This window comes from Oreochromis niloticus, linkage group LG19, assembly GCF_001858045.2.
Source record: "Oreochromis niloticus isolate F11D_XX linkage group LG19, O_niloticus_UMD_NMBU, whole genome shotgun sequence".
In the NCBI taxonomy this organism is placed as follows: domain Eukaryota; kingdom Metazoa; phylum Chordata; class Actinopteri; order Cichliformes; family Cichlidae; genus Oreochromis; species Oreochromis niloticus.
In genome coordinates, this window is record NC_031983.2 from 29,103,494 (window position 1) to 29,154,135 (window position 50,642).

Sequence of the window (50,642 nt, forward strand, 5' to 3'; positions counted from 1 at the left end):
TCTCCTGGACAGACAACATCTCAGCGGTCGTCAAGAAGGCCCAACAGCGGCTGCACTTCCTGAGAGTCATCGGTTGCCCTCTCCCCTCCCTGATGGACATTTATTCCTCCCGCTGCCTCAGCAGAGCAGCAAACATTATCAAGGACAGCTCCCACCCTGGTTTCAACATGTTCAGCCTGCTTCCCTCAGGGAAGCACTACAGGTGCATCAGCACAAAAACCCACAGACTCAAAAACAGTTTCTTCCCCAAAGCGATAACCACCCTGAACTCACACATGCACCGATAACACAGCCCCCCACTTCCTCTATGGTCCACCACGGTGCAATACCAATTCTATGTGCAATAACTCAACTGTATATACATAACGCTATTTATTACATATTACTTTTTCTTTTTTAAAATACGGCTTGTATATTGTACATTTCATATATATCTTTTTCCCCTATGTTAATACTGCCCATATGTACATAGCGCTGGAGAACTGTACCCCTCCTCCCAGCATGTTTACACTGAGTAGGAGATGCTCTGTATCTCATTGTACAACTGTATAGTGACAATAAAGGCATTCTATTCTATTGTATTCTATTTGTGTATTTACAGGTAAAGAACACCTAATATTTTATCTAAATGACTGCTTAGGCTCTTCACCTTTTCAAAGACAGAGGTCAAGGTCGGTCCATTTCTACTCGGTCCGCTAGTAAAACGTAGTCTGTTAATCTGTGCTTGATTACTCTTGAACCGGAACCGGATGCAAGTCCCAAAAAACTGAATTTTGGAACTGAAATTAAATTGTAGAACTGAAACTGAATGGTGAGAAGCGAATCTGAAATTATTCGAGAGCTAAATTTCTAAAGGATAAAATGCAGTTTCAAAGCAAATGAATTCATTTTCAAAATGTAAAATTCAGTTTCAATTTAGTTACGATCATTTTCAAACCAATAAATTGAATTTCAAATTAGACTAATTCAAATTCAGCTTTTAAAAGCATTTATTCAAGTTACAATTCAGATTCAATCCGAGCAATTCAAATTCGAATTTAACTTATTCAGATTCAGTTTCTGATGGCAAAGATTTCTGCCCATACAAAGCACGTCCAATTAGAACGAATGTTCTGTTTCCAAATTTAAATTTTATTTGTCACACGTAATCTGAAATTTAAATTTATCATATAGCGCTAAATCGTATCGTTAGGTAGGAGTCAGACCATGTTTCTTTTTTAGCTGAAAAGCATTACACCCAGCTAACCTGCAGTGCTGAAAACTTGTTTTCCGATTACATTTGCTACCTTACAATCCGTCCTACTCTGTAGTAAAATTGACGACATTTGACCACCCTGTTGCTCCCATTGAAATTTATATAGCCTATTTAAAAGTTAAAACTTAAAATTGTCCGTAGCCTGCGGTTGTTACCACTGTCCTGTTTGGAATGGAAGGAGAGAAGCTGCTTATTTTGTCATATTTGCATATGTAACCTAAGCTAACTGACTGGTTTCCCATTAACCTTATAACTCCTGGTGTGTGTGTGTGTGTGTGTGTGTGTGTGTGTGAAAAGATGTCCCTTTGTTGTTGAGAAGTTGTGTTGAATATTTTGTCTGTGAATGTTCTCTGTCATCGTAGTCTAAGGAGCTTGGAAAGATGAGCTTCTAGAACTTGTATGTGAGGAGCAGGAGCTCCCTGAACGAGAACCCCGGCCACGTCGTCATTTTTTTGAGGTTGTCCGTCGTCAATGTACCAGGTATAGAACATTTTAATGTTTAGTGTGTGTGTGTGTGTGTGAAAAGATGTCCCTTTGTTGTTGAGAAGTTGTATTGAATATTTTGTCTGTGAATGTTCTCTGTCATCGTAGTCTAAGGAGCTTGGAAAGATGAGCTTCTAGAACTTGTATGTGAGGAGCAGGAGCTCCCTGAACGAGAACCCGGCCACGTCGTCATTTTTTTGAGGTTGTCCGTCGTCAATGTACCAGGTATAGAACATTTTAATGTTTAGTGTGTGTGTGTGTGTGTGTGTGTGTGTGTGTGTGTGTGAAAAGATGTCCCTTTGTTGTTGAGAAGTTGTATTGAATATTTTGTCTGTGAATGTTCTCTGTCATCGTAGTCTAAGGAGCTTGGAAAGATGAGCTTCTAGAACTTGTATGTAAGGAGCAGGAGCTCCTGAAGGAGAACCCCGGCCACTTCGTCATCTTCCCTTGGATGTCGTACCGCCACATCTGGCAGATGTACAAGGATCAGTCTGAACAGCGGAGGTGGTAGCAGGAGCTGCGGCGGTATTTGTCCTGCAGGTGTCTTGAGCGGCTTGCCAGATGCTTTGCGGGTGCCGGCCCCGTGCGAGTGTCTTGAGCGGCTTGCCAGATGCTTTGCCGGTTGCAGCAGAAGAGCAGCAGCTCACTGAAGGAGAAGCCCGGTCACGTTGTCATCTTCCCCATCGATGTCGTACCGCCACATCTGGCAGATGTGCAAGAAGTCAGAGGTCCTCTTCTGGACAGCAGAGGAGGTGGGTGGAGCTGCCGGGTGTTTGGCCTGCCTTGGATCTGAGCTACTCTGAGTAAACAAATACAAATGTGCCAGGACTCAAAGATGATGGGTAGTTTGCACAACAAAAGCAGGAGGAGAATCGAGCTGACGACCTGGGAAAATCTCAGCAGGGCTGAATAACTCCTCGGGACTTGTACCAGAAAATAAAAAAGTCAGTAATTCTAGTCGGTGTTGGGCTCAGGGAATTTCCGCATATTTGCGCAGGGTTAGTAAATCTAGTGTTATGGCGAGATGTAGAGTGTGATTAAAGTGGTGGGTGGGTTCTTTTACATGTTGAGAAAAGCCAGTTGAGTCTAATAAGAGATTAAATGCTGTGTGGCGGCTGTCATTTTTAGCGTCTACATGGATGTTAAAATCACTCACAATAATTATTTTATCTGAGCTGAGTACTAAATAAGACAGAAACTCTGTGTAAGGCCCCAGGTGGACGATAGATGATAACCAATAAAACTGTTTTTCCATTTTTACGATTAGGATGGACAAGGCTAAGCATCAGGCTTTCAAATGAATTAGAAAGTCTGTCTGGGTTTTTGGTTGATTTATGGGCTGCAAGTGACAAAGAGCAGGAAATCTGCACAAACTTGAACGTTTCACTGCAGAATCAATGAATCATCTGATCAATAATCCGGATCAATGGTCTTTGTCTTCAGGCCAGAGTGAAGAAGAAAAGCAGCAGCTCGCTGACGGAGAACCCTGGCCACGTCGTCATCTTCCCCTTGGATGTCGTACCGCCACATCTGCGAGATGTACAAGAAGACTGATGCATACGTCGGGACAACGGAAGAGGTGGGTGTAGCTTTGCCGGGTTTGCCGGCAACCCTGTGCAGTTTTGAGCGCCTCGCCCGGAAGTTTTTGCCGGGTAGCCTTCGGCTGTCAAAGATATCTTGAGCGTTTCGCCCGAAGCCTTGCCAAGTAGCCGGCGCTTTGTGCGGGCATCTTGAGCATTTTGCCGGACTTCTTTGCAGTTAGCGGGCACCTGTGCGAATTTCTTGAGTGCTTCGCCAGATTATGGGCTCCCCACTCAGAGGGGTCTCTGAATTTCTTTTTTTTGTTTTTTCTTATCCACAGACTCTGACACGAGGGGCATGGAGAAACCTGTTTTTTTTTGTTGTTTTTTTGAGGTTGTTCATCGTTAAAGTACCAGGTATAGAACATTTTAATGTTTAGTGTGTGTGTGTGTGTGTGTGAGAAGATGTCCCTTTGTTGTTGAGAAGTTGTGTTGAATATTTTGTCTGTGAATGTTCTCTGTCATCGTAGTCTAAGGAGCTTGGAAAGATGAGCTTCTAGAACTTGTATGTGAGGAGCAGGAGCTCCCTGAACGAGAACCCCGGCCACGTCGTCATTTTTTTGAGGTTGTCCGTCGACAATGTACCAGGTATAGAACATTTTAATGTTTAGTGTGTGTGTGTGTGTGTGAAAAGATGTCCCTTTGTTGTTGAGAAGTTGTATTGAATATTTTGTCTGTGAATGTTCTCTGTCATCGTAGTCTAAGGAGCTTGGAAAGATGAGCTTCTAGAACTTGTATGTGAGGAGCAGGAGCTCCCTGAACGAGAACCCCGGCCACGTCGTCATTTTTTGAGGTTGTCCGTCGTCAATGTACCAGGTATAGAACATTTTAATGTTTAGTGTGTGTGTGTGTGTGTGTGTGTGAAAAGATGTCCCTTTGTTGTTGAGAAGTTGTATTGAATATTTTGTCTGTGAATGTTCTCTGTCATCGTAGTCTAAGGAGCTTGGAAAGATGAGCTTCTAGAACTTGTATGTAAGGAGCAGGAGCTCCCTGAAGGAGAACCCCGGCCACTTCGTCATCTTCCCCTTGGATGTCGTACCGCCACATCTGGCAGATGTACAAGGATCAGTCTGAACAGCGGAGGTGGTAGCAGGAGCTGCGGCGGTATTTGTCCTGCAGGTGTCTTGAGCGGCTTGCCAGATGCTTTGCGGGTGCCGGCCCCGTGCGAGTGTCTTGAGCGGCTTGCCAGATGCTTTGCCGGTTGCAGCAGAAGAGCAGCAGCTCACTGAAGGAGAAGCCCGGTCACGTTGTCATCTTCCCCATCGATGTCGTACCGCCACATCTGGCAGATGTGCAAGAAGTCAGAGGTCCTCTTCTGGACAGCAGAGGAGGTGGGTGGAGCTGCCGGGGTGTTTGGCCTGCCTTGGATCTGAGCTACTCTGAGTAAACAAATACAAATGTGCCAGGACTCAAAGATGATGGGTAGTTTGCACAACAAAAGCAGGAGGAGAATCGAGCTGACGACCTGGGAAAATCTCAGCAGGGCTGAATAACTCCTCGGGACTTGTACCAGAAAATAAAAAAGTCAGTAATTCTAGTCGGTGTTGGGCTCAGGGAATTTCCGCATATTTGCGCAGGGTTAGTAAATCTAGTGTTATGGCGAGATGTAGAGTGTGATTAAAGTGGTGGGTGGGTTCTTTTACATGTTGAGAAAAGCCAGTTGAGTCTAATAAGAGATTAAATGCTGTGTGGCGGCTGTCATTTTTAGCGTCTACATGGATGTTAAAATCACTCACAATAATTATTTTATCTGAGCTGAGTACTAAATAAGACAGAAACTCTGTGTAAGGCCCCAGGTGGACGATAGATGATAACCAATAAAACTGTTTTTCCATTTTTACGATTAGGATGGACAAGGCTAAGCATCAGGCTTTCAAATGAATTAGAAAGTCTGTCTGGGTTTTTGGTTGATTTATGGGCTGCAAGTGACAAAGAGCAGGAAATCTGCACAAACTTGAACGTTTCACTGCAGAATCAATGAATCATCTGATCAATAATCCGGATCAATGGTCTTTGTCTTCAGGCCAGAGTGAAGAAGAAAAGCAGCAGCTCGCTGACGGAGAACCCTGGCCACGTCGTCATCTTCCCCTTGGATGTCGTACCGCCACATCTGCGAGATGTACAAGAAGACTGATGCATAGGTCGGGACAACGGAAGAGGTGGGTGTAGCTTTGCCGGGTTTGCCGGCAACCCTGTGCAGTTTTGAGCGCCTCGCCCGGAAGTTTTTGCCGGGTAGCCTTCGGCTGTCAAAGATATCTTGAGCGTTTCGCCCGAAGCCTTGCCAAGTAGCCGGCGCTTTGTGCGGGCATCTTGAGCATTTTGCCGGACTTCTTTGCAGTTAGCGGGCACCTGTGCGAATTTCTTGAGCGCTTCGCCAGATTATGGGCTCCCCACTCAGAGGGGTCTCTGAATTTCTTTTTTTTGTTTTTTTCTTATCCACAGACTCTGACACGAGGGGCATGGAGAAACCTGTTTTTTTGTTGTTTTTTTGAGGTTGTTCATCGTTAAAGTACCAGGTATAGAACATTTTAATGTTTAGTGTGTGTGTGTGTGTGAGAAGATGTCCCTTTGTTGTTGAGAAGTTGTATTGAATATTTTGTCTGTGAATGTTCTCTGTCATCGTAGTCTAAGGAGCTTGGAAAGATGAGCTTCTAGAACTTGTATGTAAGGAGCAGGAGCTCCCTGAAGGAGAACCCCGGCCACTTCGTCATCTTCCCCTTGGATGTCGTACCGCCACATCTGGCAGATGTACAAGGATCAGTCTGGACAGCGGAGGTGGTAGCAGGAGCTGCGGCGGTATTTGTCCTGCAGGTGTCTTGAGCGGCTTGCCAGATGCTTTGCGGGTGCCGGCCCCGTGCGAGTGTCTTGAGCGGCTTGCCAGATGCTTTGCCGGTTGCAGCAGAAGAGCAGCAGCTCACTGAAGGAGAAGCCCGGTCACGTTGTCATCTTCCCCATCGATGTCGTACCGCCACATCTGGCAGATGTGCAAGAAGTCAGAGGTCCTCTTCTGGACAGCAGAGGAGGTGGGTGGAGCTGCCGGGGTGTTTGGCCTGCCTTGGATCTGAGCTACTCTGAGTAAACAAATACAAATGTGCCAGGGGCCTGTTCTTCGTACCTCGCTAAGTAAGTTAGCCGGATTTGAATGTTGACGATTTGGCGTGATCTTGGATCGTTCGGTTCTCCGAAGCTCATCTGGGACTTGCTGTCATAGCAACAGATCCGTAAGAGTAAGCCTGCTCGGGAGCAGGTTTACTTTATGTAAACAGGATTAGATCGCGGCCACTCAGGTATGTCCGCTGCAGTTATATGAAAGCAACAGCGATATTTCGCCACTGTTTTACCATAAATAAATATTATCAATGTAACTAAAGATAATGCAGTATTTGATGCTTTATTGCTTTCATACAGATACATACAGGTCATTTCAGAAAAAAAGGAAAATGTATTATTAATCATTCTATTACATGTATTTGATCATTCCAGATGTAATTCATATTTTAGAGTAGTAATAGTAAATTACTACGTGCAATCAAGATCAGAGACCACGCTACAAAAGCGAAGGTGGAGTTGGGAAGTCTGTTGCAGCCATGTCCTGTCCGTTTGTACGCGAGCAACCCATTGCGGAAGGTGCAAGATTGATAAGGAGGGTTTACAGAATTCAGCGTAGATTGCGGGATAGACGGGATCCTTTAGCTCAGCGCGACAGTTTGCTCATAGAGAGATATTGATTCTCCCGTGAGGGTATTATTTACTCTTCTGTCTCTCTCTCTCTCTCTCTCTCTCTCTCTCTCTCTCTCTCTCGATCGATATATATATATATATATCTCCCAACTTACTGTGCATGCTTCAGTCACCCCTTGCATGGGAACAGGTAAAAGTGATGGAGTGTTATGTCAAACTACACACAAAAAAACCCACAATGTCAATAAATGGCACAGTACGTAAAGGGGTGTGACGAGGGGGTGCAGGACCACCACCTGTCTTTATGTGCTCTGCCCTTTTCTGGGTTGCTGTTATGAACAAACAAACAGATTATTCCAGGGTCATAGACTAAAAGCAATATAAGTGATAAATATTACCATACTGTAGAATATTCCTATATTTCACTTTTACTTGTTCCCATGTTCTAGTGGGTCCTGTTGTGGCTCTAATGTGGAAGAGGATATGGTGTAATATAATATAATGTGGTATAATATAATATCACATGATATAATGTAATGTCATGGATCACTTACGAGTGTAATTTGTCAGCAACTTTCTGCCAGCCCTCTCTCCTTGCTTTTGCAGCCTTTGCAGTGTTCCCCTGCGTTTTAATTAAACTCTGAAACTTCTGATATCCCAAAATCAAGAGTTCTTGCTCTGCTGCCGTAATACACTGAGTGCGCTCCTTCCACATCTTCGCCGACCAATCACAGGGTTGCCGATCAATGTTTCTACTATCGATGCGTAGCCCCTTTTAAGTCACCCAGTGATCTCAGATTACTTCATCCAGCTGTACTAATCGTCAACAACAGGTGTGTTCGGAGAACCGAATTAGCGAGCTCACGGTTAGCGCGATGATTTGATCTTGGATGTGTCATTTGATCTTGGATGTAGTAAGCGAGGTACGAAGAACATCCCCCAGGACTCAAAGATGATGGGTAGTTTGCACAACAAAAGCAGGAGGAGAATCGAGCTGACGACCTGGGAAAATCTCAGCAGGGCTGAATAACTCCTCGGGACTTGTACCAGAAAATAAAAAAGTCAGTAATTCTAGTCGGTGTTGGGCTCAGGGAATTTCCGCATATTTGCGCAGGGTTAGTAAATCTAGTGTTATGGCGAGATGTAGAGTGTGATTAAAGTGGTGGGTGGGTTCTTTTACATGTTGAGAAAAGCCAGTTGAGTCTAATAAGAGATTAAATGCTGTGTGGCGGCTGTCATTTTTAGCGTCTACATGGATGTTAAAATCACTCACAATAATTATTTTATCTGAGCTGAGTACTAAATAAGACAGAAACTCTGTGTAAGGCCCCAGGTGGACGATAGATGATAACCAATAAAACTGTTTTTCCATTTTTACGATTAGGATGGACAAGGCTAAGCATCAGGCTTTCAAATGAATTAGAAAGTCTGTCTGGGTTTTTGGTTGATTTATGGGCTGCAAGTGACAAAGAGCAGGAAATCTGCACAAACTTGAACGTTTCACTGCAGAATCAATGAATCATCTGATCAATAATCCGGATCAATGGTCTTTGTCTTCAGGCCAGAGTGAAGAAGAAAAGCAGCAGCTCGCTGACGGAGAACCCTGGCCACGTCGTCATCTTCCCCTTGGATGTCGTACCGCCACATCTGCGAGATGTACAAGAAGACTGATGCATACGTCGGGACAACGGAAGAGGTGGGTGTAGCTTTGCCGGGTTTGCCGGCAACCCTGTGCAGTTTTGAGCGCCTCGCCCGGAAGTTTTTGCCGGGTAGCCTTCGGCTGTCAAAGATATCTTGAGCGTTTCGCCCGAAGCCTTGCCAAGTAGCCGGCGCTTTGTGCGGGCATCTTGAGCATTTTGCCGGACTTCTTTGCAGTTAGCGGGCACCTGTGCGAATTTCTTGAGCGCTTCGCCAGATTATGGGCTCCCCACTCAGAGGGGTCTCTGAATTTCTTTTTTTTGTTTTTTTCTTATCCACAGACTCTGACACGAGGGGCATGGAGAAACCTGTTTTTTTGTTGTTTTTTTGAGGTTGTTCATCGTTAAAGTACCAGGTATAGAACATTTTAATGTTTAGTGTGTGTGTGTGTGTGTGTGTGTGTGAGAAGATGTCCCTTTGTTGTTGATAAGTTGTGTTGAATATTTTGTCTGTGAATGTTCTCTGTCATCGTAGTCTAAGGAGCTTGGAAAGATGAGCTTCTAGAACTTGTATGTGAGGAGCAGGAGCTCCCTGAAGGAGAACCCCGGCCACGTCGTCATTTTTTTGAGGTTGTCCGTCGTCAATGTACCAGGTATAGAACATTTTAATGTTTAGTGTGTGTGTGTGTGTGTGTGAGAAGATGTCCCTTTGTTGTTGAGAAGTTGTATTGAATATTTTGTCTGTGAATGTTCTCTGTCATCGTAGTCTAAGGAGCTTGGAAAGATGAGCTTCTAGAACTTGTATGTGAGGAGCAGGAACTCCCTGAAGGAGAACCCCGGCCACTTCGTCATCTTCCCCTTGGATGTCGTACCGCCACATCTGGCAGATGTACAAGGATCAGTCTGGACAGCGGAGGTGGTAGCAGGAGCTGCGGCGGTATTTGTCCTGCAGGTGTCTTGAGCGGCTTGCCAGATGCTTTGCGGGTGCCGGCCCCGTGCGAGTGTCTTGAGCGGCTTGCCAGATGCTTTGCCGGTTGCAGCAGAAGAGCAGCAGCTCACTGAAGGAGAAGCCCGGTCACGTTGTCATCTTCCCCATCGATGTCGTACCGCCACATCTGGCAGATGTGCAAGAAGTCAGAGGTCCTCTTCTGGACAGCAGAGGAGGTGGGTGGAGCTGCCGGGTGTTTGGCCTGCCTTGGATCTGAGCTACTCTGAGTAAACAAATACAAATGTGCCAGGACTCAAAGATGATGGGTAGTTTGCACAACAAAAGCAGGAGGAGAATCGAGCTGACGACCTGGGAAAATCTCAGCAGGGCTGAATAACTCCTCGGGACTTGTACCAGAAAATAAAAAAGTCAGTAATTCTAGTCGGTGTTGGGCTCAGGGAATTTCCGCATATTTGCGCAGGGTTAGTAAATCTAGTGTTATGGCGAGATGTAGAGTGTGATTAAAGTGGTGGGTGGGTTCTTTTACATGTTGAGAAAAGCCAGTTGAGTCTAATAAGAGATTAAATGCTGTGTGGCGGCTGTCATTTTTAGCGTCTACATGGATGTTAAAATCACTCACAATAATTATTTTATCTGAGCTGAGTACTAAATAAGACAGAAACTCTGTTTAAGGCCCCAGGTGGACGATAGATGATAACCAATAAAACTGTTTTTCCATTTTTACGATTAGGATGGACAAGGCTAAGCATCAGGCTTTCAAATGAATTAGAAAGTCTGTCTGGGTTTTTGGTTGATTTATGGGCTGCAAGTGACAAAGAGCAGGAAATCTGCACAAACTTGAACGTTTCACTGCAGAATCAATGAATCATCTGATCAATAATCCGGATCAATGGTCTTTGTCTTCAGGCCAGAGTGAAGAAGAAAAGCAGCAGCTCGCTGACGGAGAACCCTGGCCACGTCGTCATCTTCCCCTTGGATGTCGTACCGCCACATCTGCGAGATGTACAAGAAGACTGATGCATACGTCGGGACAACGGAAGAGGTGGGTGTAGCTTTGCCGGGTTTGCCGGCAACCCTGTGCAGTTTTGAGCGCCTCGCCCGGAAGTTTTGCCGGGTAGCCTTCGGCTGTCAAAGATATCTTGAGCGTTTCGCCCGAAGCCTTGCCAAGTAGCCGGCGCTTTGTGCGGGCATCTTGAGCATTTTGCCGGACTTCTTTGCAGTTAGCGGGCACCTGTGCGAATTTCTTGAGCGCTTCGCCAGATTATGGGCTCCCCACTCAGAGGGGTCTCTGAATTTCTTTTTTTTGTTTTTTCTTATCCACAGACTCTGACACGAGGGGCATGGAGAAACCTGTTTTTTTTGTTGTTTTTTGAGGTTGTTCATCGTTAAAGTACCAGGTATAGAACATTTTAATGTTTAGTGTGTGTGTGTGTGTGTGTGAGAAGATGTCCCTTTGTTGTTGATAAGTTGTGTTGAATATTTTGTCTGTGAATGTTCTCTGTCATCGTAGTCTAAGGAGCTTGGAAAGATGAGCTTCTAGAACTTGTATGTGAGGAGCAGGAGCTCCCTGAAGGAGAACCCCGGCCACGTCGTCATTTTTTTGAGGTTGTCCGTCGTCAATGTACCAGGTATAGAACATTTTAATGTTTAGTGTGTGTGTGTGTGTGTGTGTGAGAAGATGTCCCTTTGTTGTTGAGAAGTTGTATTGAATATTTTGTCTGTGAATGTTCTCTGTCATCGTAGTCTAAGGAGCTTGGAAAGATGAGCTTCTAGAACTTGTATGTGAGGAGCAGGAACTCCCTGAAGGAGAACCCCGGCCACTTCGTCATCTTCCCCTTGGATGTCGTACCGCCACATCTGGCAGATGTACAAGGATCAGTCTGGACAGCGGAGGTGGTAGCAGGAGCTGCGGCGGTATTTGTCCTGCAGGTGTCTTGAGCGGCTTGCCAGATGCTTTGCGGGTGCCGGCCCCGTGCGAGTGTCTTGAGCGGCTTGCCAGATGCTTTGCCGGTTGCAGCAGAAGAGCAGCAGCTCACTGAAGGAGAAGCCCGGTCACGTTGTCATCTTCCCCATCGATGTCGTACCGCCACATCTGGCAGATGTGCAAGAAGTCAGAGGTCCTCTTCTGGACAGCAGAGGAGGTGGGTGGAGCTGCCGGGGTGTTTGGCCTGCCTTGGATCTGAGCTACTCTGAGTAAACAAATACAAATGTGCCAGGACTCAAAGATGATGGGTAGTTTGCACAACAAAAGCAGGAGGAGAATCGAGCTGACGACCTGGGAAAATCTCAGCAGGGCTGAATAACTCCTCGGGACTTGTACCAGAAAATAAAAAAGTCAGTAATTCTAGTCGGTGTTGGGCTCAGGGAATTCCGCATATTTGCGCAGGGTTAGTAAATCTAGTGTTATGGCGAGATGTAGAGTGTGATTAAAGTGGTGGGTGGGTTCTTTTACATGTTGAGAAAAGCCAGTTGAGTCTAATAAGAGATTAAATGCTGTGTGGCGGCTGTCATTTTAGCGTCTACATGGATGTTAAAATCACTCACAATAATTATTTTATCTGAGCTGAGTACTAAATAAGACAGAAACTCTGTGTAAGGCCCCAGGTGGACGATAGATGATAACCAATAAAACTGTTTTTCCATTTTTACGATTAGGATGGACAAGGCTAAGCATCAGGCTTTCAAATGAATTAGAAAGTCTGTCTGGGTTTTTGGTTGATTTATGGGCTGCAAGTGACAAAGAGCAGGAAATCTGCACAAACTTGAACGTTTCACTGCAGAATCAATCACTGCTGCAGAATCAATGAATCATCTGATCAATAATCCGGATCAATGGTCTTTGTCTTCAGGCCAGAGTGAAGAAGAAAAGCAGCAGCTCGCTGACGGAGAACCCTGGCCACGTCGTCATCTTCCCCTTGGATGTCGTACCGCCACATCTGCGAGATGTACAAGAAGACTGATGCATACGTCGGGACAACGGAAGAGGTGGGTGTAGCTTTGCCGGGTTTGCCGGCAACCCTGTGCAGTTTGAGCGCCTCGCCCGGAAGTTTTTGCCGGGTAGCCTTCGGCTGTCAAAGATATCTTGAGCGTTTCGCCCGAAGCCTTGCCAAGTAGCCGGCGCTTTGTGCGGGCATCTTGAGCATTTTGCCGGACTTCTTTGCAGTTAGCGGGCACCTGTGCGAATTTCTTGAGCGCTTCGCCAGATTATGGGCTCCCCACTCAGAGGGGTCTCTGAATTTCTTTTTTTTGTTTTTTTCTTATCCACAGACTCTGACACGAGGGCATGGAGAAACCTGTTTTTTTGTTGTTTTTTTGAGGTTGTTCATCGTTAAAGTACCAGGTATAGAACATTTTAATGTTTAGTGTGTGTGTGTGTGTGTGTGTGTGTGAGAAGATGTCCCTTTGTTGTTGATAAGTTGTGTTGAATATTTGTCTGTGAATGTTCTCTGTCATCGTAGTCTAAGGAGCTTGGAAAGATGAGCTTCTAGAACTTGTATGTGAGGAGCAGGAGCTCCCTGAAGGAGAACCCCGGCCACGTCGTCATTTTTTGAGGTTGTCCGTCGTCAATGTACCAGGTATAGAACATTTAATGTTTAGTGTGTGTGTGTGTGTGAGAAGATGTCCCTTTGTTGTTGAGAAGTTGTATTGAATATTTTGTCTGTGAATGTTCTCTGTCATCGTAGACTAAGGAGCTTGGAAAGATGAGCTTCTAGAACTTGTATGTGAGGAGCAGGAACTCCCTGAAGGAGAACCCCGGCCACTTCGTCATCTTCCCCTTGGATGTCGTACCGCCACATCTGGCAGATGTACAAGGATCAGTCTGGACAGCGGAGGTGGTAGCAGGAGCTGCGGCGGTATTTGTCCTGCAGGTGTCTTGAGCGGCTTGCCAGATGCTTTGCGGGTGCCGGCCCCGTGCGAGTGTCTTGAGCGGCTTGCCAGATGCTTTGCCGGTTGCAGCAGAAGAGCAGCAGCTCACTGAAGGAGAAGCCCGGTCACGTTGTCATCTTCCCCATCGATGTCGTACCGCCACATCTGGCAGATGTGCAAGAAGTCAGAGGTCCTCTTCTGGACAGCAGAGGAGGTGGGTGGAGCTGCCGGGGTGTTTGGCCTGCCTTGGATCTGAGCTACTCTGAGTAAACAAATACAAATGTGCCAGGACTCAAAGATGATGGGTAGTTTGCACAACAAAAGCAGGAGGAGAATCGAGCTGACGACCTGGGAAAATCTCAGCAGGGCTGAATAACTCCTCGGGACTTGTACCAGAAAATAAAAAAGTCAGTAATTCTAGTCGGTGTTGGGCTCAGGGAATTTCCGCATATTTGCGCAGGGTTAGTAAATCTAGTGTTATGGCGAGATGTAGAGTGTGATTAAAGTGGTGGGTGGGTTCTTTTACATGTTGAGAAAAGCCAGTTGAGTTGAGTCTAATAAGAGATTAAATGCTGTGTGGCGGCTGTCATTTTTAGCGTCTACATGGATGTTAAAATCACTCACAATAATTATTTTATCTGAGCTGAGTACTAAATAAGACAGAAACTCTGTGTAAGGCCCCAGGTGGACGATAGATGATAACCAATAAAACTGTTTTTCCATTTTTACGATTAGGATGGACAAGGCTAAGCATCAGGCTTTCAAATGAATTAGAAAGTCTGTCTGGGTTTTTGGTTGATTTATGGGCTGCAAGTGACAAAGAGCAGGAAATCTGCACAAACTTGAACGTTTCACTGCAGAATCAATCACTGCTGCAGAATCAATGAATCATCTGATCAATAATCCGGATCAATGGTCTTTGTCTTCAGGCCAGAGTGAAGAAGAAAAGCAGCAGCTCGCTGACGGAGAACCCTGGCCACGTCGTCATCTTCCCCTTGGATGTCGTACCGCCACATCTGCGAGATGTACAAGAAGACTGATGCATACGTCGGGACAACGGAAGAGGTGGGTGTAGCTTTGCCGGGTTTGCCGGCAACCCTGTGCAGTTTGAGCGCCTCGCCCGGAAGTTTTTGCCGGGTAGCCTTCGGCTGTCAAAGATATCTTGAGCGTTTCGCCCGAAGCCTTGCCAAGTAGCCGGCGCTTTGTGCGGGCATCTTGAGCATTTTGCCGGACTTCTTTGCAGTTAGCGGGCACCTGTGCGAATTTCTTGAGCGCTTCGCCAGATTATGGGCTCCCCACTCAGAGGGGTCTCTGAATTTCTTTTTTTGTTTTTTTCTTATCCACAGACTCTGACACGAGGGGCATGGAGAAACCTGTTTTTTTTGTTGTTTTTTGAGGTTGTTCATCGTTAAAGTACCAGGTATAGAACATTTAATGTTAGTGTGTGTGTGTGTGTGTGTGAGAAGATGTCCCTTTGTTGTTGATAAGTAGTGTTGAATATTTGTCTGTGAATGTTCTCTGTCATCGTAGTCTAAGGAGCTTGGAAAGATGAGCTTCTAGAACTTGTATGTGAGGAGCAGGAGCTCCCTGAAGGAGAACCCCGGCCACGTCGTCATTTTTTGAGGTTGTCCGTCGACAATGTACCAGGTATAGAACATTTAATGTTTAGTGTGTGTGTGTGTGTGTGTGAAAAGATGTCCCTTGTTGTTGAGAAGTTGTATTGAATATTTTGTCTGTGAATGTTCTCTGTCATCGTAGTCTAAGGAGCTTGGAAAGATGAGCTTCTAGAACTTGTATGTGAGGAGCAGGAGCTCCCTGAACGAGAACCCCGGCCACGTCGTCATTTTTTTTAGGTTGTCCGTCGTCAATGTACCAGGTATAGAACATTTTAATGTTTAGTGTGTGTGTGTGTGCGTGAGAAGATGTCCCTTTGTTGTTGAGAAGTTGTATTGAATATTTGTCTGTGAATGTTCTCTGTCATCGTAGTCTAAGGAGCTTGGAAAGATGAGCTTCTAGAACTTGTATGTAAGGAGCAGGAGCTCCCTGAAGGAGAACCCCGGCCACTTCGTCATATTCCCCTTGGATGTCGTACCGCCACATCTGGCAGATGTACAAGGATCAGTCTGGACAGCGGAGGTGGTAGCAGGAGCTGCGGCGGTATTTGTCCTGCAGGTGTCTTGAGCGGCTTGCCAGATGCTTTGCGGGTGCCGGCCCCGTGCGAGTGTCTTGAGCGGCTTGCCAGATGCTTTGCCGGTTGCAGCAGAAGAGCAGCAGCTCACTGAAGGAGAAGCCCGGTCACGTTGTCATCTTCCCCATCGATGTCGTACCGCCACATCTGGCAGATGTGCAAGAAGTCAGAGGTCCTCTTCTGGACAGCAGAGGAGGTGGGTGGAGCTGCCGGGGTGTTTGGCCTGCCTTGGATCTGAGCTACTCTGAGTAAACAAATACAAATGTGCCAGGACTCAAAGATGATGGGTAGTTTGCACAACAAAAGCAGGAGGAGAATCGAGCTGACGACCTGGGAAAATCTCAGCAGGGCTGAATAACTCCTCGGGACTTGTACCAGAAAATAAAAAAGTCAGTAATTCTAGTCGGTGTTGGGCTCAGGGAATTTCCGCATATTTGCGCAGGGTTAGTAAATCTAGTGTTATGGCGAGATGTAGAGTGTGATTAAAGTGGTGGGTGGGTTCTTTTACATGTTGAGAAAAGCCAGTTGAGTCTAATAAGAGATTAAATGCTGTGTGGCGGCTGTCATTTTTAGCGTCTACATGGATGTTAAAATCACTCACAATAATTATTTTATCTGAGCTGAGTACTAAATAAGACAGAAACTCTGTGTAAGGCCCCAGGTGGACGATAGATGATAACCAATAAAACTGTTTTTCCATTTTTACGATTAGGATGGACAAGGCTAAGCATCAGGCTTTCAAATGAATTAGAAAGTCTGTCTGGGTTTTGGTTGATTTATGGGCTGCAAGTGACAAAGAGCAGGAAATCTGCACAAACTTGAACGTTTCACTGCAGAATCAATGAATCATCTGATCAATAATCCGGATCAATGGTCTTTGTCTTCAGGCCAGAGTGAAGAAGAAAAGCAGCAGCTCGCTGACGGAGAACCCTGGCCACGTCGTCATCTTCCCCTTGGATGTCGTACCGCCACATCTGCGAGATGTACAAGAAGACTGATGCATACGTCGGGACAACGGAAGAGGTGGGTGTAGCTTTGCCGGGTTTGCCGGCAACCCTGTGCAGTTTTGAGCGCCTCGCCCGGAAGTTTTTGCCGGGTAGCCTTCGGCTGTCAAAGATATCTTGAGCGTTTCGCCCGAAGCCTTGCCAAGTAGCCGGCGCTTTGTGCGGGCATCTTGAGCATTTTGCCGGACTTCTTTGCAGTTAGCGGGCACCTGTGCGAATTTCTTGAGCGCTTCGCCAGATTATGGGCTCCCCACTCAGAGGGGTCTCTGAATTTCTTTTTTTGTTTTTTTCTTATCCACAGACTCTGACACGAGGGGCATGGAGAAACCTGTTTTTTTGTTGTTTTTTTGAGGTTGTTCATCGTTAAAGTACCAGGTATAGAACATTTTAATGTTTAGTGTGTGTGTGTGTGTGTGTGTGTGTGAGAAGATGTCCCTTTGTTGTTGATAAGTTGTGTTGAATATTTTGTCTGTGAATGTTCTCTGTCATCGTAGTCTAAGGAGCTTGGAAAGATGAGCTTCTAGAACTTGTATGTGAGGAGCAGGAGCTCCCTGAAGGAGAACCCCGGCCACGTCGTCATTTTTTGAGGTTGTCCGTCGTCAATGTACCAGGTATAGAACATTTTAATGTTTAGTGTGTGTGTGTGTGTGTGTGAGAAGATGTCCCTTTGTTGTTGAGAAGTTGTATTGAATATTTTGTCTGTGAATGTTCTCTGTCATCGTAGTCTAAGGAGCTTGGAAAGATGAGCTTCTAGAACTTGTATGTGAGGAGCAGGAACTCCCTGAAGGAGAACCCCGGCCACTTCGTCATCTTCCCTTGGATGTCGTACCGCCACATCTGGCAGATGTACAAGGATCAGTCTGGACAGCGGAGGTGGTAGCAGGAGCTGCGGCGGTATTTGTCCTGCAGGTGTCTTGAGCGGCTTGCCAGATGCTTTGCGGGTGCCGGCCCCGTGCGAGTGTCTTGAGCGGCTTGCCAGATGCTTTGCCGGTTGCAGCAGAAGAGCAGCAGCTCACTGAAGGAGAAGCCCGGTCACGTTGTCATCTTCCCCATCGATGTCGTACCGCCACATCTGGCAGATGTGCAAGAAGTCAGAGGTCCTCTTCTGGACAGCAGAGGAGGTGGGTGGAGCTGCCGGGGTGTTTGGCCTGCCTTGGATCTGAGCTACTCTGAGTAAACAAATACAAATGTGCCAGGACTCAAAGATGATGGGTAGTTTGCACAACAAAAGCAGGAGGAGAATCGAGCTGACGACCTGGGAAAATCTCAGCAGGGCTGAATAACTCCTCGGGACTTGTACCAGAAAATAAAAAAGTCAGTAATTCTAGTCGGTGTTGGGCTCAGGGAATTTCCGCATATTTGCGCAGGGTTAGTAAATCTAGTGTTATGGCGAGATGTAGAGTGTGATTAAAGTGGTGGGTGGGTTCTTTTACATGTTGAGAAAAGCCAGTTGAGTCTAATAAGAGATTAAATGCTGTGTGGCGGCTGTCATTTTTAGCGTCTACATGGATGTTAAAATCACTCACAATAATTATTTTATCTGAGCTGAGTACTAAATAAGACAGAAACTCTGTGTAAGGCCCCAGGTGGACGATAGATGATAACCAATAAAACTGTTTTTCCATTTTTACGATTAGGATGGACAAGGCTAAGCATCAGGCTTTCAAATGAATTAGAAAGTCTGTCTGGGTTTTGGTTGATTTATGGGCTGCAAGTGACAAAGAGCAGGAAATCTGCACAAACTTGAACGTTTCACTGCAGAATCAATCACTGCTGCAGAATCAATGAATCATCTGATCAATAATCCGGATCAATGGTCTTTGTCTTCAGGCCAGAGTGAAGAAGAAAAGCAGCAGCTCGCTGACGGAGAACCCTGGCCACGTCGTCATCTTCCCCTTGGATGTCGTACCGCCACATCTGCGAGATGTACAAGAAGACTGATGCATACGTCGGGACAACGGAAGAGGTGGGTGTAGCTTTGCCGGGTTTGCCGGCAACCCTGTGCAGTTTTGAGCGCCTCGCCCGGAAGTTTTTGCCGGGTAGCCTTCGGCTGTCAAAGATATCTTGAGCGTTTCGCCCGAAGCCTTGCCAAGTAGCCGGCGCTTTGTGCGGGCATCTTGAGCATTTTGCCGGACTTCTTTGCAGTTAGCGGGCACCTGTGCGAATTTCTTGAGCGCTTCGCCAGATTATGGGCTCCCCACTCAGAGGGGTCTCTGAATTTCTTTTTTTTGTTTTTTCTTATCCACAGACTCTGACACGAGGGGCATGGAGAAACCTGTTTTTTTTGTTGTTTTTTGAGGTTGTTCATCGTTAAAGTACCAGGTATAGAACATTTTAATGTTTAGTGTGTGTGTGTGTGTGTGTGAGAAGATGTCCCTTTGTTGTTGATAAGTAGTGTTGAATATTTTGTCTGTGAATGTTCTCTGTCATCGTAGTCTAAGGAGCTTGGAAAGATGAGCTTCTAGAACTTGTATGTGAGGAGCAGGAGCTCCCTGAAGGAGAACCCCGGCCACGTCGTCATTTTTTTGAGGTTGTCCGTCGACAATGTACCAGGTATAGAACATTTTAATGTTTAGTGTGTGTGTGTGTGTGTGTGAAAAGATGTCCCTTTGTTGTTGAGAAGTTGTATTGAATATTTTGTCTGTGAATGTTCTCTGTCATCGTAGTCTAAGGAGCTTGGAAAGATGAGCTTCTAGAACTTGTATGTGAGGAGCAGGAGCTCCCTGAACGAGAACCCCGGCCACGTCGTCATTTTTTTTAGGTTGTCCGTCGTCAATGTACCAGGTATAGAACATTTTAATGTTTAGTGTGTGTGTGTGTGCGTGAGAAGATGTCCCTTTGTTGTTGAGAAGTTGTATTGAATATTTTGTCTGTGAATGTTCTCTGTCATCGTAGTCTAAGGAGCTTGGAAAGATGAGCTTCTAGAACTTGTATGTAAGGAGCAGGAGCTCCCTGAAGGAGAACCCCGGCCACTTCGTCATATTCCCCTTGGATGTCGTACCGCCACATCTGGCAGATGTACAAGGATCAGTCTGGACAGCGGAGGTGGTAGCAGGAGCTGCGGCGGTATTTGTCCTGCAGGTGTCTTGAGCGGCTTGCCAGATGCTTTGCGGGTGCCGGCCCCGTGCGAGTGTCTTGAGCGGCTTGCCAGATGCTTTGCCGGTTGCAGCAGAAGAGCAGCAGCTCACTGAAGGAGAAGCCCGGTCACGTTGTCATCTTCCCCATCGATGTCGTACCGCCACATCTGGCAGATGTGCAAGAAGTCAGAGGTCCTCTTCTGGACAGCAGAGGAGGTGGGTGGAGCTGCCGGGGTGTTTGGCCTGCCTTGGATCTGAGCTACTCTGAGTAAACAAATACAAATGTGCCAGGACTCAAAGATGATGGGTAGTTTGCACAACAAAAGCAGGAGGAGAATCGAGCTGACGACCTGGGAAAATCTCAGCAGGGCTGAATAACTCCTCGGGACTTGTACCAGAAAATAAAAAAGTCAGTAATTCTAGTCGGTGTTGGGCTCAGGGAATTTCCGCATATTTGCGCAGGGTTAGTAAATCTAGTGTTATGGCGAGATGTAGAGTGTGATTAAAGTGGTGGGTGGGTTCTTTTACATGTTGAGAAAAGCCAGTTGAGTCTAATAAGAGATTAAATGCTGTGTGGCGGCTGTCATTTTTAGCGTCTACATGGATGTTAAAATCACTCACAATAATTATTTTATCTGAGCTGAGTACTAAATAAGACAGAAACTCTGTGTAAGGCCCCAGGTGGACGATAGATGATAACCAATAAAACTGTTTTTCCATTTTTACGATTAGGATGGACAAGGCTAAGCATCAGGCTTTCAAATGAATTAGAAAGTCTGTCTGGGTTTTTGGTTGATTTATGGGCTGCAAGTGACAAAGAGCAGGAAATCTGCACAAACTTGAACGTTTCACTGCAGAATCAATGAATCATCTGATCAATAATCCGGATCAATGGTCTTTGTCTTCAGGCCAGAGTGAAGAAGAAAAGCAGCAGCTCGCTGACGGAGAACCCTGGCCACGTCGTCATCTTCCCCTTGGATGTCGTACCGCCACATCTGCGAGATGTACAAGAAGACTGATGCATACGTCGGGACAACGGAAGAGGTGGGTGTAGCTTTGCCGGGTTTGCCGGCAACCCTGTGCAGTTTTGAGCGCCTCGCCCGGAAGTTTTTGCCGGGTAGCCTTCGGCTGTCAAAGATATCTTGAGCGTTTCGCCCGAAGCCTTGCCAAGTAGCCGGCGCTTTGTGCGGGCATCTTGAGCATTTTGCCGGACTTCTTTGCAGTTAGCGGGCACCTGTGCGAATTTCTTGAGCGCTTCGCCAGATTATGGGCTCCCCACTCAGAGGGGTCTCTGAATTTCTTTTTTTTGTTTTTTCTTATCCACAGACTCTGACACGAGGGGCATGGAGAAACCTGTTTTTTTGTTGTTTTTTTGAGGTTGTTCATCGTTAAAGTACCAGGTATAGAACATTTTAATGTTTAGTGTGTGTGTGTGTGTGTGTGTGTGAGAAGATGTCCCTTTGTTGTTGATAAGTTGTGTTGAATATTTTGTCTGTGAATGTTCTCTGTCATCGTAGTCTAAGGAGCTTGGAAAGATGAGCTTCTAGAACTTGTATGTGAGGAGCAGGAGCTCCCTGAAGGAGAACCCCGGCCACGTCGTCATTTTTTTGAGGTTGTCCGTCGTCAATGTACCAGGTATAGAACATTTTAATGTTTAGTGTGTGTGTGTGTGTGTGTGAGAAGATGTCCCTTTGTTGTTGAGAAGTTGTATTGAATATTTTGTCTGTGAATGTTCTCTGTCATCGTAGTCTAAGGAGCTTGGAAAGATGAGCTTCTAGAACTTGTATGTGAGGAGCAGGAACTCCCTGAAGGAGAACCCCGGCCACTTCGTCATCTTCCCCTTGGATGTCGTACCGCCACATCTGGCAGATGTACAAGGATCAGTCTGGACAGCGGAGGTGGTAGCAGGAGCTGCGGCGGTATTTGTCCTGCAGGTGTCTTGAGCGGCTTGCCAGATGCTTTGCGGGTGCCGGCCCCGTGCGAGTGTCTTGAGCGGCTTGCCAGATGCTTTGCCGGTTGCAGCAGAAGAGCAGCAGCTCACTGAAGGAGAAGCCCGGTCACGTTGTCATCTTCCCCATCGATGTCGTACCGCCACATCTGGCAGATGTGCAAGAAGTCAGAGGTCCTCTTCTGGACAGCAGAGGAGGTGGGTGGAGCTGCCGGGGTGTTTGGCCTGCCTTGGATCTGAGCTACTCTGAGTAAACAAATACAAATGTGCCAGGACTCAAAGATGATGGGTAGTTTGCACAACAAAAGCAGGAGGAGAATCGAGCTGACGACCTGGGAAAATCTCAGCAGGGCTGAATAACTCCTCGGGACTTGTACCAGAAAATAAAAAAGTCAGTAATTCTAGTCGGTGTTGGGCTCAGGGAATTTCCGCATATTTGCGCAGGGTTAGTAAATCTAGTGTTATGGCGAGATGTAGAGTGTGATTAAAGTGGTGGGTGGGTTCTTTTACATGTTGAGAAAAGCCAGTTGAGTCTAATAAGAGATTAAATGCTGTGTGGCGGCTGTCATTTTTAGCGTCTACATGGATGTTAAAATCACTCACAATAATTATTTTATCTGAGCTGAGTACTAAATAAGACAGAAACTCTGTTAAGGCCCCAGGTGGACGATAGATGATAACCAATAAAACTGTTTTTCCATTTTTACGATTAGGATGGACAAGGCTAAGCATCAGGCTTTCAAATGAATTAGAAAGTCTGTCTGGGTTTTTGGTTGATTTATGGGCTGCAAGTGACAAAGAGCAGGAAATCTGCACAAACTTGAACGTTTCACTGCAGAATCAATGAATCATCTGATCAATAATCCGGATCAATGGTCTTTGTCTTCAGGCCAGAGTGAAGAAGAAAAGCAGCAGCTCGCTGACGGAGAACCCTGGCCACGTCGTCATCTTCCCCTTGGATGTCGTACCGCCACATCTGCGAGATGTACAAGAAGACTGATGCATACGTCGGGACAACGGAAGAGGTGGGTGTAGCTTTGCCGGGTTTGCCGGCAACCCTGTGCAGTTTTGAGCGCCTCGCCCGGAAGTTTTTGCCGGGTAGCCTTCGGCTGTCAAAGATATCTTGAGCGTTTCGCCCGAAGCCTTGCCAAGTAGCCGGCGCTTTGTGCGGGCATCTTGAGCATTTTGCCGGACTTCTTTGCAGTTAGCGGGCACCTGTGCGAATTTCTTGAGCGCTTCGCCAGATTATGGGCTCCCCACTCAGAGGGGTCTCTGAATTTCTTTTTTTTGTTTTTTTCTTATCCACAGACTCTGACACGAGGGGCATGGAGAAACCTGTTTTTTTTGTTGTTTTTTTGAGGTTGTTCATCGTTAAAGTACCAGGTATAGAACATTTTAATGTTTAGTGTGTGTGTGTGTGTGTGTGAGAAGATGTCCCTTTGTTGTTGATAAGTTGTGTTGAATATTTTGTCTGTGAATGTTCTCTGTCATCGTAGTCTAAGGAGCTTGGAAAGATGAGCTTCTAGAACTTGTATGTGAGGAGCAGGAGCTCCCTGAAGGAGAACCCCGGCCACGTCGTCATTTTTTTGAGGTTGTCCGTCGTCAATGTACCAGGTATAGAACATTTTAATGTTTAGTGTGTGTGTGTGTGTGTGTGAGAAGATGTCCCTTTGTTGTTGAGAAGTTGTATTGAATATTTTGTCTGTGAATGTTCTCTGTCATCGTAGTCTAAGGAGCTTGGAAAGATGAGCTTCTAGAACTTGTATGTGAGGAGCAGGAACTCCCTGAAGGAGAACCCCGGCCACTTCGTCATCTTCCCCTTGGATGTCGTACCGCCACATCTGGCAGATGTACAAGGATCAGTCTGGACAGCGGAGGTGGTAGCAGGAGCTGCGGCGGTATTTGTCCTGCAGGTGTCTTGAGCGGCTTGCCAGATGCTTTGCGGGTGCCGGCCCCGTGCGAGTGTCTTGAGCGGCTTGCCAGATGCTTTGCCGGTTGCAGCAGAAGAGCAGCAGCTCACTGAAGGAGAAGCCCGGTCACGTTGTCATCTTCCCCATCGATGTCGTACCGCCACATCTGGCAGATGTGCAAGAAGTCAGAGGTCCTCTTCTGGACAGCAGAGGAGGTGGGTGGAGCTGCCGGGGTGTTTGGCCTGCCTTGGATCTGAGCTACTCTGAGTAAACAAATACAAATGTGCCAGGACTCAAAGATGATGGGTAGTTTGCACAACAAAAGCAGGAGGAGAATCGAGCTGACGACCTGGGAAAATCTCAGCAGGGCTGAATAACTCCTCGGGACTTGTACCAGAAAATAAAAAAGTCAGTAATTCTAGTCGGTGTTGGGCTCAGGGAATTTCCGCATATTTGCGCAGGGTTAGTAAATCTAGTGTTATGGCGAGATGTAGAGTGTGATTAAAGTGGTGGGTGGGTTCTTTTACATGTTGAGAAAAGCCAGTTGAGTCTAATAAGAGATTAAATGCTGTGTGGCGGCTGTCATTTTTAGCGTCTACATGGATGTTAAAATCACTCACAATAATTATTTTATCTGAGCTGAGTACTAAATAAGACAGAAACTCTGTGTAAGGCCCCAGGTGGACGATAGATGATAACCAATAAAACTGTTTTTCCATTTTTACGATTAGGATGGACAAGGCTAAGCATCAGGCTTTCAAATGAATTAGAAAGTCTGTCTGGGTTTTTGGTTGATTTATGGGCTGCAAGTGACAAAGAGCAGGAAATCTGCACAAACTTGAACGTTTCACTGCAGAATCAATCACTGCTGCAGAATCAATGAATCATCTGATCAATAATCCGGATCAATGGTCTTTGTCTTCAGGCCAGAGTGAAGAAGAAAAGCAGCAGCTCGCTGACGGAGAACCCTGGCCACGTCGTCATCTTCCCCTTGGATGTCGTACCGCCACATCTGCGAGATGTACAAGAAGACTGATGCATACGTCGGGACAACGGAAGAGGTGGGTGTAGCTTTGCCGGGTTTGCCGGCAACCCTGTGCAGTTTTGAGCGCCTCGCCCGGAAGTTTTTGCCGGGTAGCCTTCGGCTGTCAAAGATATCTTGAGCGTTTCGCCCGAAGCCTTGCCAAGTAGCCGGCGCTTTGTGCGGGCATCTTGAGCATTTTGCCGGACTTCTTTGCAGTTAGCGGGCACCTGTGCGAATTTCTTGAGCGCTTCGCCAGATTATGGGCTCCCCACTCAGAGGGGTCTCTGAATTTCTTTTTTTGTTTTTTTCTTATCCACAGACTCTGACACGAGGGGCATGGAGAAACCTGTTTTTTTTGTTGTTTTTTTGAGGTTGTTCATCGTTAAAGTACCAGGTATAGAACATTTTAATGTTTAGTGTGTGTGTGTGTGTGTGTGTGTGTGTGAGAAGATGTCCCTTTGTTGTTGATAAGTTGTGTTGAATATTTTGTCTGTGAATGTTCTCTGTCATCGTAGTCTAAGGAGCTTGGAAAGATGAGCTTCTAGAACTTGTATGTGAGGAGCAGGAGCTCCCTGAAGGAGAACCCCGGCCACGTCGTCATTTTTTTGAGGTTGTCCGTCGTCAATGTACCAGGTATAGAACATTTTAATGTTTAGTGTGTGTGTGTGTGTGAGAAGATGTCCCTTTGTTGTTGAGAAGTTGTATTGAATATTTTGTCTGTGAATGTTCTCTGTCATCGTAGACTAAGGAGCTTGGAAAGATGAGCTTCTAGAACTTGTATGTGAGGAGCAGGAACTCCCTGAAGGAGAACCCCGGCCACTTCGTCATCTTCCCCTTGGATGTCGTACCGCCACATCTGGCAGATGTACAAGGATCAGTCTGGACAGCGGAGGTGGTAGCAGGAGCTGCGGCGGTATTTGTCCTGCAGGTGTCTTGAGCGGCTTGCCAGATGCTTTGCGGGTGCCGGCCCCGTGCGAGTGTCTTGAGCGGCTTGCCAGATGCTTTGCCGGTTGCAGCAGAAGAGCAGCAGCTCACTGAAGGAGAAGCCCGGTCACGTTGTCATCTTCCCCATCGATGTCGTACCGCCACATCTGGCAGATGTGCAAGAAGTCAGAGGTCCTCTTCTGGACAGCAGAGGAGGTGGGTGGAGCTGCCGGGGTGTTTGGCCTGCCTTGGATCTGAGCTACTCTGAGTAAACAAATACAAATGTGCCAGGACTCAAAGATGATGGGTAGTTTGCACAACAAAAGCAGGAGGAGAATCGAGCTGACGACCTGGGAAAATCTCAGCAGGGCTGAATAACTCCTCGGGACTTGTACCAGAAAATAAAAAAGTCAGTAATTCTAGTCGGTGTTGGGCTCAGGGAATTTCCGCATATTTGCGCAGGGTTAGTAAATCTAGTGTTATGGCGAGATGTAGAGTGTGATTAAAGTGGTGGGTGGGTTCTTTTACATGTTGAGAAAAGCCAGTTGAGTCTAATAAGAGATTAAATGCTGTGTGGCGGCTGTCATTTTTAGCGTCTACATGGATGTTAAAATCACTCACAATAATTATTTTATCTGAGCTGAGTACTAAATAAGACAGAAACTCTGTGTAAGGCCCCAGGTGGACGATAGATGATAACCAATAAAACTGTTTTTCCATTTTTACGATTAGGATGGACAAGGCTAAGCATCAGGCTTTCAAATGAATTAGAAAGTCTGTCTGGGTTTTTGGTTGATTTATGGGCTGCAAGTGACAAAGAGCAGGAAATCTGCACAAACTTGAACGTTTCACTGCAGAATCAATCACTGCTGCAGAATCAATGAATCATCTGATCAATAATCCGGATCAATGGTCTTTGTCTTCAGGCCAGAGTGAAGAAGAAAAGCAGCAGCTCGCTGACGGAGAACCCTGGCCACGTCGTCATCTTCCCCTTGGATGTCGTACCGCCACATCTGCGAGATGTACAAGAAGACTGATGCATACGTCGGGACAACGGAAGAGGTGGGTGTAGCTTTGCCGGGTTTGCCGGCAACCCTGTGCAGTTTTGAGCGCCTCGCCCGGAAGTTTTTGCCGGGTAGCCTTCGGCTGTCAAAGATATCTTGAGCGTTTCGCCCGAAGCCTTGCCAAGTAGCCGGCGCTTTGTGCGGGCATCTTGAGCATTTTGCCGGACTTCTTTGCAGTTAGCGGGCACCTGTGCGAATTTCTTGAGCGCTTCGCCAGATTATGGGCTCCCCACTCAGAGGGGTCTCTGAATTTCTTTTTTTGTTTTTTTCTTATCCACAGACTCTGACACGAGGGGCATGGAGAAACCTGTTTTTTTTGTTGTTTTTTTGAGGTTGTTCATCGTTAAAGTACCAGGTATAGAACATTTTAATGTTTAGTGTGTGTGTGTGTGTGTGTGAGAAGATGTCCCTTTGTTGTTGATAAGTAGTGTTGAATATTTTGTCTGTGAATGTTCTCTGTCATCGTAGTCTAAGGAGCTTGGAAAGATGAGCTTCTAGAACTTGTATGTGAGGAGCAGGAGCTCCCTGAAGGAGAACCCCGGCCACGTCGTCATTTTTTTGAGGTTGTCCGTCGACAATGTACCAGGTATAGAACATTTTAATGTTTAGTGTGTGTGTGTGTGTGTGTGAAAAGATGTCCCTTTGTTGTTGAGAAGTTGTATTGAATATTTTGTCTGTGAATGTTCTCTGTCATCGTAGTCTAAGGAGCTTGGAAAGATGAGCTTCTAGAACTTGTATGTGAGGAGCAGGAGCTCCCTGAACGAGAACCCCGGCCACGTCGTCATTTTTTTTAGGTTGTCCGTCGTCAATGTACCAGGTATAGAACATTTTAATGTTTAGTGTGTGTGTGTGTGCGTGAGAAGATGTCCCTTTGTTGTTGAGAAGTTGTATTGAATATTTTGTCTGTGAATGTTCTCTGTCATCGTAGTCTAAGGAGCTTGGAAAGATGAGCTTCTAGAACTTGTATGTAAGGAGCAGGAGCTCCCTGAAGGAGAACCCCGGCCACTTCGTCATATTCCCCTTGGATGTCGTACCGCCACATCTGCGAGATGTACAAGAAGTCAGAGGTCCTCTTCTGGACAGCAGAGGAGGTGGGTGGAGCTGCCGGGGTGTTTGGCCTGCCTTGGATCTGAGCTACTCTGAGTAAACAAATACAAATGTGCCAGGACTCAAAGATGATGGGTAGTTTGCACAACAAAAGCAGGAGGAGAATCGAGCTGACGACCTGGGAAAATCTCAGCAGGGCTGAATAACTCCTCGGGACTTGTACCAGAAAATAAAAAAGTCAGTAATTCTAGTCGGTGTTGGGCTCAGGGAATTTCCGCATATTTGCGCAGGGTTAGTAAATCTAGTGTTATGGCGAGATGTAGAGTGTGATTAAAGTGGTGGGTGGGTTCTTTTACATGTTGAGAAAAGCCAGTTGAGTCTAATAAGAGATTAAATGCTGTGTGGCGGCTGTCATTTTTAGCGTCTACATGGATGTTAAAATCACTCACAATAATTATTTTATCTGAGCTGAGTACTAAATAAGACAGAAACTCTGTGTAAGGCCCCAGGTGGACGATAGATGATAACCAATAAAACTGTTTTTCCATTTTTACGATTAGGATGGACAAGGCTAAGCATCAGGCTTTCAAATGAATTAGAAAGTCTGTCTGGGTTTTTGGTTGATTTATGGGCTGCAAGTGACAAAGAGCAGGAAATCTGCACAAACTTGAACGTTTCACTGCAGAATCAATGAATCATCTGATCAATAATCCGGATCAATGGTCTTTGTCTTCAGGCCAGAGTGAAGAAGAAAAGCAGCAGCTCGCTGACGGAGAACCCTGGCCACGTCGTCATCTTCCCCTTGGATGTCGTACCGCCACATCTGCGAGATGTACAAGAAGACTGATGCATACGTCGGGACAACGGAAGAGGTGGGTGTAGCTTTGCCGGGTTTGCCGGCAACCCTGTGCAGTTTTGAGCGCCTCGCCCGGAAGTTTTTGCCGGGTAGCCTTCGGCTGTCAAAGATATCTTGAGCGTTTCGCCCGAAGCCTTGCCAAGTAGCCGGCGCTTTGTGCGGGCATCTTGAGCATTTTGCCGGACTTCTTTGCAGTTAGCGGGCACCTGTGCGAATTTCTTGAGCGCTTCGCCAGATTATGGGCTCCCCACTCAGAGGGGTCTCTGAATTTCTTTTTTTTGTTTTTTTCTTATCCACAGACTCTGACACGAGGGGCATGGAGAAACCTGTTTTTTTTGTTGTTTTTTTGAGGTTGTTCATCGTTAAAGTACCAGGTATAGAACATTTTAATGTTTAGTGTGTGTGTGTGTGTGTGTGTGTGTGAGAAGATGTCCCTTTGTTGTTGATAAGTTGTGTTGAATATTTTGTCTGTGAATGTTCTCTGTCATCGTAGTCTAAGGAGCTTGGAAAGATGAGCTTCTAGAACTTGTATGTGAGGAGCAGGAGCTCCCTGAAGGAGAACCCCGGCCACGTCGTCATTTTTTTGAGGTTGTCCGTCGTCAATGTACCAGGTATAGAACATTTTAATGTTTAGTGTGTGTGTGTGTGTGTGAGAAGATGTCCCTTTGTTGTTGAGAAGTTGTATTGAATATTTTGTCTGTGAATGTTCTCTGTCATCGTAGTCTAAGGAGCTTGGAAAGATGAGCTTCTAGAACTTGTATGTGAGGAGCAGGAACTCCCTGAAGGAGAACCCCGGCCACTTCGTCATCTTCCCCTTGGATGTCGTACCGCCACATCTGGCAGATGTACAAGGATCAGTCTGGACAGCGGAGGTGGTAGCAGGAGCTGCGGCGGTATTTGTCCTGCAGGTGTCTTGAGCGGCTTGCCAGATGCTTTGCGGGTGCCGGCCCCGTGCGAGTGTCTTGAGCGGCTTGCCAGATGCTTTGCCGGTTGCAGCAGAAGAGCAGCAGCTCACTGAAGGAGAAGCCCGGTCACGTTGTCATCTTCCCCATCGATGTCGTACCGCCACATCTGGCAGATGTGCAAGAAGTCAGAGGTCCTCTTCTGGACAGCAGAGGAGGTGGGTGGAGCTGCCGGGGTGTTTGGCCTGCCTTGGATCTGAGCTACTCTGAGTAAACAAATACAAATGTGCCAGGACTCAAAGATGATGGGTAGTTTGCACAACAAAAGCAGGAGGAGAATCGAGCTGACGACCTGGGAAAATCTCAGCAGGGCTGAATAACTCCTCGGGACTTGTACCAGAAAATAAAAAAGTCAGTAATTCTAGTCGGTGTTGGGCTCAGGGAATTTCCGCATATTTGCGCAGGGTTAGTAAATCTAGTGTTATGGCGAGATGTAGAGTGTGATTAAAGTGGTGGGTGGGTTCTTTTACATGTTGAGAAAAGCCAGTTGAGTCTAATAAGAGATTAAATGCTGTGTGGCGGCTGTCATTTTTAGCGTCTACATGGATGTTAAAATCACTCACAATAATTATTTTATCTGAGCTGAGTACTAAATAAGACAGAAACTCTGTGTAAGGCCCCAGGTGGACGATAGATGATAACCAATAAAACTGTTTTTCCATTTTTACGATTAGGATGGACAAGGCTAAGCATCAGGCTTTCAAATGAATTAGAAAGTCTGTCTGGGTTTTTGGTTGATTTATGGGCTGCAAGTGACAAAGAGCAGGAAATCTGCACAAACTTGAACGTTTCACTGCAGAATCAATGAATCATCTGATCAATAATCCGGATCAATGGTCTTTGTCTTCAGGCCAGAGTGAAGAAGAAAAGCAGCAGCTCGCTGACGGAGAACCCTGGCCACGTCGTCATCTTCCCCTTGGATGTCGTACCGCCACATCTGCGAGATGTACAAGAAGACTGATGCATACGTCGGGACAACGGAAGAGGTGGGTGTAGCTTTGCCGGGTTTGCCGGCAACCCTGTGCAGTTTTGAGCGCCTCGCCCGGAAGTTTTTGCCGGGTAGCCTTCGGCTGTCAAAGATATCTTGAGCGTTTCGCCCGAAGCCTTGCCAAGTAGCCGGCGCTTTGTGCGGGCATCTTGAGCATTTTGCCGGACTTCTTTGCAGTTAGCGGGCACCTGTGCGAATTTCTTGAGCGCTTCGCCAGATTATGGGCTCCCCACTCAGAGGGGTCTCTGAATTTCTTTTTTTTGTTTTTTTCTTATCCACAGACTCTGACACGAGGGGCATGGAGAAACCTGTTTTTTTTGTTGTTTTTTTGAGGTTGTTCATCGTTAAAGTACCAGGTATAGAACATTTTAATGTTTAGTGTGTGTGTGTGTGAGAAGATGTCCCTTTGTTGTTGATAAGTTGTGTTGAATATTTTGTCTGTGAATGTTCTCTGTCATCGTAGTCTAAGGAGCTTGGAAAGATGAGCTTCTAGAACTTGTATGTGAGGAGCAGGAGCTCCCTGAAGGAGAACCCCGGCCACGTCGTCATTTTTTTGAGGTTGTCCGTCGTCAATGTACCAGGTATAGAACATTTTAATGTTTAGTGTGTGTGTGTGTGTGTGTGTGAGAAGATGTCCCTTTGTTGTTGAGAAGTTGTATTGAATATTTTGTCTGTGAATGTTCTCTGTCATCGTAGTCTAAGGAGCTTGGAAAGATGAGCTTCTAGAACTTGTATGTGAGGAGCAGGAACTCCCTGAAGGAGAACCCCGGCCACTTCGTCATCTTCCCCTTGGATGTCGTACCGCCACATCTGGCAGATGTACAAGGATCAGTCTGGACAGCGGAGGTGGTAGCAGGAGCTGCGGCGGTATTTGTCCTGCAGGTGTCTTGAGCGGCTTGCCAGATGCTTTGCGGGTGCCGGCCCCGTGCGAGTGTCTTGAGCGGCTTGCCAGATGCTTTGCCGGTTGCAGCAGAAGAGCAGCAGCTCACTGAAGGAGAAGCCCGGTCACGTTGTCATCTTCCCCATCGATGTCGTACCGCCACATCTGGCAGATGTGCAAGAAGTCAGAGGTCCTCTTCTGGACAGCAGAGGAGGTGGGTGGAGCTGCCGGGGTGTTTGGCCTGCCTTGGATCTGAGCTACTCTGAGTAAACAAATACAAATGTGCCAGGACTCAAAGATGATGGGTAGTTTGCACAACAAAAGCAGGAGGAGAATCGAGCTGACGACCTGGGAAAATCTCAGCAGGGCTGAATAACTCCTCGGGACTTGTACCAGAAATAAAAAAGTCAGTAATTCTAGTCGGTGTTGGGCTCAGGGAATTTCCGCATATTTGCGCAGGGTTAGTAAATCTAGTGTTATGGCGAGATGTAGAGTGTGATTAAAGTGGTGGGTGGGTTCTTTTACATGTTGAGAAAAGCCAGTTGAGTCTAATAAGAGATTAAATGCTGTGTGGCGGCTGTCATTTTTAGCGTCTACATGGATGTTAAAATCACTCACAATAATTATTTTATCTGAGCTGAGTACTAAATAAGACAGAAACTCTGTGTAAGGCCCCAGGTGGACGATAGATGATAACCAATAAAACTGTTTTTCCATTTTTACGATTAGGATGGACAAGGCTAAGCATCAGGCTTTCAAATGAATTAGAAAGTCTGTCTGGGTTTTTGGTTGATTTATGGGCTGCAAGTGACAAAGAGCAGGAAATCTGCACAAACTTGAACGTTTCACTGCAGAATCAATCACTGCTGCAGAATCAATGAATCATCTGATCAATAATCCGGATCAATGGTCTTTGTCTTCAGGCCAGAGTGAAGAAGAAAAGCAGCAGCTCGCTGACGGAGAACCCTGGCCACGTCGTCATCTTCCCCTTGGATGTCGTACCGCCACATCTGCGAGATGTACAAGAAGACTGATGCATACGTCGGGACAACGGAAGAGGTGGGTGTAGCTTTGCCGGGTTTGCCGGCAACCCTGTGCAGTTTTGAGCGCCTCGCCCGGAAGTTTTTGCCGGGTAGCCTTCGGCTGTCAAAGATATCTTGAGCGTTTCGCCCGAAGCCTTGCCAAGTAGCCGGCGCTTTGTGCGGGCATCTTGAGCATTTTGCCGGACTTCTTTGCAGTTAGCGGGCACCTGTGCGAATTTCTTGAGCGCTTCGCCAGATTATGGGCTCCCCACTCAGAGGGGTCTCTGAATTTCTTTTTTTTGTTTTTTTCTTATCCACAGACTCTGACACGAGGGGCATGGAGAAACCTGTTTTTTTGTTGTTTTTTTGAGGTTGTTCATCGTTAAAGTACCAGGTATAGAACATTTTAATGTTTAGTGTGTGTGTGTGTGTGTGAGAAGATGTCCCTTTGTTGTTGATAAGTTGTGTTGAATATTTTGTCTGTGAATGTTCTCTGTCATCGTAGTCTAAGGAGCTTGGAAGATGAGCTTCTAGAACTTGTATGTGAGGAGCAGGAGCTCCCTGAAGGAGAACCCCGGCCACGTCGTCATTTTTTTGAGGTTGTCCGTCGTCAATGTACCAGGTATAGAACATTTTAATGTTTAGTGTGTGTGTGTGTGTGTGAGAAGATGTCCCTTTGTTGTTGAGAAGTTGTATTGAATATTTTGTCTGTGAATGTTCTCTGTCATCGTAGTCTAAGGAGCTTGGAAAGATGAGCTTCTAGAACTTGTATGTGAGGAGCAGGAACTCCCTGAAGGAGAACCCCGGCCACTTCGTCATCTTCCCCTTGGATGTCGTACCGCCACATCTGGCAGATGTACAAGGATCAGTCTGGACAGCGGAGGTGGTAGCAGGAGCTGCGGCGGTATTTGTCCTGCAGGTGTCTTGAGCGGCTTGCCAGATGCTTTGCGGGTGCCGGCCCCGTGCGAGTGTCTTGAGCGGCTTGCCAGATGCTTTGCCGGTTGCAGCAGAAGAGCAGCAGCTCACTGAAGGAGAAGCCCGGTCACGTTGTCATCTTCCCCATCGATGTCGTACCGCCACATCTGGCAGATGTGCAAGAAGTCAGAGGTCCTCTTCTGGACAGCAGAGGAGGTGGGTGGAGCTGCCGGGGTGTTTGGCCTGCCTTGGATCTGAGCTACTCTGAGTAAACAAATACAAATGTGCCAGGACTCAAAGATGATGGGTAGTTTGCACAACAAAAGCAGGAGGAGAATCGAGCTGACGACCTGGGAAAATCTCAGCAGGGCTGAATAACTCCTCGGGACTTGTACCAGAAAATAAAAAAGTCAGTAATTCTAGTCGGTGTTGGGCTCAGGGAATTTCCGCATATTTGCGCAGGGTTAGTAAATCTAGTGTTATGGCGAGATGTAGAGTGTGATTAAAGTGGTGGGTGGGTTCTTTTACATGTTGAGAAAAGCCAGTTGAGTCTAATAAGAGATTAAATGCTGTGTGGCGGCTGTCATTTTTAGCGTCTACATGGATGTTAAAATCACTCACAATAATTATTTTATCTGAGCTGAGTACTAAATAAGACAGAAACTCTGTGTAAGGCCCCAGGTGGACGATAGATGATAACCAATAAAACTGTTTTTCCATTTTTACGATTAGGATGGACAAGGCTAAGCATCAGGCTTTCAAATGAATTAGAAAGTCTGTCTGGGTTTTTGGTTGATTTATGGGCTGCAAGTGACAAAGAGCAGGAAATCTGCACAAACTTGAACGTTTCACTGCAGAATCAATGAATCATCTGATCAATAATCCGGATCAATGGTCTTTGTCTTCAGGCCAGAGTGAAGAAGAAAAGCAGCAGCTCGCTGACGGAGAACCCTGGCCACGTCGTCATCTTCCCCTTGGATGTCGTACCGCCACATCTGCGAGATGTACAAGAAGACTGATGCATACGTCGGGACAACGGAAGAGGTGGGTGTAGCTTTGCCGGGTTTGCCGGCAACCCTGTGCAGTTTTGAGCGCCTCGCCCGGAAGTTTTTGCCGGGTAGCCTTCGGCTGTCAAAGATATCTTGAGCGTTTCGCCCGAAGCCTTGCCAAGTAGCCGGCGCTTTGTGCGGGCATCTTGAGCATTTTGCCGGACTTCTTTGCAGTTAGCGGGCACCTGTGCGAATTTCTTGAGCGCTTCGCCAGATTATGGGCTCCCCACTCAGAGGGGTCTCTGAATTTCTTTTTTTTGTTTTTTTCTTATCCACAGACTCTGACACGAGGGGCATGGAGAAACCTGTTTTTTTTGTTGTTTTTTTGAGGTTGTTCATCGTTAAAGTACCAGGTATAGAACATTTTAATGTTTAGTGTGTGTGTGTGTGTGTGAGAAGATGTCCCTTTGTTGTTGATAAGTTGTGTTGAATATTTTGTCTGTGAATGTTCTCTGTCATCGTAGTCTAAGGAGCTTGGAAAGATGAGCTTCTAGAACTTGTATGTGAGGAGCAGGAGCTCCCTGAAGGAGAACCCCGGCCACGTCGTCATTTTTTTGAGGTTGTCCGTCGTCAATGTACCAGGTATAGAACATTTTAATGTTTAGTGTGTGTGAGAAGATGTCCCTTTGTTGTTGAGAAGTTGTATTGAATATTTTGTCTGTGAATGTTCTCTGTCATCGTAGTCTAAGGAGCTTGGAAAGATGAGCTTCTAGAACTTGTATGTGAGGAGCAGGAACTCCCTGAAGGAGAACCCCGGCCACTTCGTCATCTTCCCTTGGATGTCGTACCGCCATATCTGGCAGATGTACAAGGATCAGTCTGGACAGCGGAGGTGGTAGCAGGAGCTGCGGCGGTATTTGTCCTGCAGGTGTCTTGAGCGGCTTGCCAGATGCTTTGCGGGTGCCGGCCCCGTGCGAGTGTCTTGAGCGGCTTGCCAGATGCTTTGCCGGTTGCAGCAGAAGAGCAGCAGCTCACTGAAGGAGAAGCCCGGTCACGTTGTCATCTTCCCCATCGATGTCGTACCGCCACATCTGGCAGATGTGCAAGAAGTCAGAGGTCCTCTTCTGGACAGCAGAGGAGGTGGGTGGAGCTGCCGGGGTGTTTGGCCTGCCTTGGATCTGAGCTACTCTGAGTAAACAAATACAAATGTGCCAGGACTCAAAGATGATGGGTAGTTTGCACAACAAAAGCAGGAGGAGAATCGAGCTGACGACCTGGGAAAATCTCAGCAGCCTTGCCCCATATCTGTCAGTACGCTGTCATCAAATGAAAATAAATTGAAACAGTCAGCTGGGCAGATGCTGGTTTTGTCTAAGATCCTTCCATTTCTTATGGACAAAATTGGAGAAAATCATTGCACACAAATGCTACGTAACATGTTAGAGATCATAAAAATTCTGTTTTCACCTATTATTGCTGTCTCAACTCTCTCCAGACTGAAGCTTTTAATAGAGGTGCATTTAAAACATTTCAAACAACTGTTTCCAGATGAAAATATTATACCTAAACATCATTATTTACTGCATCTTCCTTCTCAGATTAAGGCTCTTTGTCCTACAGTGAGGCATATGTGTATGCGCTTTGAGTCAAAACATTGTTTCTTCAAGCAGTGGGCTCTGAAAAGTAGTTTTAAGAATATTTGTAAATCTCTTGTGAAGCACAACCAACTTTATGAATGTAGTCAGAACGTGCATGAGAAACATCCCATTTTTTCAAGTGAAGTCGACATTGGTCCAGCCTCTGAGGTGAAAAATGGTCATTATGTAGAAGGAAAGATTGAAGACTTCATTGAGCAAGTTGACCATGTAGTGTCTGTACAGTGGAATATGCTACATGGAAATAAACATTCATGTGAAAAATCTTTGGTTATTTCTGATGTCATAAATGATGCTCCAGAGTTTGCACTTGTTAAAAACATCTATATTGTAAATGCATCTGTGTATTGTTTTGAATGCCAGCCTCTCTCTACAGTTGGGTGGAATGATCAATATTTAGCTTATGAGGTAGAAGTTCCCTGTCTAGCTCAGGCAAATATTTTTGTGGATGCTGGAAATCTTGTTGATTATACAGCATACCACTATGTAAACTTTAGTAACAGCAAGTACATTCCAGTGAAGTATGATCTCACTGACATCATCAAACATCATTTTTGAGTCTTTTGTGAATATGTGGGCTGAAATATGTTTTTAAACACTGGCAAAAAATTATTGTTCTATTTACTTTTTATTTTACTTTTGGCGCAATCTGTTCAGTGCAACACAACTGAGAGGGAAACAATTTCAGTGTTTTGCCTCTTTTTCAATGTCACATTGATATGGTTTGACTGGTATGTAAGAAAAATAAATACACTGTGCTTAAGATACTAAGACTCATAATAATGCAATGTTGGGCATGTTATTAACCTGCAGTTCTCAATAAAGTAGATTTGATGTCTTGATTCAAGTTAGGTCTATTTCTTGAAACAAGATGATACAGCTTTTACAAATAACACAGCAGCTTAAAACGTTTATGAAATTCCAAAAAAAGCTTGTTTTGTGTGAGATATGACTCAAAACAATATGTTTTCAAGAGTTTTTTACTTAACAAGATATCCAAGATGTACTGTCTAAAAACAAGTTCCTATATATCACTGAAACGTTACTCTTTAGCTTATTATGGCTTATTTTAAGTGTGATTAGATATTTTGACTTGAAATAAGACAAATATACTTGGTAAGATTTTGAGTTTTTGCAATGTAGAGGACAAGTGGGGCTATGACTGTATGTTGCAGCTGACTAAAGGTGCAGTGAGTACTGGCAACTGCACTCTCTTGTCTAGTCTATTTCCCCCAATCCCAAAGCAGACAACAATTGGACCATTTATGCCAAGAAAAGACAACTATACATGTTTTAAGTTTTCAACGGATGATGTAAAGTACAAATTGGGAGAAATTGACCCAAGCTGGTGTTCTGTCACACTCACGGGAAGAACCATAAACAATGTAAGGTTGTATTATTACTGTGGACATAGCACTCTTTTGGTTCGGGTTCCTCTGAGAAGTGAAGGGACGTGTGCTATGGTGCGACTGGGAGCTCCACTCATGCTAATCGGAAACAAGGTAAAAGCCATTCCACAACGCAATACACGCACTTTAGCAGCAAAACGTAAGAGACACATTTTGGCAAAAAGAGACCCAGGGGACACGTTTATGATCCTAGACTGAATTCACCCACCTGGATCGACTCAATAGGAGAGTTCCAAACGAGTATAAATTAGTGGACCAAGTAGCTTCAGGATTTGAAAGCATATTCATGTGGATAACGCCCAATAAGAATGTTGATCGCATTAATTATGTTCACTACAATGTGCTGAGACTCTCTAACCTAACCAGGGATGCCATGGAAGGGTTCACAGAACAATTGGGTCCGACCTCGTTGATGGGGGTGCAAAATCAAATGGCCCTTGTGTTGGGTCTGTGTTTCCACAAGCCCCGCTGGTTTTAGAGACTTATTCATCATGAAAGAAAACAAGACAGTCAGCGATCGATCGATTTTCCTTGCAAGGGAGGTCTCGTTGGTGTCTACTACGAAAATGACCCCAACTCCGGCCTCCTCCCGCTGCCTTTTATTGAGAAACAGTTCACACAAAACGCATCACAGCAAAGCAACGCCCACATGGTTCTCAGACAAGGCATTGTATGTATATGTGTGAACTTCTGTATGTATGTAAGAATGTGTGTGTGTGTGTGTGTGTGTGTGTGTGTGAGACCTCCTGCTGGGCAGGAAGCTTACATCAAAAAGACCTTCACAAGGATGTGTCTGTAATAAAAGACTACAGCCCCCCCACCCAGAACCTCGAGAATCTGGGGAGGGGGACAGTGAAATTCTTTTCATCCCACAGTTAAACAATGTAGAGATGGATGGTAAGCATAAAAATGACAAACATTTAACAATTCACTCTAACATTCCCTCCTGTGTTGTGATTTTTATGCTCCAAATTATTCCTATGTAGTATATTCTTAGCCATGCACCTCTTGCTTGACATTTTCAGCACAGGTGTCATTTATACACAGGCTTCTGTCATGTCATTCATTTCAGTCAATTCATATTGTTGTAAGAGTACATAATTAACAAATGTATTAGGAATCATCTTAGTTCGCATTGATCTTATACACTGTAAAATGCATCCTATACATAAGCGAATCAATCTCAACAGTCCAAAATCAGGAGTTAATATTTTCAAAAGAAGATGCCACCAAGGACCAGACATTAACCAAGCTATCCAGCCTTGTGGTGCATCTACTCCTGTCATGTGATTCATTATGTATTTCTGCAAGTAAACAACTGAATGTAAACAGTCAAACAAGAAGAATCAACATTCTCAAAAATCATATGTCACTACAATCCAACTGTATACAGACATAGGCATTCAAACACATCAGTTGACTTTATTGTTTGTCCATGTGGCTCTCAGCTAACTTCAAAGCTGTAGCCTGGTCAACACCCTTCTTTATGACTCCTATCAACCCCCCAAATCTTCTCACTATAGGCATCCTGTGGGGGTTAGAGTCAACTGGTGAATTATCTGCATTTACAACTCTTATCCTGTCCTGTTATCACCGCAGAAAAAGCTTTGTAAAGGAAATTGGATCAAGGTGTTTTGATCTTCTTGGCTCACAACCTCAACCAGCTTAGAGAAGTGTTCATGATGTAAATGTAGACAAAAGGCTTCTCTGTTTACCAGTGATGGGAATAACGGCGTTACAAATAACGGCGTTACTTTTTTCAGTAACGAGTAATCTAACTAATTACTATTCCTATCGTTACAACGGTGTTACAGTTACTAACAAGGAAACGCGGTCCGTTACTATTTTTCAACAAACAGACGGTTGAAGCTGTGTTCAGCTTACCGCATCTTATATCAGCTGCACGGAAGTAGCTGTAAGTAATCTGGACGCTACAGCTTTAAGCAGCTGCGCGCTCCCGCGGACGGTAATCACGATCACTGTCTAGCACAACACCTGGAGCTAAGGAGGCAAAACAATCGCATGAGTGCTGCTGTTTGACTGAGGAAGAATAAAGTAATCGTGGTAAGCCAATCACATGACCACTTAAAGACAAAGCAACAAGGTGCCAGTTTTAAAATTGTGTCGATAGGCCACGTAAAACCAGAGTCATGATCAACAATATATACGCAGCGTTTTTTCCTCAATAGTTTCGCCACGTTAGCGCTAGCAAGCACTCTCTGCTTATGAGCAAAAAAACAAAACAAAGTTTTAGGAGTGACGGCGAGAGAAAGAGAGAGAGAGAAAGAGAGAGGGAGAGAGAGAGCAGGAAAAGAGAGAGAGCGAGTTTTGCGATGTGAGAGATTTGTGACGTTTAGCGTGTTTGGAGTGTGTAGTTAATGTGTTGTCTTGTGTAGTTAGTGTGTAGTGTTGTGGATACTTTTGTGTTGTGTGTCAGAACAATGAGGCGACTGCTGTCTCCAGGTAGAAACAGGAGTGATACACCTGCTGCTGTCAGACCTGCAGGTATCAGGCTGTGATGTTCTCCTTTGTAGTGGACAGAAATGATTTTTTGGAGTGGCACAAATAATTTGTGTGGCATCTTATTGAAGAACAGCTGATTGTTCTGTAAATAATTTGAAATGGTTATTTTAAAAGGGGGTAAAAAGTAAATGGATGCAAATAACTTTGTTGTTTGCAAAACTTGTGCATAGGATTTTAAAATTGACAATTAATATTTACATTTGAAGTTGTGAAATATGATTCATTAAACATGTTTATGGTTGTTACAGTAAAAATATAACTTTTTCTACTGTGATTTTATGTTTTTTGTCTGATTTTAGATCAATTCTGGTTATACAGTATGATAAAATGAGAACATAACTGTAAATTCAGGCACGTGAGGTTGCGCTAAAAAGAATGATACCAAACAAGGCAAAGTAAATAGTTTTTAAAGGTAAAATGTGGAGAGAAAATCAAGAGTAGTAAAAAAAATGGCCAATTATACCCTGGACGCCGGAGGGTTAAACGTTCTTTGTTTTGTTTTTAAGTAACGCAATAGTTACTTTTCCAAGTAATTAATTACTTTTAGAATATTGTAACTCAGTTACTAACTCAGTTACTTTTTTGAAGAAGTAACTAGTAACTGTAATTGAATTACTATTTCAAAGTGTAAGGAGTTTTCCTGTAATGCAACTCAGATTGGAATAAATGACACTCAGACAGGTTTTACAAATTAACGTGCACGGGAGAGAACTGGACAGGCGCCGTTCCTTCGCTTGACCTCAGTTGCTCTCGTCCGCTCTCCCGTAACACTGCTCTTTTATTGTGGTTACATGAATATGCATAGGTTCATTAACATATGACGTATACCTTGTGTGTGTGTGTGGGGGGGGTCGAGATATGACCCCGTGAAGACTCCCCAAAGCTGGTGCCAGGAGTCTAGCGGTCCATCTAAACAAAAGGCTCTTAGACTAAAACAGATACAGAGTAGGTGTCCTCCTATACCATAAATCAGTAAGAGAAGGTACAACCTCTCTCATGCTCCCAGGATGTGTGTGTGAAAGTCAGAGAGCTCTGGAATGCACACAAAGCTTGCACAACGTAACTTCTCTAGTAAAAAAGAGCAAACACATCTAGAAAACCTTAAACAAAATGTACTTCTAAACATAAACATAATAAAATCTTTCAACATTCCCTCCTGTTGTTTGATCTTTTCTCCTATATATATATATACATAGCAACTCACTAACACTGTATCAGTCTATGGCCACTTGTAAAACATTTTTAGCCAGGACATCATTAATTAGTGGGTTTTGTGAATAAGTTATATCCAAATGTCTATCTCATTATCATCTTCTTCATTCTGTGGTAGGGTGATGTAAGCATTAATTGAAGCAGTTACCATTTTTGACACCATGTTCTTCAAACAAGGTATGACGCATGAAGTAGAAAGACACAATAACAATAGTAAAACACCAACTAAAACAAGTCCTTTAAACAGCAGGGATTTCCAAGAGCCGCTTAACAACCACGTGAGCCAGTCTTCTGTGTTTGTAACATAGTCTTGTTGTTGTGCATCCCTGAGTTGTCTAAGTATTTTCAAAGCATCAGTCATGTTGGATGAGTGTACATTATCTGGAATGTACGTGCAGCATGTGTTGTTAAAGAGTATGCAGAGTCCTCCTTTTTCAGCCAGAATCATGTCCAGTGCGACTCGGTGTTGCATCACAGTTATGCGCAGGGCATCAATCTCTTCATTTTGTTGATTGTTGATTTTGCACGAGGCATTCAGGAACAGTCCAAAGCGGTAGTCCAAAGTTTCAATTCTTAACATGTTCTTTCCGGTGCCCACCCATGGAAACAGTGAGTGGAGGACCTTTTGTCCGGTGGTCCAAAGCTTAAATTCCTCTGGCACATCACTGCCATAGATGGGGTCATTTACATTATTTACAGCTGACATCCTGAAGGTGTGGTCTGAAATGAAGATTGGGGCACAGGTGCCCGTCCATCCGGGTGGCAGTATGAAGTAGGCACGTTGTCCACACAGCCAGGCCATTCCCTGCACCCAATAGGTGCCGTTGCTGGGCGCGGACGTGTTTACAGGTGTGCTTCATCACACGTCCAGTTTGTAGCTGTTAGGTTATTCACGTCGTAGGGGCACAGTGTCAGTGCGCAGTATGGCGTTAATGGCCCTCAGGTCATGTGCCATCCTGTATTTCCCTGTCCCTTGCTTCTCCACCGGCAAGATAGGTGTGTTCCAAAATGACTGAGAAGGCTCAAGCACACCTACTTCCAACAGTCCTTCAATAGTTTCTGCAATTCCCTCTTCCGCTTCTGGTTTGTGTCTGTACTGTGGTCTGTTAATTGGCGCCTCCGACTTTAGCTGAAACAGGACGGGTGAACAATTAGCCAGGCCAACATCCGTGGGCCCTGTTGACCACAAACTGTCAGGGAGCTGTGAAAGCGCTGCAACTGCGTCAGGGTGGTCTGTTTTTTCCCTGCCGTGTGTTCTTGAAATTTCTTTGTGTTCTACAACCACCGCGTCGTTAGACAAACAGGTGATGCGATAGGTTTTGCACTTGGGTGCATACCAAACGTTTGGAATTTGAGTACTTTGCCACCAGCCGTTTTCCAGGGCCCGCTTGACCATCGGTCCCATTTCTCTAGCCTGATGACCTATGTGGACCGCCAGTGTGACATGAGGAGCTGAATCGGACCCCATCTCGTACCAAGGCAGTTGTTCTTCCGTTAATTTCACAGCAGCTGCTACTCCTTCGGGCCCAACATAAATGTTGTGGCAACGCACGTTCCAAATTTGACCTTCGAGGTCAGATTCAAATTGTTCTCGGTATGTGTCATCGTCGTCCCTATCATAAAACAGAGTGACGTGGTAAGGGTCACGCGGCGGGGTGTAGACGGCCAGGCTCATTATCCAGGGTCTCCACAGCTCATATTGTCTGAGAATGCCGTCGTCCACCAGCCTCCCCCAGTAAATATCAGCAGTAGCTTGTTCAGAGTCTTGGATCAGATATTGAGTCTTTGAATGTGTCCCCAGGCACGGGAACTGTCTGCCTCCCGGAAGAGTAACTGTGAGTCCATCTGTGGAACACATTATGGTGGCTCCCAGTTTCACGAGCAGATCCCTGCCCATGAGGTTTACAGGTACTTGTGGTGACACTACATATCTGTGCTTCAAAGTCTGTTTTCCCAGCTTGGTCAGTGCTGGATCAGTTAGTGGCAGAGTCATGGGAACCCCAGAGAAACCAACCACGCTCACAGTGTGGTCTGAAAGTGTTGCACTGTTCGGTGTGGATGTAAGCGTTGAGTAGGTCGCTCCAGTGTCCACCAGGAAGGTCAGTAGTGTTCCTTCCACAGTCATCGACAGCATGGGATCTGCCGTTCCCACACCGTCCGGTTTCTCAGGGCCCCGTCAATATTGCTCTCCCTCCCAGCCCCAGTCCACCACTGGATACTGGGCGACTGGTGCTGCACCTGGGTTAGGGGCTTGATGTCCACCTCTGTATGCACCTCTTCCTCTAGGAGCTCCACGTGCCTGGGTTTGGTAGCCTCGCTGTTGGCTGTTCTGGCTTGGTCCGGGGCAGTCTCGCGCCCAGTGTCCTTCAACTCCACATCTGTAACAGGCATTCCAAGACGTGTAGCTGGGATTCCCCGTACCACGAGCCCTTTGTCCTCTCCCGGCGTAACCACCACGCCCTCTGTATGGTCCAGCCGCCCCCCAATTTCCCGCGGGTTGTCTCTGCCTTGGTGCATTGACGGGCCAACGGTCATCAGGATACAGGTTGGGGTCCAGATCTGGCCAGTCAGGCATGGGATCAGGCTGCGGCTTTGCCACCATCATTTTCTTTGTGGCTTCCTTATTTTCTTTCTTCTTTTCGCTTGCCTTGTCTCTCGCCTCTATCAACTGTAGTTTCAAGAGCAGCGCTTGCGCTTCCTCCAGCTCCCTCTTCTGTTTGTTCGCCTCATCCCGCTCCAGGGTCAGCCGGTGGATTAAATGCCGCTCCCACTGGGTGGAGTCCGCGACCGCAAAGTCTGGATTCTTCTCTAAGTCAGTTCTCACCTGCTTAGGTAGTCCTGCCAACACCGCAGCTCTAAACCAAGCTCGTGATTCCCCTTCTTGGCCAGGATGTATCCCTGTCTCTGACAGCCACTGCTCTTTCGCTCTCGCTAAGAACTCTAAGGGTGTGTATTGTGGATCCCAAATAATTTTAGGAATGGCTCCAGTATTTGGGGTCGGGTACTTTTCACGCACTGCGTTTGCTAGGGCATTTCGCACTTCGCGGTATGGCATGTTGTTGGCATAGCTGGTTGTTCCTGCAATTTCTTCCACGTCCGCCAGCCCGCCTCCTAGCATCACTCTCCCCGCGGCCGCGCGAAAATCGCCAATAGCAATCTCGTCTCCTTCTGTCAACATATCCAGTTTCCTCAGCCATTTTGCTCCTCCTTCTGTAATGGGTGGCAGTTGTCTAACCAGTGCTTCCAGATCCCTGACCTTGTATGCCCGGTAGATCGGTTCATGTTTGGGGCCTACTATCAGCGGCATACCCCAGCGTGGTCTCGTGCCTTCCTCCTCATCGTTCACAGCCCTGCCTCTTCTGGTCTTCCCCGAGCCCCTCACGACGTCAAACACTGATTTGCGTTTCATTCTGGCAGTGGACCTCAGTTTAGTAGTTGGACGTCTGTGCACCGTTCTACTGCGCAAGTTCAGGTTTTTGTCCGGTTCACAGGCATCTCTTCGTTCAATTTCCTCCTCTTCTTCATCCAAGTCCTCTTCTGATGAAGTCCTACACTCTGTCATGTCCTCCTCCACAACTTTCGTCAAGGGCTTATGCCTTGTGCGTGAGGTCTTCTGGTCCTTCAGTTCCTCTTCCATAAGTTCCTTCAGGGCTTTCTGCTTCACCTCGGTCAGCGTTTCCACCACTGCCAGTAGAGCGTCTCGGTCCTCGTGCATTCGCCCATGAACTTGCCCGTCCCACCTATCCTGCTTCTTCGTGCTCTGCTTGCTTGCTTGGTGGTGTCTCTGTCTTTCCTGGTGCGGCGGCTCGACCAATTCTGACCTTCCGTCTTCCTCATCCTGCGAGGGCACCTCTTCAGTCGGAACCGCGGGTGAGGCTTCGGTGTGAGGCACCCCCGGCCCTGCTGCTTCTCCTAGTGAGTCTTGCGTCGTCCAGGCCCGGCTACACGATGCCAAACCGGGACCTGTGGCACAGGCCGTCTGCGTCCCTGCATTCTCCCTGTTGTGTGGTCCCACCACCGTCATTTCTCCATGTTGGGTCGGCCTGGTCATGCCTGGGTACTCGACATTTACGAGTCCTCCTATCACAATGCCCGTCTGTCCATCGGGGCCCTGCACCTGTCCTCCGTCTAAGGACATCACTGGCATCACGTAAGGGGGAGGAGTCTCCGCTCCACCAAGTTGTGGCGGGGCGCTGGGAAGTTGTGGGATCCACGGGTATATTGCTGGTGTTCGAGGGCTGTTTACTTCTTCTCCCTTCAACGTGAGTTTTGCCATTTTGTCCTCCAGCTTTTCATTGTCTTCCTGTAATTTCTGCAGTAATTTCATTATACTCACCGTGTCCTCTTCTTTTGCTGGCTCAGGCTGTTCCACTTTGTCCTTCATCCAGGACGACACTGCATTACACATCATCATCCACTTGCAGCAGTTGCCATGCATTGCCTTCAAAGCAGTCATTTCCTTTTTTGTTTTCCGGTTGACTGAGCGGCCTCCTGATTCATCCTGTAAGTTTTTTAGTTTCTTCTCACATCTCTCTCCCTCTGTTCTAAGCACAACCTCCAGAGCTGTCCTTTCATCTGTCCCTTTGTGTTGTAAGTCAAAAATTTTGCTTACCTCTGCTTCCATGGCTCGGCACTCCTTTTCGGCTGCTTTAGACGTACCTGTGCAGGCCATCCTTATGGCCTTTTTCAGCTCCTCTACCTGATCCTTCAATGTCTTGTAACGTCTCTGTCCGTTGGCCGAGCTGTCCGCCATTTTGTGATTTCCTGCAAGACAGCACGTACCTCTTCAAAATGGCTGCTGTCGGCTCCTCCCTGCCAGTCACCCTCCGGCACTTCCCTTTTCCGCCTCAGAGCTCGTCTCTCCGCTCTAACAGTCACTTCCCTTTTTTAATTCTGCTTGGTGACACAGAGAACAGTGAACTCAGGCCACACCACACAATATTATCTGCTCCGTCCATCCCTGAGCAACAATCCCGATCCCGTCAATGACATAAACCTGAAAATGATCCCCACCAATAAACTTAATAACTTTTATTTTAGTGTCTTGCCTCTAGTTACATGTTTAACGATATTCACAAAACCTTTACAGCCCTCAAGGGACCCTGGTGTGCCTGTCAGGAAACAGAGCTGCTGCCTGTCACGCTTTAGTGAGCAAACAGGAACCACACCCTAGCTCTCCAGGGACCAAGCATTTCTTCAGCAAATGTCATCTAATATCCACCACTGTCTAACAGTCAAGCTGAACTGTGTAAAGCAATAAAACAAACATGTGTAAAGTAACCCCAAATGCATAGCCATTGTAACACAACCTGAACATTCTTAAATGTCTTCTCCACTCCCCTCATCCGGAGAGGCCCATTGTACAGTGTCGACCTCCTCGCACAGGTCTACCATTGTACTAAACAATGTAAAGCTCGTGGTCAACCACCATACTATTTGTGATTCTGTGATAGTGGTGGCGACTTCAATTTCAATTGGGTCATCTGGTGCGTCCGCCCGTTCTCCACGAAACACACGACTGGCTCTAAACTGGCCCTCTCCCAGGGGAGTAATTGTTATTCTGCAGTGCCCAAAAGTCAGCATGTCACTGCGTTAATATGTGCGCTTTATGCAGTAAGATAGTATTAGTTAAAACACAAAATCAAATTTATGTATGCACATAACAGCCATGTGGCACACCAAAGGCAAATACAATAAAATACAGAACAGGAAATGGGAAATGTCGCACAAACGTATGAGAGAAAATGTTTATCAGTTTACAGGTCTGCGTCCTCCTCACTATTTTCTTCCACAATCTCACGTAGTGTGGTTACCAAGCGCAAACACTCATGTAACAACAGGGGGAATTCTGTTTCAGTCAAGTTCACAATTAAAGTGTAGTCACGCTCCGTGAGCCCTACTTCACAGCAAACACGCACCTCTGTTTCCACCCACCATGTTTGACCGTCTGTTACCGGAGTCAACACAAGACTGAAAGTAAAACCGGTGACATCCCTGCGCCCTTCCCCCAAAACTGTATGGTGTCTGTCAGCCATCAAATCTACAAATGGTTACATGTGAGTGTATGTGCAGGACAATATCGTCGCGAGCAAAATCAAGCCGAAAAGCAATGCAATCTATCGGGTCCACTGAAAGTCAATCTCAAAGCCCCGAAAGGCAGAAGCACAAAAGGCGGGAAAATCCCGTTCGGCGTCAGTGGGAGTGGGACCTCTGTCGGGATGACAGTATAAATCCAGCACCCGAAATATAATAAGACTACGAGCGGTAAAGTCTAATAACACTTGTGGTGAAGGCCTTACTACCGCAGTTACTGTGAAGCCATACTCAATGTTAGAAAACTCAGCGTTACAGCGACAAGTGACGTTAACAACGTCTCCTGTCCTGGTACACTCAACCACACAAGAGCCGTTATCGAACATGCGAGCAAAAGGAGACAAGCAATTATCCTTTCCACTCGAACAGAATGTCAAAATCCCTGAAAGCAATTCCACAAAAGGCCGAAAAGTCCTGTTCGGCGTCCGTGGGGTTTAAATTTCTATGCTGTCTACAGTATAATGTCAAGGCCCGAAAGATAACAACACTACTACATGCAAAATCAACCAAAGTTTCCTCTGATGACCCTGTTACTGCAGTTACTGAAAAGGCATACGGAATCCCTGAAGCCACAACGCGACATCGACAGGTTACGACATAAAAATCCCCTGCCCGTGTGTATTGAAGTAAGCAATATCCCGAATCCGACATGTGTATGTACAGACGCTTTTACACAATATTAAAAAGGTGTCAGTATAGACAATCAAAAACGCAAGTCATATGAATTTCAGCAAGTATTATAGCATTCAGGGATGTGTAAAGCAAAACACACAGCATAGATCATTCATCATTTGTAACAAAGTGGAAATCAAAGCAAATATTCCCTGATAACCCCAACACACGTCTTGCTTAACCCAGGCTCTGCAGTCAGTCATTAGTTACTCATTAGTAAACAGGAAATATCAGTCTAAATCAGTCACAGGCACCTCATTTACATAGACACACTCTGAAACTGAACTTCCTTATTTCGTCTCAGCCAAAACCATACACAAGCTATACAGAGTATCAAATTATATCCGAACGACGTCTCACAAAGAAAAAATATATATACAAGGCCTGAAAGCGAACAACCTACCAAATTTAGAAATAATTTACCATAACAGTCCGACCGACAAACTCCCTGAGTTTTTTGTAATCAATTGTAACCAGTCTCGGCCCCGGGCCGTGGCCAAATATCTAAGACCCTACACAATTTAAAAGCATCAATCAACTCAACCCGAAAAGCCCTGTTACGCGGACACTCCACATCCCAGGCTTCCCTTAAGTTTTAAGTTTAAAGTTAGACGCCCGAAACCCGGTTTCTACTGACCAAAAAAGTGCAAACCACCGCCCCGGACGGTAAACTGACCCAGTCAGTGGCTATTTTGGAGTGTCGTAGTTCTCCACACTTGCCAAGTGAACTATCCCTCCCCGAGGAAGATGTCGATCGTCACCGACAAATTGGAAGCGTCACCTTCCGACAAATGCACTTGTTAGACTCCCAGAGTCCCGCTCTATACAATTTAATTTTTTTGAAGACACCCCAAGAATCACAAACCCACCATATCGGTGTCCAAGCCCGGCTTTATATTCAATTGAGACTTTAATGTCACAAACTTCACCAATTACCTATTATTCTAAATTGTCTTTATCACTGTAAACGCATTAACTTGTCTTAATTCACTTTTCCTTTACAGTTATTTCTTCTTCACAACCATTTGTAACTTCTCTTAATCCTTTTACTCTTATATTCAGTACTTCTCCATATGCATATAATACCCAGAATGGCAACTTCTTAAATGATCGTAACACAAACATTCACCAGTAATCTAATGAGTAGACATTAATTTAAACATCCAATTCGGCACACTTCGGAATAATTCAACAGGTAGTGCCTACCTTTTGCGATGGGCTGCCCGTTTGTCCACTCAGGTCGACCACCGGATCCTGTCTATGAGACCCCCTCGGACGTCTACAATGCCAACACCGTCTCTCCCTACCAACCTCGGCCAATGCACCAATTGTTAAGGGTTCAGATATTGGTGGAGAGTACAAAGGCAAGACAGTCCAGAAGATTTGGGTCAAAGCGATCTTTTTATTGAAGTCTTCGCGCGGGAAGACAGTCACTGCACATGTCAGCAAGGGTCTTCGCCAAAATTATACTTCAGACTGCTTTTATAGCATCAGGGTATTATAACGCCCCTTCTAGCGTTTACAAGCACATAATTTGCATGTACAGAACATTCATGTATTTTAAGCATAAAGTGCAACATCGAGGTTCCTCTTTTTGGCATCTTCTTCCAAAAAAGGCAATGGACTCTGGCCTCTGCAGTCTCCAGGGGCTGGTCCTCTCCCCGCGTCACCTGTTGTCAAGAAAGCTCCAGTGCAACATGTTTGCTCGATACATTCAGGCCTATGCTTAAATCTAATTCTAGGTTATATGTGATATATGTGTGCTTTGTAAGCATGTGTGCGATCTTTCTTAAGCTCCCGGCTTCTTAACCAATGTGTCACCCAGACAGTCACGCTGAATGAAGCTTGAGACCTTTAATTACCTGGGAAAGCTTCAACTCCTTATGAGCACAGGACTGCAATGTGTGTATAAAGACATAGTAATACTGAAAATGGTTATGCTGCACCTGTAATGAGGATTAATATGGTGTCAGTGTGTTAAAATGATTATTCTGGTGTCCGGGTATTAACTATCACCTGGCCAGCTTAAAGCTGTACGAGATAATATTAATGCTGATTAATATGCTATCTAATATATTGTAGCAGTAAAGCAATTTCCTCTTTTCCACAGAAGCCATGGCATTTCTTGTGCAGTTTCCTACTGGTCAGAATACACTGGATGAAAAGAGACGCCTTAAACTCACACCAAGTGCTTACTTCAAGTCAAGGCTTTTCAACATTGATGCAAGATTTGCTAAAGATACAAATTACCTGTTTTTCTCACAGTTTGTAACTGAAATACACTTGGCTAATTCCAGCATGACGATACAGCTAAGGAAAGGTAAAACTATGACCAAAGATGGACGCAAAATCACATCAGGAATGTTACAAAGTAAGACAGAAGTAGAGAAGCTGGTAAGAAATAAAGATGCAATCAGATTTATGCAGCCACTCAGAGGAACTCCAGCTTACTGGCAGAAAACTACCAGAGATCTATTCAGTATGGTTCGTCAAATAGGAACACCTCAGTTCTTTGTCACTTTCTCTGCTGCTGAGATGAGATGGCCTGAAGTGATTCAAGCAATAAAGAGACAGCAAGGTGAAGAGGTTGATTTTGAAGCCCTGGACTGGTCAGAAAAGTGTGAAATTCTAAGATCAAATCCAGTAACCACCATGCGAATGTTTGATAAGCGTGTTGAGGCTTTGTTCAGAGATTTGCTTTTTTCTCCTGCACAGCCCCTTGGTGAAATCATTGATTACTTTTACAGAGTTGAGTTCCAGCACAGAGGTAGTCCACATATACACATGTTGCTGTGGATTCGAGAAAAGGTAGAAGTAGATGTGGATGA

The 50,642-nt window shown here is 45.7% G+C and overlaps 1 protein-coding gene and 1 long non-coding RNA gene across 2 annotated transcripts; one reads left to right on the forward strand and one right to left on the reverse strand.

The window, feature by feature from the left end:
• The first annotated feature begins 2,188 nt into the window (after positions 1-2,188).
• On the forward strand, positions 2,189-35,085 carry LOC109195988 (uncharacterized). The gene is made up of 62 exons (XR_002057423.1): positions 2,189-2,490; positions 3,182-3,317; positions 3,600-3,675; positions 3,789-3,906; positions 4,018-4,134; positions 4,252-4,649; positions 5,342-5,477; positions 5,761-5,834; positions 5,944-6,341; positions 8,560-8,695; positions 8,979-9,052; positions 9,172-9,289; positions 9,403-9,800; positions 10,492-10,627; positions 10,909-10,982; positions 11,096-11,213; positions 11,329-11,726; positions 12,435-12,570; positions 13,044-13,160; positions 13,269-13,666; positions 14,382-14,517; positions 14,799-14,872; positions 14,983-15,099; positions 15,211-15,328; positions 15,439-15,836; positions 16,528-16,663; positions 16,946-17,019; positions 17,139-17,255; positions 19,311-19,428; positions 19,540-19,937; positions 20,630-20,765; positions 21,048-21,121; positions 21,239-21,356; positions 21,470-21,867; positions 22,559-22,694; positions 22,978-23,052; positions 23,166-23,283; positions 23,397-23,794; positions 24,505-24,640; positions 24,923-24,997; positions 25,119-25,236; positions 25,346-25,743; positions 26,454-26,589; positions 26,872-26,946; positions 27,060-27,177; positions 27,291-27,408; positions 27,520-27,682; positions 28,375-28,510; positions 28,794-28,868; positions 28,988-29,105; positions 29,217-29,614; positions 30,307-30,442; positions 30,726-30,800; positions 30,908-31,025; positions 31,141-31,538; positions 32,248-32,383; positions 32,667-32,740; positions 33,080-33,477; positions 34,170-34,305; positions 34,589-34,663; positions 34,775-34,892; positions 34,994-35,085. It is a non-coding gene; the product is annotated as an uncharacterized LOC109195988 (long non-coding RNA).
• An 8,121-nt stretch (positions 35,086-43,206) lies between these two features.
• LOC109195777 (uncharacterized) lies at positions 43,207-46,290 on the reverse strand. The gene is made up of 2 exons (XM_019348481.2): positions 46,131-46,290; positions 43,207-45,942 (listed from the first exon to the last, which is right to left on the reverse strand). The coding sequence occupies exon 2, from the start codon at positions 45,800-45,802 to the stop codon at positions 43,226-43,228; it is 2,577 nt and encodes an 858-aa protein (XP_019204026.1). The 5' UTR covers positions 45,803-45,942; positions 46,131-46,290; the 3' UTR covers positions 43,207-43,225.
• Positions 46,291-50,642: the final 4,352 nt, after the last annotated feature.

Bases quoted from the DNA above. Each gene is read 5' to 3' on its own strand.
- LOC109195777 (XM_019348481.2), bottom strand. From the start codon at position 45,802: ATGGCGGACAGCTCGGCCAACGGACAGAGACGTTACAAGACATTGAAG.